Source organism: Silene latifolia, chromosome Y (assembly GCF_048544455.1).
Source record: "Silene latifolia isolate original U9 population chromosome Y, ASM4854445v1, whole genome shotgun sequence".
Lineage (NCBI taxonomy): Eukaryota > Viridiplantae > Streptophyta > Magnoliopsida > Caryophyllales > Caryophyllaceae > Silene > Silene latifolia.
In genome coordinates, this window is record NC_133538.1 from 198,718,488 (window position 1) to 198,790,576 (window position 72,089).

The 72,089-nt window shown below is 38.3% G+C and overlaps 3 protein-coding genes across 3 annotated transcripts; 2 read left to right on the forward strand and 1 right to left on the reverse strand.

The window, feature by feature from the left end:
* Window positions 1–19,429: 19,429 nt before the first annotated feature.
* On the reverse strand, window positions 19,430–22,144 carry LOC141629795 (uncharacterized). Its single transcript, XM_074442739.1, has 4 exons — window positions 21,306–22,144; window positions 20,834–21,185; window positions 20,639–20,728; window positions 19,430–19,954 (listed from the first exon to the last, which is right to left on the reverse strand). The coding sequence occupies exons 1-4, from the start codon at window positions 22,142–22,144 to the stop codon at window positions 19,430–19,432; spliced, it is 1,806 nt and encodes a 601-aa protein (XP_074298840.1).
* An 11,786-nt stretch (window positions 22,145–33,930) lies between these two features.
* Window positions 33,931–37,864, forward strand: LOC141629796 (uncharacterized). Its single transcript, XM_074442740.1, has 3 exons — window positions 33,931–34,478; window positions 34,523–37,549; window positions 37,666–37,864. Exons 1-3 carry the CDS (start codon window positions 33,931–33,933, stop codon window positions 37,862–37,864), a joined length of 3,774 nt encoding a protein of 1,257 aa, XP_074298841.1.
* A 3,708-nt stretch (window positions 37,865–41,572) lies between these two features.
* Window positions 41,573–54,886, forward strand: LOC141629797 (phosphoglycolate phosphatase 2-like). Its single transcript, XM_074442741.1, has 8 exons — window positions 41,573–41,773; window positions 42,375–42,509; window positions 53,699–53,771; window positions 53,855–53,924; window positions 54,015–54,075; window positions 54,170–54,222; window positions 54,643–54,740; window positions 54,843–54,886. Exons 1-8 carry the CDS (start codon window positions 41,573–41,575, stop codon window positions 54,884–54,886), a joined length of 735 nt encoding a protein of 244 aa, XP_074298842.1.
* Window positions 54,887–72,089: the final 17,203 nt, after the last annotated feature.

A 72,089-nucleotide genomic window follows, 5' to 3' on the forward strand; every position in this document is an offset into this window, starting at 1 on the left:
GACCATGCTTTCTATACAAAACAGAATTGATTGAGGCAACAATAAACTTAGCTCTCAAACCATTAAGGAATAGTCATCATAGAGAATCAATAACTGTATTTGAAATGGAAAGGCACACACACTCATTCATTGGTAGACCATGTGGTGGCTTGTTTACTTAAACATAGTGGCCACTTAACATTTAACTGTAGCAATAACCTAAAAGCTCTCAAACCATTAAGGATTTTCATCATTGAGCGAGACGATTTGATTCATGTTATTCATTTCGTGCAAACAGATTCGAGACAAACCGGACAAACACTTCATTAACACTCCACAAACCAGACAGCAGGTTTACATTTAAGATTTTCAATTTTTATTCAAGTTTTACAGTTTCAGTTGAAGTTTCGGTTCATGTTATTCATTTCAGGCAAACAGTTCAGACAAACCAGACCAAACACTTCATTAACACTGCACAAACCAGACAAAGGAGTTTACATTTGATTTTCAATTTTTATTCAAGTTTTGATTTGATTGAAGTTTGATTCATGTTATTCATTTCAGGCAAACAGTTCAGACAAACCAGACCAAACACTTCATTAACACTGCAGACAGACGACATTACATCAGACAGACAGACGACATTAAACCAGACCAGAGCATTGAATCATTTCAGTTCAATTTTAATTATCGACAGAGACAAACAATTTGAATTCTTTGAAAAACTTTAAGTTCAGTTTCATTATCAGAGAGACCAAACAGATCAAACCAGACAGAACAAACCAGACAGATCAAACCAGACAGATCAAACATTAACAGTTCAGTTCCAAAGCAGTTAACCATGCATACAAAAATCATTATCAGAAGTTAAAAACATACAAAAATCATTATCAGAAGTTAAAAACATACAAAAAAGCATACAAAAAAGCATAAAAATATTCATACAAATATTCTCCTAACAAATAGATTAACCCAGATAATATACGAATAAATTAAATAAAAATACGAAAAAAAAGTTTAGGAGACAGAAAATATACCAACACCTTGAAGTAATTATCGCTTAGACAACTGTCTAGCAACAAACGCATTGAATTTCACAGTCATTGGTGACGGAGGATCAACCACCGCTTTTTCAACATACTCGGTTGTTTTCTCAGGCGTTTTAGGACGCTTGTCCGCCATCCGCTTCAAATACCGGTTTACGTACTTTGTGCAAGGACTTTCAGACTCTCCAGATCCACCACCCACTTCGAGTAAAGAGGTTTTCTCAGGCGTTTCAGGCAACTTTGAAGGACCGGCGTTCTCAGGGGACTTTGGCATGCAAACACTACCATCATCGAAGTCCGTCTCTTCAACTACAGTCCCCAAATCATCAGGATCTAGCGAATCAGGAACGATATGGGTTGGAGGAGGCGATTCAGGAGCAGATTCATCAAAATCATCATCGCGTTCATCGTCTACTAACCCAACACGATAACGATAAAAGACACAGTGTATACAATCATTACCACAGTTTGGATGAGGAGGTTTCATGATGTTAATAAGGGAGATAGTTGAAGAAAATTACGGAAATAAGGGAGATTAAAGAAGAGAAATGAAGACGGAATGAGGGAGATCTAGGGTTTCTGAGAGAGTGAAGGAGGCGGAATAAGGGAGACAGAAAGAGAGGATTCTAGAGAGTTATGGAGGAGTAGTTGGGAGATCTAGGGTTTCTGGGGATTGAATGAGGGAGTAATGAGAGGATTCTAGAGAGTTAAAGAGGGTAGTTGGGCTGATGGAGTGGGTTGGTTTGGGGATTTCATTTTTGAACGATTTAAGGGAGGTATAGGTGGGTTGGGTTAGGAAAATATGGAGGGAAGGATTAGTGAGTGTGGATTGGGTTAGGGTTGTTAATTGGGCCAGATTAGAAAAAGGGGAAGATTTGAGTGTAATTAAGTGTGGTCCAACCAATGCATTTTTTGTAAATAAGATAAAGCAATTAGGATAGAAAGGTCATTTGTTTTGCTTTTTTAGGAAAGTGGTAGTTTGGAGTTGAATGGATTGAAATAGAAATATGGTAGTTTGGAGTTGAATGGAGGAAGTACTAACCAGCTCGAATCTTTTGTAAATCTTTTAAATATTCAAAAAAGTTTCTAAATAAAATTATCTTTATTACTACATGAATTTCACCAAATAGTTAAAATCGAATAACTTAGATTTTTGACAATATTTATATTTGTAAGAAATTAGGATCTCTTTTTTCTCTCATAAAGATTAATTATATGTTTATAAAATATACAATTTTAATACTTTTATACGTTTATTATATGACTTTTTTTTACTTTATAAATATTTCTAAAATAAATATTCCTTATAACATTATTTTTCTATTATTATGTTAGTAAAGAATAATCGATAAATTATTAGATCCACTTCCATTAGTATTTTTTTCTTATAAAATATTAGATTTACTTCTATTAGGATTACTTTCTCATAAATTATTAGATCTACTTTGATTAGGATAATTTTAACATAAATTATTAAGAAGAAAAAGCCCGTGCGATGCACGGGGCTCCCATTAGGGTCATCTTTATAAATATATTCTATAGTTGATAAAAGAAGTTCAATTATGTTTAAATCATTGATAAACAAAAGTTCGTGGTTGGGATAGTTGATCAATGAACTATCGGTGCTTTTAGCATAGGAGTTTTTTCATTTAGTAGCTATCATTTCAATTGTAAAACATCAAATAACATAGTAAGAGTATGTAATTACTTTTTCCATTATTGTTATAGAAATCATTGGTTTTAATTAAATACTCCCTCCTATTCCGGATAACTGTCCCATTTTGAAATGGCACAGGAATTAAGAAAGTGAGTGAATATACAAAAATGGACAATGAAAAGTACTAATAGGATGGGTTAAGGGTTGGCTGGGTTGTAAATAATGAAAAGTAACAAGGGTAGTATAGTCATTATGTAAGAAAAAAACATTACAAAAAAGGAACAATGGGACAGTTATGTGAATAGACGAAAATAGACAATAGGACAATTATCGGGAATAGGAGGGAGTACAAAACATTATCTCCATAAATATAGTGCAGCCCACCAAATGAACCGCCCTTAATAATTGAGACAGACCTTTATGAGTTCTGCAAATTATTTTAACCTATAACAACTATGTAAAACTAAATGGTGTTACGTAAAGCAACAAGTATTATAAATATCTATATTTAGTGTGTTTAGAAAAATGTTAGATCTCCTATAGCAAAAGTTTACCTTGACTATCTACAATTAAGAGAGTGGTTTGCTTTTTATATACCTTCTCGTAAAATCAAATCCATACTAAATTCTAATAAAATCGGTAGTCTCTAAATAACAGTACAAAAATATTTGTGATTCTGTTACATAGAATACATGAGACTCTCATTAGGATCATCTTTAACAATATGCATGTTAAACGTTCTAAGAATTTGTTGAACAACAGATTGCAAACGTTGGTTTACATTGTCATGGTTTGATAGTAGAAGTCAATTAAGTTGATAAAAAATAAAGTTCAACTATCTTGAAAATCGAAACATAGAAAACTTTTGGGTTGATTATTGATGGATCATCAGTCCCTTTAACTTAAAAGCTACTCCTTTTGGTACTAACTATATCAGTTGTATAGCATCCGAAGACACAGTTATGTTATGTAATTACCTATTTTTATTGTTGTACGCGCCACCGATTTTAGTTAATTTAAAACGTCATTCCCAAAAATGTGGTTTAATTCCATAAAATGAACACGTGATAACTGAGGCCGATTTTATAAGATTCACAAATTAGATTAACTTACAACATTTACGAATATTCCATTTTGTAAGCATGCGACCATGTAAATGTTGAATGGTGGTACGTAAAACAACAGGTATCTCAATTATATATGTAGCCTGTTTGGAAGATTTTGTTAGATCTCTAAACAATAAAAAATTATTTTTGACTATTAACCATTAAGATTGGTTGTTGCCTATGAACTTTATGTAAAATATATAATACGAAATTTAATTTTGGGTTATTTCATAACAATAATCCATCCTATTGGTGGTCTGTAATAATCACTCCATCCTGTCAATAATCCCAATTAAATCCAACCTAAACAGCATACCTTCTAATAACGAACCAACTGATATTTTGTGATGTTTATGTGTATCAAATAAAACAAGTTCTTGATTCATCAGTTGAAAATATTACACATAAACTTCACATATACCAGCTAGGTTGTTCAAAAACTATCAAATATTCCAACATAAACTTCAAAAAATATCAGTTGGTTCGTTATTAGAAGGTATGGTGCTTAGGTTGGATTTAATTGGGATTATTGATAGGATGGAGTGATTATTGCAGACCACCAATAAAATGGATTATTGTTATGAAATAACCCTTTAATTTTTTAGATGTGAGATATATTTTTAAGTGAATTAACGGTCAAATTTTGCAAAGTTTGACCTCCAAAAAACAAATCAGGGGTTTTGTGTGGATTCGAGGGAGTAGGATATTATGATACTACTCTTAAAATAGATTAGTTTTAGATTAATTCTATTAAAATTATAATATAATAACTCATTTTTGTTTATTTGAAATGTTATCTATTCACAAAATCAAGTCTCGTTATCTTATACTGTTATTCTACTCTTTATTTATAATAACAAAATGAACAAATTTTCAAAAATAGTTTCAATTTTAAGAAAGTTGCTTCAAATTGAAACTATTTTTGAAAATTTGTTCATTTTGTTATTATAAATAAAGAGTAGAATAACAGTATAAGATAACGAGACTTGATTTTGTGAATAGATAACATTTCAAATAAACAAAAATGAGTTATTATATTATAATTTTAATAGAATTAATCTAAAACTAATCTATTACACTAAGAAGTACTTTATATTCAACTAAACCCTTATGGGATACCCCATAGTTAACCATAAACAAAAAAAAAAATGATTATTTCCACTTTGGTGCCCTAAGGTTTAGCCTAATTTTACTTTATTGCCATGAGGTTTGCATAATTACACTTTGATGCCTTGAGGTCTACTTCCCACTTAAGTGACCTATACATAACATTCTTAATATTTTATACTCCCTCCATCATCTTTTATCTCCCCGGCCACATCTCTAATATATGTGAGAGAATTTTATTGAAATGAGAAGATAAAAGATAATGGAGGGAGTACTAAAAAAATATTTTGAACATAACAAATCAGGCATTTTTCGCAATATTACTATTTTGTATGCAGTTTAATATCCAATTATGCACTTCATTTTACTGAAAATATAAGTACTTAAGATAAAAGTTGACTATTAAATGTTTTAGGCCACCAAAATGAAATTTTATTCAAAACTCAAGTTAACAAAGTGGAAATAGTCAAAACCTTAGGACACTAAAGTGAAATTATGCAAACCCCATGGCACTAAAGTGGAATTAACCCAAATCTCAGGGACCAAAATGGAAATTTCCCAAAAAAAAACACCTTTGAAAAGCTATCATAAAAACTATTGCACTTTTTAATATACAATCAATACATGACAAAGTAATAACCAGTCATTCGCAAACCGCGGTAAATAATTAAGTGAATAAAAATACATAGAAGAATTGGAATTTAAAAAGTAAAAATTGATCTAACTGCATAATTTTGTATATTTCGCAGTTCAATACATTTTTAACATCTATTATGGATTTGATATGAATTTGAAACCAGTTTGAAAAAAAAAATTCGGTGATATAATAGTAGATTATATATAGTTCTCACAATTTGTATATATATTTACACTGATTTATTCATAGTTAGCTGGTTCTTGAATTATTAGTTTGCATAAAATCGAAATTCTTGACTTTGTTCATGTGTACTTAATTTGTTGGCTCATTTGACAAAATCGATATGAGACTTATTTAATATTTTTAAATGGTAGCTCAATTTTTTTAATCTTATGTGAATATTATTGGTAATCTAATCGTACAAATTTGATACGTTATAGAAAGTCAGAGTTAAAACTATTTCATGCCATCGTTGAAGTTCTTTAATTTCTATTTTTGTCATTGTAGAAATTTTTCTCTGTCAAATGCCAAGTAAATATCATTCTTGACCTCTTTTTCCTATTATGACATATTACTTTTTCATGAAATATTTTTTTTTTTAAAATAAAGTTTAGCTTTTTCCTAAGGTTTTTGTGTAAGACAATTACAGGTTTGGTTATAATTACCAACTCGAATCTTTTGTAAATCTTTTAAATATTCAAAAAAGTCTCTAAAAAAATTATCTTTCTTACTACATGAATTTCACCAAATAGTTAAAATCGAATAACTTAGATTTTTGACAATATTTATATTTGTAAGAAATTAGGATCTTTTTTTTTCTCACAAAGATTAATTATATGTTTATAAAATATACAATTTTAACACTTTTATATGTTTATTATATGACTTTTTTTTACTTTATAAATATTTTTAAAATAATTTTTTTTATAATCTATTACGGAGTATTATGTTAGTAAAGAATAATCGATAAATTATTAGATTCACTTCCATTTGTATTATTTTCTTATAAAATATTAGATTATTATTATGTTAGTAAAGAATAATCGATAAATTATTAGATTCTCTTCCATTAGTATTTTTTTTTCTTATAAAATATTAGATTTACTTCTATTTGGATTACTTTCTCATAAATTATTAGATCTACTTTGATTAGGATAATTTTATCATAAATTATTAAGAAGAAAAAGCTAAATCTACACTTATTAGGAATTTCAAAAAAGTTGGACTCTCTAATATCGCTCGAAAAGTTTCTACTTTATATATATGTATTGATTGTTGTTATTGTTTTTTTTAATTTAGTTGATTTTTAGTACAATTTGAGAGGAAACTTTTTACAGAGAGAAAGTAGTGTGTGAGTGTAAGGGTAATTATCATCTTTTTTTTTTTTAAATGTCGTGATGAAAATCAGCCCTCTAAAAAAATTGGAAGGGAAAGACGGGTGGTGGAGAAAAACTTGGGAGGGATTTAATTTCTCCTATACCTCCCTTTCCTTTTACTCCATGGGCTCCATCTAAAATTAGTAAGAAATGTTCATGTTGTTGGATAGATACATAATAAAGAAAAATTGACTTTTTTATTTGGTACATTTTTTTCATAATAAGCGTATTTTTTTTATTATAAACCGTGACCATTTTTATCGATAAATTATTTCACATTACGAACGTAACTATTTTACTATACTTTTTTTTTTTTGGGCAAATGTAAAAAGAGGTATCCTAACTAACCATTGCCTTACATGCAAGGCCATGGACAACATTATTTTACTATACTTGAGATACCCTTTTATTTCAAATTATTATAAAATGATAATTGAACTTAGTGAGAAATCGTCTCCTTACGGCCGTAGCCGCGAGATCTGTAGATCCAATCAAAGTTTATTAGAGCATCTTCAATAGTTAGAGCAAGTCCAATGGTTTAACATAGGGACTTGCTTGCAATTTCATAAAATTGCAAGCTAGTGGCTAAACCATTGGAGATAGCCATGTAGAGTGGTTTGGTTTAAGCAACTAGCCTCATGAAGTTAGTAGCTTAAAGTGGTCCACAACTTAAAATCAAACAATAGGAAAATTGTTACATATTTTAATTAATTAAATAAAATTTATGAAAGCTAGCTAAACAATTGAAATAATATGGTAGCTTAAAATTGTTATTGACTTAAAATGTGATGTGGATTTATCAAGCTAGTAGCAAATAGCCTACCATTAGACTTGCTCTTATAAAAAATGACATGCTTGCAATTTTGTAAAACCTTCGAGCAGGTTGCTCACCATTGGAGACGAAAAATTATGACCCGCTTGAAAGTTACATCTGCTCTACAAAGCTACATGCTTGATTTTTGTTTTTATTGGTAGATTAATGTAGAGTGGGCCTATTCAAACTACTAAGGCCATTGCAATTCTTATACCATAAACCCAGGTGTATGGTACTTCCTACTCCCAATTTTTTTTTTTTAAAAAAAAACAAATAACAAAAGTCCCTACTTCTTAACAGTTATCACTTTCCATAAACTCTTTCTTCTATTGTTTCAAACTACGTCTTCCGTTTCTATAAAAAAAAATTGTCCATGAAATTTAATTTTCCATCCAACACAGTGGTTTTGTAATCTTGATTCGAGTTTTGATTAATTAAATTCTAACTTATCAGGTATGTGTTAAAATTACTTCGTGTTTTGATTAATTAAATTCTAATTTATCGGGTTTGTGTTGAAATTACATTAAACCCTAAAAGTTGTATAATACCGTAAATTAAATTGATGAGTTTTTATGTTTTATCTCTAAAATTTGTGGTTTCGAGTGTGATATTCATCATATGGCACTATCATATTCACTCAGAATTTAGTGAATATGATAATTTATTTTGATGAATATGTCTTATCAAGTGTGACATTCATCATAAGTTATTATTATATTCATTTTGATTTTAGTGAATATGATAATATAATTTGATGAATATGTAGTATTTAGTGTGATATTCACCTTATGATACTATTATATTCACGTTGAGTTAAATGAATATGATAGTGTAATTTGATGAACGTGTGTTATGTAATGTGATATTCATTTTATGACACTGTTATATTCACTTTGAGTTTAGCGAATATCGGTCTTATTTGATGATTATGAACTGTAAATTTGATAAAACTCAAATACAAATAGATGAAAGAAAACTACGAATCTAATAAAGTCAATAGGATTTTAAATTTGATAAATTGAGTAATTTAGAAAAGAAAAAAAAGGTACTGTGAGAGATGAAGTGGGTAGTTTATTTTTATTTTTTATTTTTTTGCCCATAACTACCATGGGTGTATGTCTACTATATGGCATATCAAGCTACAATATAATATCACAAATTGTTCTATAAGACCATTTTTAGTAAAAGACTAGCCTAATGACATAAAGCCCAACTAAGTAAGTTAATAAATGTGTAAAAAAATTGTTTATTTTAGTAACATAATACTTTATCTTGATAACTTGCATATTTAAATATGTCGGTATTTATTATAAGATATCGGGTAATCAAAATAAAATTGAAATATGAATGTAATTATATGTTAACTTTGGACTTTTCTCCTTTTAGGCCAGTCCTATGCTATAGGACAGTCTATAAGAGAGTTGCTGATATAATATAGCTTACCATTAAACATGCTCTTATAAATCCTGAGTCCAATTGCCGCCAAATTCCGAGTTTACCCACCTAAATTAATACTCGGTTGCGGTTGCGGTTGCGGTTCCGGTAGCAGTTATAGATGTTCTCATGTTCTTCATCTTCTACCTATTTCACCCACAGAAACAAAAAAAAATCTTCCCCCTAAAGAAGTTCCTTCTCAAACCCTAAACCTCTAAGATTTAATAGTAATAATTACAAAATCAATTGCCAAACAAGAAGATGCATCCCATAACTCCAATCCTATTAAAAAAAGAGAGATATTCAATGAACCTGTAGGTTCATGAAGATTGAAAACAATGCGTTTGGGAAGTATACTCTCTTCGTCATTGATTGTGCTCAATGTTGTGCGCTTAATTCCATTGATTTAAATTCACCTACAGACAAGCTATGATTTAAGGTAAATTTCATCTTACCACTAATAATTCTTCTTGATTTCATTGTTGGTTTGGTTTGCTAAAAAACAGCAATAAGATTTAGATTATTGTTTTCTGGCATTACAGGAAATTATGGCAGAGGATCAAACTTGCATCGTCCAATTGTTGCTGTCTAATTGCCCCACCTATGGAACTCGCAATTCGATTTCTCACATCAGCAGTTAGTTTAAACGCTAGCTGACTAGCTGCTTCTCGTCAATTAATTTACCTTGAGATTGGTTGTGAATCCATTTTATCCGATATAGTATTTCTTGCGTTCCAATCATTTGTTTACCTTTAATTAAAATAACCTCACAATTCACATAGACTAGAAATGGTAAAGAAATGACGGAGACAAAGGGACTAGTATGTTGCGTTTAATGAGTGTGCAGGAAGTAGAAGACATAAGCAAGGATTTGAGCAATGTTCTGAGTTGATTTTGTTGTATTGAATTGAATGAATGAGTAAATGAATACAAGTCAAGGACATATACAGCTGAAATTTAGACAATAACTACTGGACAAAGCAATGTACTGCTTTTGTACGAGAAAAGTAACCACACAGCTGACTCTATTCTTAACTGTGTGCCTATTTTGCACAGTGCTCAATGCTTCATGTAGGGTCTTTATCAATGCTATTAGCTTGCACATGATTTGTACTTGATGGATTATTGTCTTCTCTACACTCCCCCTCAAGATGTGAGTGGAGGCCTGACGAAACTCCCATCTTGGAAAGGAGATGTTGATGTTGTGAGACAGTGCAGGACTTGGTGAACACATCTCCAACTTGTTCTTTGGTATTGACGTAAGAGGTAGTGAGGAGCCCTTGTTGGATTTTTTCTCGAACAAAATGGCAATCGACCTCAATGTGTTTGGTGCGTTCACGATAGACTGTATTAGCTGCTATTGTTAGAGCAGCTTGATTGTCACACTTGAGAGAGGCTGACCCTAGTTGGGTTAGTCCTAAGTCCTAAGTCCTGGAGAAGTTGGAATAGCCAGGTTACTTCACAGGTGGTCATGGCCATGGCCCTGTACCCAGCCTCTGCAGAGGATTTGGACACCACTGTTTGTTTCTTGGACTTCCAAGAAATGGGTGAATTGCCAAGAAGAATGCAAAAGCCTGTGGTGGACCTCCTGCTAGAGGCACAGGAGGCCCAGAGTCACAATAGGCGGTCAATTTGACAGTTGAGTCACTGGCAAAAAGAATGCCCTGGCCAGGTGGAGACTTGAGGTATCTGAGGACCCTCCTAGCAGCTTGCATATGATCAGAGGTAGGGTGTTGAAGGAACTGACTGAGCAATTGCACTGAGAAAGCAATGTTAAGCCTTGTGATGGTTAAGTAGATCAGTTTTCCCACCAACTTTCTGTAGGTGTCTGGTTGGGGTAAGGGTGTTCCCTTTTCTGGCTCCAGTTGATGAGAGTTTGATGAGAGGATTGACTGGTAATTGGATGGCCCTGGACTTGTCCATTCCAAAGGTCTTGAGCAAGTCCAGTGTGTATTTCTTTTGAGACACAAAGAGACCAGCACTGCTCCTGGTCATTTCCAGGCCAAGAAAATATCTGAGTTCACCTAAGTCTTTCATATGAAAAGATGCATTGAGTTGGGATTTTAGGGACCGAATGTCAGTGGGGTTGTCCCATGCAATAACCATGTCATCCACATAAATAAGTACAACTGTTGTGCTGCCATTGTGTTGATTGTTTCACAAACAATGAGGGATCAACATGAGACTTTTTGAAACCACAGTTGAGTAACACATGAGACAGTTTGGAAAACCACTCTCTAGGAGCCTATTCCAGGCCATAAAGAGACTTCAATAACTTGCAGACTTTGCCTTCATTCCTTAGTGAGGGAGACCCCCCCTGACCTGGTACATGGAGAGTTCCATCAGTATAACTTTGTGGTAGTTTCATGTAGACATCTTCTACCAGATCTCCATGGAGAAAAGCATTGGACACATCCATTTGGCAGGTGTCCCAGTTTTTTATGGCTACAATGGCAAGGAGTGCTCTGACTGTAGACATTTTGGCCACTGGGGCAAAAGTTTCATCATAGTCAATACCAGGGAGTTGTCTAAAACCCTGGACCACCAATCTGGCCTTGTGTCTTTCCATGGAACCATCAGAATTGTATTTAGTTTTAAAAATCCATTTGCAGCCTATAGCCTTCCTTCCTTTTGGCAGTTCAGTGAGCTCCCAAGTGTTGTTGTCATGAAGAGCTTGCAGCTCAAGGTTCATGGCTTGGATCCAATGTGGGTGCTGAACAACTTCTTGGAAAGTGCTAGGATCTGGTGCAGTCACATCTGTGCTGACATGGCCTGCAAATGATTGAGGCAGATGGAGCTGAACCAGGTTAGCAATAGTAGAGGGTGCCATGACAGGATTTTGAACAACATAGTCTTTAGTCCACTCAGGTGCTCTTCTGAGCCTCGTGGATCTAATGTGTGGTTCAGGGGCTCTCAGGAGAGGGTGGAGTATCTGCAGTATCTGGGAAGATCTCCACCTGATCAGTGTGAGTTAGTGGATCAGGTGGGGTTGCCGCTGTTGGTGCTGGGACTTCAGGTTCAATGAGAGGAGATAGAGGAGATGTGTCATTTTCAGATGGTGAAAAGGATAGTGAAGATGGAACTGCTGCTTGAAGTGAGGGAATAAATTGAGAGAAATTGCTGATTTTACAAGGGAATACATCTTCAAAGAACTTCACATCCCTGGCTTGGAACTTATCCTTCTCTCTGCTCGGATTGTGTACCATGGCCAAGCATCCAAACACACGCATCTGATCATACTAAGGAGGTTTCTGAAACAGGATGTCTTAAGGTGTTTTATTTTTTAACACCTCAGTGGGTAATCTGTTAATGATGAAGGCTGCAGTGAGCACACAATCACCCTAGAATGTCAGTGGTAAGCCAGAGCTAAACCTGAGTGCCTTACTGATTTCAAGAAGGTGCCTGTGCTTCCTTTCAACCACTCCATTTTGCTGTGGAGTGTCAACACAACTAGTTTGTTGCCATATGCCTTTGGACAGTATGTATCTCTTGTTGTCTCCTTCTGTAATTTCAAGTGCATTGTCTGATTTGAGAGTTTTAATAGTTCTTCCAAATTGCTTTTTGATAAATTTATAAAATTGGACAAGTAGAGGAGCAACTTCAGATTTATGTTTCATGAGATAGACCCAAGTGGCCCTGGAATGATCATCAACAAGGGTTAGGAAATATCTGTGTTTGGTCCTGGTTTCCTTCCTATAAGGTCCCCATACATCTATGTGTACTAGGTCAAACAATTCAGCAGCTTTGTGTGTCCTAATAGGAAATGGTAATCCGGTTTGCTTTGCCATGGAGCAGGTGATACACACACTTTTGGTATGTGACCTTTGCGACTTGGGTATGCAGGCTATGTGTCTTAATTTGTTATTTGTAGCATCTCCCAACCTCAAGTGCCAAACATCATACATTTTATCATTAGTAGTTGGCAAAATAGTACATGTGTTGTCAGGTGCATTACAAGAGTTGAAAACTATGCCACCTGAACACTGTCCTCTACTAGGGTATAAAACAGTAGCACTAGCATTACATAAGACAGGTTCATTCAACGTGATAGAGACCTTAACTAACTTAGGGTTAGCACTAACAACATTATTTAGTAGATAGTAGACCCCTTTGTTTTCTTTTCCAAGCCTCCTAATCTTCCTTGTTTGTGAGTCCTGTATCATACACAAATTTTCATGAAAAACTACATAGCATTTCTCTTCTTTTGTCAATTTGTGGACAGACTGTAAATTGTGTCTAAAAGCAGGAACAAATAGTACAGTGTTAAGGGTCAGGCCATTAGTAAATCTATATGATCCTATATGAGAAACAGTGGTAGTTTCACCATTAGGTAGATTTATCTTTGGTTTGTTCCTTAATTCTCTTTTATTTTCAAGCATGTTCAAGTTGGAGATCATATGATCTGATGCTCCAGAGTCTATGATCCAATCATGAGAGAAACTAGAAGCATTCATATAGGCCATACCTCCCATACCTGCAAAGTTCACTTCTATTTCATCCTCAGTCTCAGGAGAGGATAACTGCTTGCTCCTTTTCCCTTGTTGTTGCTCATTAACTGTTCAAATTATTGGGCAGTTAAGGTGATAATGCCTCCCATATCACTAGAACCATCTCCCATATCTGGGATAATTGTTGTGCTTCCCTTTGTGGGGTCCTGACTTGAATCCTCTTGAGCTTGAACCCAGATTCAGAGAAGTGGAGTGGCTTGAACCCAGATGTCCATGCTTCAGCTTGTACTCTTGAGATTTTTCAGGGTATTTCTTGGACACAGGATGGTTAGCAGGGTATCCAATGATTTTCCAACATTGGGCCCTAGCATGTCCCTTTCTGTTGCAAGCTAGACACTTGGGATCTCCATCTGCCTCCTGTTAGGGATGTCAACGGATCGGTTTTGGATCGGGTGGAGGCTCACCCGAAATCATATCCTCCACCCGATCCACCCATCACCCGTGAACACCATCACCCGAATCCGATCCACCCATCATCCACGGGTGAATCGGGTGGTTCGGGTGTTTAATGGATGAATACTTTAAATGTTTCAGGGGCACTAGTTACTTATCAGAATTTCACCTTTTTGTTTGTTTTGTTCACCACAATTGAAATCAGTTAAAGACAATTGTTTGTTTTGTTCATTGCAATATAAAATCAACAATACGATTCACCATTTAAATCTACAATCAATTTAAATCTTGAAATTAACACACTAGAGAGTAATTGATTCTCCATTATTAGTTCATTTCGTGAACTTGAAGATGTTTGAAGAAGCTACTACAATCGACACCTCACAAAACACATGCGATATTATCTCACCATCTTGACCATAAGACAGCCGCTGACCTGGAGAATATTGACGGTGGTAGGCAGACCGAGAGAAGGTGATAGGAGCTCTATGATTGGAAGAGGTCTAAGGAATAAGGACGTTTGAAATTGGTGGTAGTCAGAGGAGGTCGGAGTAGAACGGTGATGTTTAAGGTGGTGGTCGGAATTTTTTAGGGTTGTTAATTTTAGAGATAGAGAGAGGAGGGGTGAAGATAAGGCAGGGAGACAAAATCTGGTTAGGGTTTTTTTGTGGCTTGGCTATATATATATAGAGGAGATTCTTGCAGTTTTTTTTTTTGTTTTTTTTTTTTTTTTAGGAAACCGGGTGGATGGGTCGGGTGACGGGTGAAACTTTCCCACCCGAATCCGACCCGATCCGTCACCCGACTCACCCGTCACCCGCTTTTCATCCGTTTAGTTCGGGTTTTCATCCGTTTAAATAGGTCGGGTGGATCGGGTTTAGACGGATTCGGGTGAAATTGACATCCCTACCTCCTGTTGACCAGCAATTATACCATGTATCTGCTGCTGTTAAATCAGGAGCTCTGCAGTTCTTCCTTTGAGCTTCCTCATGTTGAAGATTGCAGCAGCTTCTTCCACAGTTGGAAGTGGTGACATCATGAGAACATTGCTCCTCATGGTGGAGTAGGATGGGTTCAAGCCATTCAATAATTGCAACAACTTTCTTTCATTTTGTTCCTTAATTTGAGCATCTAGACAAGCATTGACCTCAAGGGTCACTTGGGTGACTGGTGGCCAATCTGACAGATGGACTTGTCTCCTTGTGAAAGCTCATCAAGCTCCCTGTTAAGCATGAACTTTCTGGCTCCATTACTCACAGAAAATTATTTCTATTTCTGCAGGTAATCCCAGATTTCTTTTGCAGTTCTGGTATACATAACAGATCTCTTGATGGGCTGCTTCACATTGTGCATGATCCACCCGATGAGGAGACAGTTACATGTATCCCAGGCTTATTCTCTAACAGGATCATTTAATGGTCTCTTCACCATTCCAGTCAGAAATCCAAGCTTTCTTTTGGAACAAATAGCAATCTCCATTTGTGTCTTCCATTCAAGGTAATTTTCAATGCCAGACAGCTTTGTGTCCACCACAACTGGGTGAGTGCTCTCAGCTGGATGCAAGTAAAGTGGATCTGTGGGATCCATGGTGAATGGTGCGTTTGAGGAGATTGGAGTATTTTGTGTCATTGTATTGTCAGTTGTTCACTGAGTTCTGGAATGGATTTTCTGAGACCATTAAGATGAGATAGGTTTGTTTGAGATAAGAAGTGAGTATTCAGTGATGATCTTCACTGCTTCTTAAATAGATAAACCTAGTACAAAGTTGGTTGGGATGGAGTCAATGCTCTCCTTGTATGGTTATCAGTCTCCTCATTCCTCAGGTACCATGTTGCGTTTAATGAGTGTGCAGGAAGTAGAAGACATAAGCAAGGATTTGAGCAATTTTTCTGAGTTGATTTTGTTGTATTGAATTGAATGAATGAGTAAATGAATACAAGTCAAGTACATATATAGCTGAAATTTAGACAATAACTACTGGACAAAGCAATGTACTGCTTTTGTACGAGAAAAGTAACCACACAGCTGACTCTATTCTTATGTCAACTGTGTGCCTATTTTGCATAGTGCTCAATGCTTCACGTAGGGTCTTTATCAATGCTATTAGCTTGCACATGATTTGTACTTGATGGATTATTGTCTTCTCTACATAGTAACTTCTGAATAGAATTGTGCACTCAAAATGGTACTGGGAAATGCCTGCATTGCTACTTACATGATTTCTTCATGCACACTGTGCTTTGAATGAATTGACCATTACAATCAAGTTATAGGAATAACTTCAACCACTAGCTTTTATAGACACATGATTCATGCCCAAAGAACTTCACAAATTCTCATTTGTAACGGAGAAATGCTAGTTGCGACCATTTTATGGTAAAATGTCACCATCACCTGATAAATAATAATTTATGGATGGTTACTTTTAATCATAAAATGGTCACATTTCCTTCATCAAAATTTGTGACACGTCACAAGAAAAACCTACTGAAAGAACGTTTAGTACATTATTTGATTTTGCTAGTTCACTCTTTGTGGTTTCCTCTTTCCCTAGATATTCTGAATTGCTATGACAAATTATGGAACTATTTTGGATGAGATGGAGTCTAGGAGAAGAATCCAATCCTCTTCGTTCACATCACGTGCCATTTGAGTCCATTTTATATCTGTAGAGTAGTCTGACTTTTCGAGTTCGTTGTTCCTTGCAAATCGGCCTCTAACTCTTGGCCTGCTATCAGCTAATGTCTTCCTACAAGTATACTGATCCCCAATCACAGTACAGTATTGTGTTAATTTTTTATTCAGTAAATTCTTTGTATGATATAACAGATATAATCTTTTTATCAAGTTGCAAAATTACCTCGTAAGTATAGACAGTGGTGAATCTAGGATTTATGAAATGGGGGTGTTTAATAAAATTTAGAGCGTAACAAAATACCAAAATATAATTACTCAAATCGGGTTGTCTCTAATATTTCAGAGACCCGGTACGATATTCAAAATATAGACCCTATTAATAAAAACTTTAATTAATATATATATTTTAATTAATGATTGATAAATACTAAAAACTTTTTCCTTTAATGCCCAAGAATTACTTATATGGCTCAAATAAAAGATAAAAATTGCCCTTCTTTTCAAACTCCATCCTTATCCCACCGTACTCCCTTGTTTCTCTTACATCTTTCTTCTTTTCCTCTTGCATCATGAACAATATTTTATTTCTATAACATTATCTAACTGATCAATGTAAATTAATTAGCTCTTTAATTTTCAATTTAATAAGTTTAACGAGTGTCCTGGTTACTAATTTTGCATTCAATATCTGTTATACGGCATAAAAATTGTCATAAAATAAGGATTTTGTAATTCACAACACTAGATGAGTGAACAAATTCTGGAAAATTGGCATAAAAAGTAGTGAATTAATGCTTTTAAATCTCTAGAAAAATACCATATGGAAAATTGCTTCGTCCATGGGGGATGGTGTGAAAGTTCGGAATTGAGAAGAACTGAATTCTCATTGATGATGAAGAACGTACATAGGTTTTGCATATATACACATAACTTACCCTAATCATATCTTTTGGTATCCTAAATATTAGGTAACAAATAACAACTTAACTAAACCTACAAGATATGTATAACAAGAATATACAATCATATCTCATAAGATATTTACATTCTAACACTCCCCCTCAAGTTGGAAGACGAGGTAAACCGAGTCCCAACTTGAACTGCAAATGATCAAAAGACTCCCCTCCAAGTGCTTTCGTGAATAAATCCGCAATCTGTTCTTTGCTCCTGACATGAGAAGTATTGATCGTGTTGGTGACTAAATGTTGGCGAACAAAATGACAATCAATTTCTATATGCTTCGTCCGATCATGAAAAACCGGGTTTTTGGCAATGTGAAGAGCAGCTTGATTGTCGCAATATAAAGACATAGGTGTTGTATGAAAAATACCGAATGAAGCTAAGAAGGACTTGAGCCAAATCAACTCACTCGTGGCCGCTCCCATGGCCCTATACTCGGCCTCTGCAGTGGATTTTGCCACCGTCACCTGCTTCTTTGTCCTCCACGAGATAGGTGATTTTCCCAACGAAACAAAATAGCCACTTAAGGACCTCCTCGTGATGGGACAACTTGCATAATCCGAGTCACAATAGCCTCTCAACCGAAAGTCACCATCTTTCCGAATAAAAATACCTTTGCTCGGATTCCTCTTGATGTAACGAACCACACGAAGAGCCGCTTCCCAATGCTCCTGTTTCGGTTCATTGACAAACTGAGATAAAATGTGTACCGCATAAACTAGGTCCGGTCTCGTGATGGTGAGGTACACAAGCCTGCCCACGAGCCTACGATACTTCATTATGTCCTTCAAAACATTCCCTTTTGCAAGTGCTAGGTTATGGCGAGGTTGAATGGGTGTGTACACGGTTCTAGCTCCGGCCTGTCCACTTTCTTCTATAATATTTACTGCGTACTTTCGTTGGTTCAGAAACAAACCATTTGCCCCATGAGCAACCTCGATTCCCAAGAAAAACTTCAAGCGTCCCAAGTCTTTAACACCAAATTTCGTATCAAGGAATGTTTTAAATTGCATACAAGCTCGATTATTGTTGCTAACCACAATCATATCGTCTACATAGACGAGTACCCCAATAAAGACTCCATCTTGATTAAAGGTAAACAGTGAATAGTCCGCTAAGGATTGAATGAAACCATACCTCTTCATCGACTCAGTCAGTTTTGCAAACCAATTCCGGGAAGCTTGCTTCAAACCATAAATAGATTTCATTAATTTGCAAACCTTATTCTTCTTTTCTCTTTCAAATCCTTGCGGTATTTTCATGTATACATCTTCATCAAGCTCACCATGTAAGAAAGCATTATTGACGTCGAAATTCGATTGTCCAAACCTTCATTACGGCTATAGCTAGCATGCAACGCACACTTGTCATTTTAGCTACAGGCGCGTATGTCTCGTGAAAATCGACTCCTTCCACTTGAGTGAAACCTTGGGCTACAAGTCTCGCTTTGTATCTTTCAACCTCACCATTAGCTAAGTACTTGATCTTATACACCCATCGGCACCCAATCGCTTTCTTTCCTTCTGGTAAATCAACAATTCTCCAAGTATTATTGTTTTCCAAGGCTTCTATTTCTTTTCGCATTGCCTCCCGCCATTGTTCACTTCGCGCAGCATTGTGGTAATTTTGTGGCTCCTTTTCTGCATCAATCTTGGCTAGGAAAGCTTTATGGGAAGTGGAAAAGCAATTAGTACTAACGTAATTGGATAAAGGATAGCGCGTACCTGACGACGAAGAAGCTGATTTTTCGCGATGAGCATTGGACATTGGTGTGTCTATTCTTGTCGACTTACGATAATAATCTTTTTCCAAGACGGTTCGAACTTTTGTCTTGCTCCTTGACCCATTCTTTCGTCCTCTGTCTCACCACGGTCACTGCGTAATGCTCCGGCGTCATTACGAGCTTCCTCTTCATTTACTCCTCCACTCATATCACTAGTACCCACATCTTCCTCTACTCCATCAGCTTCTAAACTCCCCCTGTCAGCCTGCTCAGTCTCGTCGCTTTGTTCATATTCAATGAACAAGTGATCTTGGTCTACTCGTTGTGAATGCTCCCCCTGTTTCTCATCGCCCTTCTCGAGCATCAAGTAAGGGCTCACATTCTCATAAAAAACCACATCACGCGACACAAAAACCCGCCTTTCCTTTAAATCGTACACCTTCCACCCCTTCTTGCTATGTGGGTAACCTATGAATATGCACCTCTTTCCTCGCTCACCAAACTTGTCTCGAGGTTTTTCTTTATTATGTGCATAGCACAAGCACCCAAATACTTTAACATTGTCAAAACAAGGTTTCTTTCGATACAAAATCTCATAAGGTGTTTTCCCATCCAATAACGGGGTAGGTGTCCTATTTATAAGGTAGGCTGCGGTCAATATACATTCTCCTCAAAAAACTAATGGTAACCCTCCTTCGAACCGCAGGGCTCGTGCCTTCTCTAATATGTGACGGTGTTTCCTTTCCGCTCTACCATTTTGTTGGGGTGTATCCACATTACTAGTTTGAAACTTAATCCCATTTTCATTGTAATATCGTTGCATTGGTCCGGATAATAATTCCGTGCCATTGTCGCTTTGAATTTTCTTAACACAAGTATCAAATTGAGTTTTAACCATTTGACAAAATATTTTCATAAAATCGCCTGCTTCACTTTTGTCTTTCATTAGATAAACCCATACGCCCCGACTATGGTCATCCACTATGGTTAAAAAATAATGTGCTTGTGTCAAGCTTGCTACTCGATATTTGCCCCATATATCACAGTGAATTAATCCAAATAAAACATCACACTTCTTATTATTTGTTTTGAAAGGAGTTCGAGAAAGCGTTTCTCGACAACATGAATCGCAAACAAAATCCGAGTTCCAATGTAAATTGCATCCAACTAAATTTGAAAAACGGGAAAAAATACTCTTTGACGGATGTCCTAATCGTTTATGCCACAACCGTCCTTCCTTCGTCAGCGTCACTTTACGCACCTTCTCATCCTCCCTTGGCTCCTTCGACTGATAGTAGTACACACCATGTCTATGCTCACCCCGTCCAATCGTCATCTTCGTAGTCGGGTCCTGCATATCACAATAATCCGAATAAAACGTTATTACACAATTCTTTTCACTTATCAGTTGTTGAACAGAAATAAGATGACATGTGAGATTTGGCACAAATAGCACATCCTGTAGAACAAGTTTATCATTTAATCTCACTTCCCCATGTATGCTAGCTGCAACAACTCGTCCATCAGGTAAACTCACTTTCGAGACATCGTCTGTCCAAACATTCGTTAACAAATCTCGTCTTCCCGTCATATGATGGGAAGCTCCACTATCAATCATCCACTCAACATTAATGGTTAACTTCATACCTTTTAGTTTATCATTACCGTCTGGACTCGCACTCAACAGGATCTTTAGTCTGTCAATTTCTTCGCTAGTGAAAGGCAAATTTTGTTGCACGCCTTCTGACGCCTTCGACCCTGCTCCAGTTCCCACGGCATTGGCTCGCTGATTTCCTTGGTTCCTGCCTCTGCCTCGTCCACGTCCACCACGGTTGCTAGTGCCTCATCTCCTACCACCGCCATTCTCTCTTGCTTTGACTACTTCGTATCCGTGTTTGTCATAGCAGTTCTCCTTGGTGTGGTAGTACTTTTTGCAGTGAGTACACTGTGGTGGCATATATGGTTCATCATCGACGCTTCTTCCTCTTGTTGTATTGACTCGAGTTGCCATTGCCGCATCTACTCGCTCTTCCTTGACTTTGGTCATGGAAGCATGACGTTCTTCCCTTAACACTATGCCATACGCACGGGTGAGAGTAGCTATTGGTTCCTCCATTAATAGGTTTGTTCGAATATTTCCGTATAATGTCGAATCCAAACCCATTAAAAACTGGTGAACCTTTTCTTCTTCTTTCTCCTTAATGATCGAAGCCGCTGCTCCACATGTGCATTCCTTGGCCTTGCTATAATTTCCTAGCTCATCCCAAATGGTTTTGAGCCGTGTGTAGTATTCGACAACTGAGTCGGATCCTTGTTTGCACTCATTAAGTTCATGCTTCAGTTGGTGCACTCTAGGCGCATTACCCGCTGAATACCTATCACGGAGTTCTTCCCAAATCTCTTGAACCGATACTGTAAACGTAATGCTTGGGTGTAATTTCGGATCGATTACATTCCGAAACCATGCCCTAATCATAGCATTACATTGTCTCCATGCGACGGATTCAATAGTTTCTTCTTCATCATTACAAATCGGCTTCTTTACTTTCCCTTCAATGAACGCCAATTTGTTTTTTGCATCGAGACCGTTTTTGACAGCCTCTGCCCAAAGATCATAATTGTTTCCATTGAAAATAATTTGCATAACCATTAAATTCGGATTATCCGAAGGGTGTAAGAACAGTGGTGAAGTTGTGGGAATTGTCTTTGGACTTCCCATGCCACCTTTCAATTTATCGTTGCCTTGTGATTTATCGCCTCCAGTCATACTTTGGTCGACTTAGAAGACAATGTCAGGATCGTTTTTGTTTTGTTTTTTTTTTTGACTGCTCACGATACCATGTGAAAGTTCGGAATTGAGAAGAACTGAATTCTCATTGATGATGAAGAACGTACATAGGTTTTGCATATATACACATAACTTACCCTAATCATATCTTTTAGTATCCTAAATATTAGGTAACAAATAACAACTTAACTAAACCTACAAGATATGTATAACAAGAATATACAATCATATCTCATAAGATATTTACATTCTAACAGATGGCTAGAACAAATAAAAAGTAAAAAATGCACTTATAGGGTTTCGAACTCGGATTGCTTATAGAATAAAAGACTAATCCTACCACTGAACCACTAAGGCTAGATAAATGTGAAGAGTACAAATAAATATATATCTTCTTTCTTTAAATAATTGTTTTTTTTTTGGAAAATTAATGGGGGTGAGGGTTCACCCCCATCACCCCCTATAAATCCGCCCATGAGTATAGACTGACCTGAATTTTTTTGCTGAAGTTCCTTTGGCTTCTCTTGCTGCGATACCTTTCAATCCTTTGCTTTTTCTCGGTAGGACTATATCGACATGGCTTCGTCATACCTTCAATAATAATGCTCGTGGTTTCGTTTGCCAGGGGACTTGCGTCATGGCGTCATGGTTGTAATGCTGATGTCGCATCTTAACTCCCTGTCAAGATAAGATCAACAATGTCGTCAGTATGAAGGTACATCATTTAATAGAGTTCACGTTTGAGTTTTTTTTATACATTGTTCCGCCTTGAGTCAGAATTTAAAGGAAAGACGTCATATAACAGTTACATTCCCTCCCCCTTAGGTGTATCTTCAGAATGGAGTTTGTTACGGAGGTAGTTTAGAGTGAGAAATTGAATTCTTGATTTTACTAGGTATAGAAATTTCCAATTATCTTGGAAATGACCCGAAAACTGGTGACAATATTAATGGGATGGAGGGACTATTCGACCGTTGGAAGAGTTACCTGATCTAGATCAAATGTACTAGACACTCGTCTCATGGATCCCAAATTCAGGTTTGAAATGCTTATATGAGGATATGAAACAGGTGTGTAGATCTCTTTTTTGTGGAGGGAGTAACTACTTAGGCTTCTCTTAAACAACGTCCTAGTGGAATTAAGTGGATGACTACTGGTACAGCTTAAAGGCGAACTTGGTGAACCTATATAACTACCACCAGTACTAGTACTACCGTTAGCATTCTCAGCCATTCCAGTCTCAACAGAGTCAAATTCACATGTAAGAGACTCCCTGAATAGTTGTGATAAATTGGAAGGTTCAAACTGGCCAAACGAACCAGATGAATGCTCGTATAAATTGTACATGGCCCTTTAAGGCGTTGTGGTTATGGAAAGTAAATGAAATCAATTGGGAATGAAGTGAGAATGGACTTTGATGCTCTCTTTGCTAACTTATATAAATGAGAAGGTAATTAGGAGTTTTGTTGAACAGAGGGCTGAATAGTTGACTCATTTCCTACGATGTCTCTGTCCATATAGGGCTCTACCATTGCTCTCCTATTTTTTTCCCACCCCACAAAGAAAAGGTTAGTAGCCTTTCTTTTTCTTTGCATCAGATGCAGCATTGTCTCAATCCATGTGATTGAACATTGAAGTGACTTTAATATTCTCTAATCGCACTATGGTACACGGTCTGTATGGAGGGGATACGGTATGTGAGGTTAGGGTTTTATACAAAAAAAGTAAATGAAATGTTGATTAATTATTAATACTTTAGTAGTAGTAGTGGTGGTGGTGGTAGTAGTAGTGATTGTTATTGATACTAGTGTCACCTGTAATATAGGAAAATAAAATCCCATGTATGGATGATTGATATCTGAATGTATCACTATAAATTTTCTCTGTTTTTGAACTTCCAATTACCTCGTGAAAACTACCCTCAGTACAAGTTGAGCCCTTAGAAGATAAAGATTGCTCAAAAGAAGGGAAGAGTAAATTTTATGAGAGTAAAAGACGAAGTCCACTTATTCAGAGATCTTAAGTCTGGAACTTTGAGAATGGAGTTGTGATGTTACTTATGAGGGGATAGCTTTACTGCTTTTGTGATACTAGCAACTTTAGTTTAGGCAAATAGGATACTGAAAAGAATTGCTATATCAACGATTTCATGGGCAGAAGTCAGAACAGTGAGTTATTCGGTAAAACAATAAACTTGCTACGGGAAGTAACTAGGACCTCGTTGTATTACTGCAGTAGTAATCCTCCCGTCTCCCATGCCACTTTTTGAGGGATAGAATGGCACCTTGTGGGATATGTATATGAGATTACATGAGGTAATGGTATTGTCATTTTTATTGGAGCTAAAACACTTGATTCAGTATCTAGGCAAAAAAAAAAAAAAATAACACTTGATTTAATATCATTGTTGTTGTAGAGGTTTTTGCACAAGGGAAGGTATTTTATCGAGCTGATCACTAGGAGTTCCGAAATTAATCATTAAACAGATTGTTTGTGTGTTATAGGCATTATTCATGATGCTTTGCGGATGAGTAAAGTATACAGTAAGGACCTAAAGTATTGAGAAATGTAGCTTTAAAGACCTGAACTATAAAAGTTAATCATTAAGGACCTGGGTTGTACTTTTCGTTAAGTGTCCGTTAACCTTTTTTATTGTTTGTGGAAAAGCATTGAGAAATGTACTAAAAGACTTAAAAATTATTTTGGCTGACATGAGTAGTGGTAGTTATTGTTAGTATAATGGAACGTGATACACGCCAAATCCCTAATGCTAATTATTCTGGAGAACTCAATCATGCTAAGGCAGGGGAACTAAACTATCTGATGTGCGCGCCAAAAAGTATTCAAATGGAGGGAAATACTAGAATTGTCAACACTGGAACTATTATCATAAAATGCAAAGGGACTGATGTAATAAAGTCAGCACTGAACAACAGAATGAAGGAAAGGAATAACCAGTACATGCCAGTGGGATTGTGCCAGCTAATTGAGTGATGGTAGAAGCACCTGAAGGACAACACAACTTGGGACCACTAAAGGAATAGCCTCTGAATAATCTAGCCGTTATTAGCATAATTCCAAAACATAGTGAGCTGTCCTAGTAGCTGTCAATTATTGGTATCATTGCACTGAAATCCAAGGATTGTGCTCCAAGGCAAACTCTCCTATTTAAGCAGGCATTAGGCCAAGAATAAGGCATTGAGAAAATTGTCTAAGTTGATGTATTTAGGAGATAATTCCCAAGTGAAGCCATTCACTGCAGAATTTTCTTTGTAATAGCCTATCAATTTATATGATTGAACAGCTATTCTTATCCCATTTCGACCTTGTTATTTCCTTAATCCTGTTTTAAACCCTTTATTTATTTAAGCCCTACCATTTGGTATCAGAGCCCTACTCCTCTGACCTGTGCACATATTGCAATCATTAGAGAAAAACACATAAAAACCACCAAAACCAAAAGATCTCACAAAAAAACAGACCTTTTTTCCCACTTATTTAACCCAGAAAATATTAAAAAGTTTACTAAAAGAAGAAGCATCAGAGTTACAATGGTGAATGAAGAGCCAAAAGAAGGGTTGGCAGCAGATGTGGAGTTGCTCAAAGGGCAAGTATCTCAACTCATTGAAACTTTGTCAAAGTTTTCCTTGGAGCCTGGAGGTATGTACAACCATAATAATATGGTCAGATCCCCTACTATTAAATTTCCTGTCTTTGATGGAGAAGATGTTGAAAGTTGGTCATTTAAGTGCCATCAATTTTTTTCTGTTGCTCAAATTGCTGATAATATGAAGGTGACCTATGTATCAATGCATTTAGAGTCCAAAGCCTTGGCATGGCACCAAGCATACATAAAAAATAGACCTAAAGACACAATCTTGGGGTGGGAGGAATATTTGACAGCCATCAAAGCCAGATTTGGCAACATCCATGAGGATCCCATGTCTGAAATGCTGGTATTAAAACAGAAGGGAACAGTTCAGCAATACCATGATCAGTTTGACATACTCCTTAGCAAGCTTGACCTTCAACCATCTTATGCTCTAAGTTGTTTTCTGACTGGGTTAGATGAGAACATATCTGTAATGGTTAGGATGCTTAAACCAAAAACCATCACAGAAGCCTATGGCCTTGCTAAATTGCAAGAAACAGCATTAGGGATAAGCAATAAAAACAGCTACAAAATCAGTACACCGTCAACCAGCTACAAAAATAATTCCTCTTCCCAGCTTTCCACAAAAGCAACCCCTGTGATTCAGGCTACAAAAACCATCACTCAAAAACCTAGCCATACACTACCACCAACTACACAAAACAAACCATTTTCAACACCTGCTTACCCCCAAAGAATGAAACTTGCTAATGAGGAGTATGAAGAAAGAAAGGCCAAGGGCCTGTGTTTTTCCTGTAATGAGAAATACTCGCCATTGCATGTGTGTAAAAACAAGAGACAACTTTATGTCATGGAAGGAGAATTCCCTGAGGAAATAGAGGAAACTGAGGAAGTCTTGGTGAATGAGGAGGAAGGCGAGATAGCCCAAATCTCAGTGTATGCTTTAGCCGGGCAAGCTCACTGCCAAACAATGAGAATTCCTGCACAAATAGGCAAGAAAACATTGAGTGTTTTGATTGACAGTGGGAGCTCTCATAACTTTATTGACATGGGAATTGCACAGAAGTTGGAGTTACACTTAACACCCATCCCTACTTTCAATATATCAGTGGCAAATGGTGGTAAACTGTCATGTTCTCACAAACTACAACACCTTGAATGGAAGTTCAGGGATACCAAATTCACAGCTGAATTTTTTGCAATACCATTGGGAGGTTGTGATGTTGTACTTGGGGTACAATGGTTATCAACACTAGGTCCAATCACTTGGGATTTTAAAAATCTCACCATGGAATTTCACCATGGAGGAAGAAAGGTAATGCTAAAGGGAGCTCATCAGGCCAGGGTTAAACTTCCTTCCACCAAATACATGGGTAAGGCCCTCACTGACGGTGCACAAGTGGCAATGCTACAATTGCAACCCTCTGATAATGTGGAGTTTTTTGCAATCCAGTTACCAACTGCGGACATCCACCCTCAAATGCAGCAACTCATTGATCAGTATGCAATAGTATTTGACGAGCCAAGGGGGATGCCACCCTTAAGAGATGGCCAAAACCATAGAATTTCCCTCAAGCCTAATGCTGAACCAATCAACACCAGACCTTACAAATGTCCCTTATTTCAGAAAGATATTATTGAGTCCATGGTGCAGGAATTACTGGAGAATGGAGTGATTAGACACAGCACTAGTCCCTATGCCTCACCAGTAGTTCTAGTTAAGAAGAAGGATGGTACTTGGAGAATGTGTGTGGACTACAGGGGGCTTAATAAAAATACAATCAAAGATAAGTTCCCTATCCCACTGATTGAGGAACTCCTTGATGAGCTACATGGGTCCAATTTTTTTACTAAAATTGACCTCAGATCAGGATTTCACCAAATAAGAATGGAGCCTGAAGATGTTTATAAAACTGCATTTCGAACTCACCATGGGCATTTTGAATACTTGGTGATGCCATTTGGTTTAACAAATGCACCCTCCACATTTCAAGGACTCATGAATAGGGTGTTCAGCAATTGTTTAAGGAAATTTGTGTTAGTTTTCTTTGATGACATCTTGATCTATAGTCCAAATTGGGAGGATCACTTATACCATGTGGGTATTGTTCTACAAATTATGAGGGAAAATCAATTATATGCCAAGCCTTCTAAGTGCTGTTTTGGTACTGATAGGCTGGAATATTTGGGGCATATAATCTCAAGGGAGGGAGTTTCTACTGAACCCTCAAAAATAGCAGCAGTGCGGGATTGGCCAGTTCCCAAAAACATCAAACAACTCAGGGGATTCCTAGGATTGACAGGATATTACAGAAGGTTTATACATAACTATGGTGTGATTAGTAAACCTCTCACTACCCTCCTGAAGAAGGATAACTTTAAATGGAATGACAATGCTCAAGAGGCTTTTGAGAGGCTCAAGGCACTAATGACAACAACACCAGTCCTTGCCCTGCCAAATTTCTCTAAACCATTTGTGGTTGAGACAGATGCCTCTGGAGACGGCATAGGAGCTGTCCTAATGCAGGACCATCATCCCATAGCATATATTAGCAAGGCCCTAGCACCAAAACACCAGGCCATGTCCATCTATGAGAAGGAGCTTTTGGCTATCATCCATGCCATTACTAAGTGGAGTCAGTACCTGGCAGAAAGACCTTTTGTGATCAAAACAGATCACCAAAGCCTTAAGTACCTCTTGGAACAACGGATCACAAACCCACTGCAGCAAAAGTGGCTGGCAAAACTCCTAGGATATGATTATGAGATCATTTATAAGAAGGGGAAAGATAATATTGCAGCAGATGCACTATCCAGAGTTCATAGTGCCGAACTTGCACAATTATACTTGAGCACTTTGAGTACTGATTTGTACTCATCAATCCAAAAATCTTGGGAGAGGGATGATAAACTAAAGGGTCTCATTGAGGATCTTACTAAGGATCCTTCTTCCCATCCTAAATATACTTGGAGAGCAGACCATCTGAAAAGGAATGGGAAGCTGGTGGTCGGAAATTATGAGAATCTACAACACAGGCTCATCGAAATGATGCATGACACACTTCATGGCGGACACTCAAGAGTAGAGGCCACCTATCAAAGGCTACAACAAATGTTCTATTGGAAGGGCATGAAAGGAGACATAAGGGCCTACATACAAAAATGCTCAATCTGCCAGCAATGTAAGTATGAAACGACTGCTAGCCCAGGAAAGATGCAACCCATACCTGTTCCCCATACAGTATGGACAGGGGTCAGCATGGACTTCATAGATGGCCTCCCCAAATCTATGGGAATGGACTCCATTATGGTGGTAGTTGATCGACTCAGTAAATCAGCACATTTTATACCCCTGCAACACCCATACACAGCCACTGAAGTGGCTCAGGCTTACTTTGATAATGTCTATAAACTCCATGGGATGCCTGAGACGATAATATCTGACAGGGACTCAATATTCTTGAGTACATTCTGGCAGGAATTGTTTTCCATTCATGGGGTCAGTTTACACATGACATCTGCTTACCATCCCCAATCTGATGGTCAGACAGAAGTACTCAATAGGTGCCTTGAAACCTACCTAAGATGTTTTTGCAGTGAAGCCCCCACAGATTGGTGTAAATGGCTCCCATCAGCAGAGTTTTGGTATAATACTTCATATCACACTGCTCTTAAAACTACCCCATATGAAGTGCTATATGGTCACCCACCTCCTCTACATTTACCCTATATGCCGGGGGATAGTAAAGTAGATGCAGTGGATAGGACTATGATTGCTAGGGAGGAAGCATTAGTGAGCATCAGAATGAATTTAGCAAGGGCTCAGAATAGGATGAGGCAGCAAGCAGATAAGAAACGAAGTGACAGAGAGTTTTGTGTGGGAGATTATGTGTACCTCAAGCTCCAACCATACAGGCAAACCACAGTAGCCAACAGAAGTAATCAGAAATTGGCTAAAAAGTATTATGGACCATACCCCGTTGTTCAAAGAATTGGGCAGGTTGCTTACAAGCTCGCACTGCCACCTGGGTCAAAAATTCACCCAACCTTCCATGTTTCTCTACTAAAAAAATATCATGGGGATGCTCCACTTCCCACCACAGATCCTGTCAATACAGTTGAGGAACCTGAGCTGATTCTAGCCAGGAAGACAGCCAAGAGGGGTAGGGTCACTGCCACCAAGGTGCTTGTGAAGTGGACTAATTCTTCCTTGGAAGACTCCACATGGGAGTATTTGTATGATCTTCAAAGGAAATTCCCTAATTTTGATCCTTGGGGACAAGGATCATTTGAAGATGGGGGTATTGATACACGCCAAATCCCTAATGCTAATTATTCTGGAGAACTCAATCATGCTAAGGCAGGGGAACTAAACTATCAGATGTGCGCGCCAAAAAGTATTCAAATGGAGGGAAATACTAGAATTGTCAACACTGGAACTATTATCATAAAATGCAAAGGGACTGATGTAATAAAGTCAGCACTGAACAACAGAATGAAGGAAAGGAATAACCAGTACATGCCAGTGGGATTGTGCCAGCTAATTGAGTGATGGTAGAAGCACCTGAAGGACAACACAACTTGGGACCATTAAAGGAATAGCCTCTGAATAATCTAGCCGTTATTAGCATAATTCCAAAACATAGTGAGCTGTCCTAGTAGCTGTCAATTATTGGTATCATTGCACTGAAATCCAAGGATTGTGCTCCAAGGCAAACTCTCCTATTTAAGCAGGCATTAGGCCAAGAATAAGGCATTGAGAAAATTGTCTAAGTTGATGTATTTAGGAGATAATTCCCAAGTGAAGCCATTCACTGCAGAATTTTCTTTGTAATAGCCTATCAATTTATATGATTGAACAGCTATTCTTATCCCATTTCGACCTTGTTATTTCCTTAATCCTGTTTTAAACCCTTTATTTATTTAAGCCCTACCAGAACGTTGCTCTCGGGTTCTGGTGTATTCTTGATCATGCGATAAATAAAGCTTGTCTTTCCTCAATACTCATAAGTCATGAGTATTCGTTGAAGTGCGGGTGTTACCAAGTCCATTTAAACTCGAGCTCGAGTGAGTTCAGAATAAGCTCACAAACTTGAGCTTGCGCTTGGAATCGGCTCGGAATTTCCCGAACTTAAAAAAATAAAACATGGAATCGGCTCGGATTAAGCTCGAGCTCGGTTAAATCGTTATTTTCTCCAAGTTTTATATCAAATTAGTAAATAAATATGTTTTAAGAAAAATAGAAATATAAATTTTTACAAAATATAATAAATATACACAAATTCTTATTTGTGACGGAGGGTATCCGTCACAAACAAGAGACGGGTACCATATTGTCTCACAAAAAACCCATAGGGGGTGAGAGAAGGAGCACATGGGGTGGGTGCCCACCTTGTCCCCTCTACCCATTTCCACTCACAAAATACCCGTCGCAAGATCCGACCCGTCACAAGCAAGACTTATTGATAAATATATTATCATAAAAGCTAAAATAACATGTTATTGAGAACACAAACAATTGTAAAAAGCCAAGGTTACTTATGAAATTATAAAAAAATAAAACGAGTGTAAACGAGCTTTCGATTTGAGCTCTACTAAGCTTGGAAACGGCTCAGATTTGGTCCAACATATATAGGGTCGGAAAAAAACTAATCCAACCCGATTTGGCTAATTCGACTCATATTAAACGGTAATGTTAACAAGTGAAAAGAAAGTATAGTTATCAGGAATTGCTAGTTAAAAGAAAAAAAAACACAAATTGATTAATACTTTCTGATTTTTAATTACATAAGTTATTAAAAAGTCACATATTAGGAAAACTGAAGTTCTTAGCTAAAATATAGACATGAGTTTAAAGATTAAAATTATATCTATCAACATCAATGAAACAACAGAAAATGAGAATAATTAGATCATGCTTTCATACGTAACAATTTTGTAGTACAGCATGCAAATTTGGAGAAGTAAACGTGAAATTTTGATGAAAAGAAAGGGAGAATAATTTAGGCAATGAAAGTTTTAGAAATAAACAAGTTTCTCCTTTATGTTCCTAGGAGTAATAAATAAGTTTGTGATAAACTTAAGGATCTATAGTACTCTGTAGTATAGTATCATAGGGGAAATAATAAATCAAGGGCAAATTAGTCTATTTTCACTACCGTTTAAAAACTAACAGCCAACCTTTTTACAGGTCCTTATTTGCTTCTTTAAATACTTTAGATCCTTAAAGCTACATTTCTCAATACTTTAGGTCCTTAGTATATACTTTACTCCTTTGCGGATGGCTTGGGATATATCGAGTTTGGTGGAGACATAAAACTCCCTTTTTATCCTTTTGAGCTGTCCTTCTCTTGTTATTCTTATACCACGTGTCTCTCCCCATTCCTCTTTCTCTGCCGCGTGCGATTTTCCGGCCAAACTTCTTCTTTTCAAACCAACTATAAATTTACCGGCTGATTTTTTTAATCTCCCACAAAGCATCACTTTCATATCTTTATAACACCATAAAATGGCATCATCTTCCTCCTTAGCCCTGTGTCGGGCAGGAGTTAGCATCAAACTTCCACCTCACTTATGTGTTGATTTCACTGGTCTTGACTTCAACAAAGTTCTTACTGCCCGGTTTATAGACCAGCGATATCTGGATGTCGGCCGTATCAAACATTTAATTGGAATACACTGGAGGCTTAATGGGACGGTTTTAATTCGTCCCATGAAGCCTTATTATCTGTTTTGCTTTTCTTCTATGGAGGATTACAATTATTTCAAGCTCCGTCAGACGGTCAATATTGATGGCAGCTTGTTGGTTCTTCGTCCTTGCTCTGCCACTTCTTTTCATATTGTTCCTATTTGGGTGCGTGTTTTGCATCTGCCATTCCATCTGATGCACTCCTCTGTGGCGGCTTTTCTCTTGGCTCATGTTGGGGACATTTGTGAGGAGGAAGTTGTTCCTTCCTTAACTCCCTCACGTTGTAAAGGTTTGGGTTGACTTGTCCAAACCTTTAATTCCCGGTTGTTACCTTGCAATCAATGAAAGAGAACATCAGTGGGTTGGATTCTCCTATGAAGGAGTTTTTAGGTTCTGCAAAACTTGCGGGGAGGTTGGCCATCTTATATCTTTCTGTCCGTCTGGCAAGGTTCAAGGTGCACGTCATATTCGTGCAAGAATGGACGAGGTTAGTGCTCGTGGTCTCTTAGTTCTTCATGGACCACCGGGCTCACGTTTTTACACGCCTGAGATTATGGGCCTTCCTTCAAGGTTAAAGTATTTGAATTCTAAAATTAATATTGCAGCTCCTTCTGACTCTGCTCATGTTGATTCTGGTGGTGCGTCACCGGTTTTCTCGTTCTCTTCATCTCCTTCGGATGATGGTGACAATGACGAGGCGCCTTTCTCTGCCCCGCCCTCACAGTTTCCTGTTCATGAAGATGAATCTAGAGAGGTTCTGCTTGAGACACATCCGCTTATTCGTTCTCTTCTAGACACCACCGGTGCATCTACCTCTGTTGTTCCTGCTTCCCCGGCATTTAGGATGGCTGCACCAGAGGTAGACTTGGACACTAACTTGTCCTTGGGCCTGGCTGAGCCCACTACTCCTCCTCGACGTATGGATGTGGGTATCCTTTTTCGTGACTCAATGGGTGCTGGGCCTAGTGTTGGCTCTGTTAGTAGTCTCGACCCTATGGATTCGTCTGGTAGGAAACTAAAATTTGTTTTTAAAAGAAAGGTAATTTCCGGGCTTCATGTTTTAAGTCGTCCGAAATTTTAAAAAACGGGTCGGTTTAAGTTGTTGGATTTGAGTTGTGATTACTCATCTGTTTATGTTACTGGCCCACTAACACTCCCCCTGAGTGTCTTTGTGAGTTTCTTGGTTTATCTGGGTTCAACTATATTTGGCCCAAATCTCCAAACATAAGGAAGTTGGATTTATTTTTTTGGGTCAAAAAGAAAAAAGAGGCCTCGCCCTTTTGAGGATCCTGCTCTGGATTATCCAGGTTCTAAGCGAGCTAAGTTTTCTTTTGCGTTTGTCTGGGAGTGTTACTTGTCTTCACTAACGCAAACTTCGTCTGCTTTCCTGTCTTTTTCCAGCGCTGAAGAGGGGACGCTTTTATCAGGTCAGGTGGTGGACCTTAATTCACCACCAAGGAATCAATGACTATCTTTTGCTGGAATTGTAGGGGCTTTGGTGAAACGGATGATCCTACAATTCCTTACCTTCATAGATGCGTCCTTAAATATCATCCGTTGATTTTGTTTTTGCAAGAAACTCATACTAATGTAGAAGTTGCGACTACGAAGACTGCTCACCTTGGGTTTCCAAATTTCTTTGGTGTTGATTCTATTGGACGTAGTGGTGGTCTTCTTTTGTATTGGGATAGTGCGGTTGATATTAACATCCTTTGTAGTAACCCACGTTTTATCTTTTGTAAATTGGGTTTTAGGCTACCGCAGGGTGTGTATAATGATATGTACATTATGTTTATATATGGGGAATCCAAGTTTGAATTGCACTCGGATAAATTTGGTGGTTCATGCTCTATTCGGGGCCAGGTTGATTTCACGTCTTGGAAACTACAAAAGAGTCTGGTTGATGTTCCGTTTTTTGGTCCTAGGTTCACATGGATGAATGGACAATATGGAAACGACTATATTATGGAACGACTTGATCGAGCTTATGCATCACAAGATTGGTTTGATATGTTTCCTAATACATCTCTGTTAAATTTACCTATTCTTATTTCAGATCATTCCCCGATTATCTTACATTTTTTCCCACTCAAAATGCTACTAAACGACCGTACCGTATAGATAACTGGTGTTTACATTTGCCTGAAGTTGTCAATCTTGTGCGTTTAGCGTTTCAAACATCTGTGCTTGGATCATTACCCTATGTGCTCTCACGAAAGTTGGCTTCTGTGCGCTTTGCTATTCTAAATTGGGTCATTCAGCACCGAGTTTGTTATGGTATTAATTGGTCGTCCATTGAACATGATCTTGAAAACTCAGCTACAGATATTTCTGATTTGGCTACGGCTTCTAATTACCAAGTGCTTCGTTCCAACCAACTTCAAACTATTTCCAAGCAACATAGATATTGGCTTCAACGTGTTAAGCTACGTGAGGAAGTTTTGGATGGTTTACCAACTCGTTTTCTGTTTAATAGAGTTCGACAACGCATGGCTAAACAGCACCTTGTTGCCATTCGAACACCAGCTGGAGTCTGGCTCCATGAACCCGCTGAAGTTGAAAGTGAAATTCTTACTTTTTTCCGTACTCTGTGGGGTGCATCAACATCCTCTCCTGCTGCCTCATCTTTTGAATCTACGGAATCGTTCTTGTCAAATTTGGATTTGCCTTCTCTTTCATCTGCTGACTGCTCCGTTTTATCAGCGCCTTTCAGTGATAATGATGTCCTATGTGCCCTGCGGACCATGGATGGCTCAAAATCACCTGGCCCAGATGGAATTACACCCCGTTTTGACCAATATTTTTGGCCTCAGATTGGTAGTCTTGTGTCTGCCGCAGTGGTACAATTTCTTAATTCCGGAGTTATGCTGAAGGAGTGGAATTGCACGCACATTGTACTTATTCCAAAAATTGACCATCCTGAGTTGGTTACTCATTACCGTCCTATTAGCCTATGCAACGTTATTTACCGTATTGCTTCTAAGTGCCTTGCAAATAGACTAAAATTGGTTATTCCTTCGATTATCTCGGATTCTCAACAAGCTTTTGTTCCGGGTCGATTAATGTCTGACGGTTGTCTTGTGGCACATGAAGTTTTGCATTACATCAACAAGACAAAGGGAGGAACTAACTGCTACGCTGTGCTGAAATTGGATATGAGTAAGGCTTTTGATCGTGTTTCTTGGCATTTACTTATGGCACTGATGCGACATATGGGTTTTCCAATTCACTGGCGTAATATCGTCTGGGAATGCATTTCAACGGTTTCCTATAGGATTCTAGTGAATGGAGCGCCTTCTGCTGTTATAAAACCATCATATGGCCTTCGTCAGGGGGATCCTATCTCCCCTTACTTGTTTATTATTTGCATGGAAGTTCTTTCTCGTCAGCTTGCAAGGGCTGAAAGGATGAAAACCCTTACTGGGATCAAAATTTCAAGATATGAGCCTACACTATCGCATTTGTTTTATGCTGACGATGCACTGTTATGTTGTAAAGCCACACACAATTCTTTTGAGGCTCTGAGGGATTTACTCAAGGATTTCGAACTTGTGTCGGGTCAAATGATTAATTTGGATAAGTCCTACATTAAATTCAGTCCGAACACACCGGAGGACTTCCGGACACATGTGACATCTATCCTGAAGATGCCCATGGTTTCTTCCTTTGGTGACTATTTGGGTGTTCCTATTGATGTTCCTCGGAAAAGGTCTGAAGTGTTTTTTCCGTTAATTGATAAGATTACTACTCGTATTGCGTCATGGTCTGCCCTTCATCTAAGCCAACCAAGTAAGCTTATTATTATTTCTGCTATCCTGCTAGCTTCGCTAAATCATATTTTATCCTATGTCCCTATCCCACTTGGTGTATGCCGCAAAATTGATGCTCTAATTGCGGCGTTCTGGTGGCGGAGTGATTGGAGGAAAAATACAATCCACTGGCTTAATCGTGATATTCTACATGCTCCCAAGGATTATGGTGGACTCGGCATTAAAAATACTTTCCTGTTAGGTCAATCTTTGCTCCTCAAAAACTTTTGGCGCATTACTTCGCAACCAACTACTTTACTTGCAAAGCTTTGGTCTTCAAAATATCAGAAGGATTTGCCTATTCCAAATTCTAGGTCCGTGGTTTCAAATGCATCTTACTCTTGGTCAGGGCTATGTCGTGCTGTGAATGTATCTCGAGATGCTATCTGTTGGAAGCTTGGAAGTGGTAAATTAATTAATATTTGGTCAAGTCGTTGGGTAAATGGAGATATACCCATACCTGTTTCACCTGCTCCAGACCCACCGCCACAGTTATCATCCTTCACTTATGATTCTGGTGAATGGAATCCGATTATGCTCTTCCGATATTTTTCTCCCGAAACTGCAAAATCAATTATCGCTATGGAATCTCCAGCACCTGATATTGATGACTTCATTTATTGGAAATTTACTGAAGACGGAGTTTACACAGCTAAGTCCGGATACTCTTTCCTTTGGTCACAATCTTCAGCTGCTTATTCTGCTCGACCTATGGCGGAACATTTTCCTTGGCATATAGTGTGGAGGAAGACGCTGTCTTGCAAAATGTCACTTCTGCTTTGGCGAATGCTGCATAATATTTTACCAACAAATGTTAATTTGATATCACGCGGCATGAATATTGAACCCGCCTGTCCTTTTTGTCATGCTTCATCGGAGTCTATGGATCATTTATTCAGATCATGTTTGATCACACAACACTTATGGAAATCCTCTACGCTTGGTATTAATTCAATGTCGAACCCCTATATTCCCTTTACCTCTCGGCTTATGGATTTGTTATCATATTTTTCACGACAGTCTTATGGTTCGACTAAAGATGTTACATTGATTTACTTCTGCTGCTTACTCTGTGCAATTTGGATATCCCGTAACTTGATTGTCTTCCAAAGTTTTCCTATGGATCCTGGACTTGTTTATCGTCTCACTGATGACCTGGTATGCTCTAATACTCAGCTTCAAATGGCCAGGACTGCTTTTATGTCTACTGCTGTTTGCTCTTTTCCTCTTCCTATTACAGGCCCTCCTCCAGTTCCTCAGGCTGGAATCTCTATGTATGTGTCTACTCATCGGGTACGAGCTTCGCGATTTACACTGTCTTTGCTTGGACTCGTGATTGGTGTCCTACCTATTTCGCTATTCCCGCGTTCATCATTTATCGCTTCGCTAGAGCGCTTCTTAAGGCTATGAAGTACGCCCATCAGGCGAACTATAGTCAGGTTACTTTCCATGTTACATGTCGAAAATTATCTTCTGTTCTGGCAACCACATTGCCAGTACCAATAGATGTACGGAACTCTCTTCTTCAGATTCGTACTTTGTTTGTACTCCATCCTTTATGGTCTGTAAGCCTTGTTGAAACAGGCTAACTTTTGATGTACCTTGCTTTATGTTTAATATAAGGCGTTTATTGTTGTCAAAAAAAAAAAAAAAAAAAAAACTAGACGTCTGATATTTCAAGGTAGTAGTAGTTGAGTCATGAGTGAGCACTGTCTCTGTTAGGCTAATAAAATCTCTGACAAATTTTGGATATTCCTATTACATTTACATTTGCATTTACAACTATATATTTACTGGTTGTCTCTCTATTGTTTGAAGGCCGTGAAAGGACCTCAAAAGGCCCCAACCTCTGTAATACTAAATTGCGCATTGGATTAAAAAAAAAGTCATATTCGTTAAAGCCTCTAATCAGAGTTGTAGAACCATTAATTCTATTTTAGATAAATTCTGCACGATATCAGGACAATTTATCAATTTTGACAAATCCACCTTTCAATGCACTGGAAATATTGACCGGCCTCTTCGAGAATCCTTTAGAAGTATTCTCCGTATGAACGAGGAAGCTCACCTAGGTAAGTACTTAGGATGTCCTATAATTGATAGTAGAGTTACTAAAAATACTTTCGACAGTATTATTCATTCTTCTTAGAATTAATTATCAAAATGGAAAGCGAATTCTTTATCACACGCAGGTAGACTTGTCCTGATCAATGCAAATTTAGCCTCAAAAGGAACTTTTCAAATACAAAGCTTCCTTCTTCCCTTGTCAATCCATAAAAGATTGGATAAGATTAATAAAGATTTTCTCTAGAACAAGAATCCTTCTCAACGATCCCCTAATTTGATTGGTTGGCAAAAAGTTTGTTTACCGAAATCTTTGGGTGGACTAGGAATAAAAACGTCTGAAGCAGCTAACAAAGCTCTCCAAATGAAACTCTTATGGAAAATTCTTATGGATAAGGAAAATATATGAGTTAAAGTGATAACTAAAAAATACTTGAGAAATTGTTCACTTTTTGACCATAAGCCAAACTCAGTATCTTCTTGGCAATGGCGTAAGCTTATGAGTCTTCGAAATCTCTTTAGAAAAGGACTAAGATGACAGGTAGGTAATGGTAGCAACATTAAGTTTTGGTCTGATAATTGGGTTTTTTCACACCCACTTACAAGTAGTATGGTTGATGATGATAGTAACCGTGATCCTAATCTTTTGGTTAAAGATTTCATAACCTCAGACAAACAATGAGATGTTTGTAAATTATCCAGTTTAGTGAATAAGGACATTGTTAATCAGATTACTAACATTCCACTGCCACTTAATGATATTTCGGATACCCTCATTTGGGGGTTGTCCGTAGATGGAAATTTCTCTACCAAAATAGCAACTTGGTTAGCGCAAGATTTGTTCGATCAAACTCTTGGCAAATGTGAATTTCAGTGGATTTGGAAATTGAATATTCCTCCAAAATTGAAATTTTTTCTTTGGAAAGCCTGTGTTGACGGCCTTCCGATGAAAAGTAGACTTCTCAAGAGTCATATTGATGTCCCACCTCATTGTGTTCTGTGCAACAATCCTATTGAAAACAAAGATCATTTCTTTTACGAATGTCCCTTGATTGGGTCTGTCATCCAAGACCTGAACATTATTAGTTTCAACGAGTTTTTGTCAAATTATGATAATATTACAAGTCAAAGTTTTCTAACGAAACTTAATTATCTCAAAGAATTAATTCCAAAAGATTATTTCATTAAGATTATTTTTATTTGGTGGAATGCATAGTTTCATAGAAATGATATTATTTTTAATAATGTTAATTTAAGTATCAGCAAACTTATTACTTTATGTAATAATAGCACTAAGACTTGGAATGTGACTAGATTTAAGATCTCAACAATCCCGAGATAGAAGAGTCAGCTAGAAACAACTCTAGTAAGGAAGAAATTTGGTGGGAAAAACCTGGAAACGGTTTCCTAAAGCTAAATTTTGATGGATCGAGAATAGAAGGTAATAAAGCTGCTTTAGGTTATTCTATAAGAGATCATAATGGTAAAGTCGTTTTGTTGGGAGCAAAAAAGTGCGAATCCAATAGTATCCTTGTTGCGGAAGCTCTCGCTTTAAAAAAAGGCATTTTAGCAGCTAAATATTTAGGAATCTCAAAGTTAATTGTGGAGGGTGATAATTTATGTGTTGTTAACTCGATTCGAGATACTTGGCAGATTCTTTGGGAAATTTCTAGTATTATCAAGGATGTGAAATTAAACCTTCATTTTTTCGATGAAATGATAATTAAACATTCCTTTCGTGAGGCCAACAAGGTTGCTGACTTCATGGCTTTTATTGGACATTCATGTCCAACTCTTTCGAGGTGGTTTGATAGCCGGTGGCTTCAACTTACCTTCCTCATTCGAAAGGATGAGATAGGTTGGTCTTATCCTAGAGGATCAACCTAGTTTTCTTACCTAATCAAAAAAAAAAAAAAAAAAAGTAATTGTAGCCTTGTAGTTAGGATGAAGTGATGAACGATGAGACCCTGTATCTTAAACACCCACTCCCTCAATTTAGAGGTTTCAAAGAATTGTAATGTAAAATCTTTAATTAATGAAATGTTCCGCCTCCTTATATTCAGGATTGGCAATTTGAATTTTGTATGGGTTTAAACCAATTGAGGATACGCACGAATGAATTTCTTCAGTTTGGAGAACTTTGAGCAGAACTTGGCCTAGTTGTTAATGGGTTGAATGATGCTATAAACGTGCGATGCCTCGAGGAAAATATGAATTTTTTTTTATAAATTTGTCTAATTAGCTTTTTTTTTTCTTTTTCTTTTATTTTTTTTTGGTACAAGAGAGGGATTGGCATCCTGAAAAGCGAAGCTAACTAGAAATTGAAACTCCAGTAGCATCCTCGCGGAGGATGGCACATAGCTCAGGTCGAGGAGAGTCGAGATGGATAGAAATATGTTCCGAAAATCAGCTTGCTTAGTGAAATGAAGACTAACATGCATGAGAATAATGAGAGTATGTATGCCCTATATGGCATCTTAGAAAGTGGGTCACTGGGTCCATCAATTTGATCACTATCACTGTAAGATTGAAAACGGGCACCTAAACCTTAAAGTATATAGTGCTGACTGCTGAGCAGTGGAAAATGGAAATGATTTGCTGCTTGGACTTTGTAGCACAATAGAGTATACGTACATGAGAGTAGTCACTAGTCAGTACTCAGTAGAGCGTACTAACCTGAGATGACTCTTAACTTAAGACGGACTTGACACAAGATTAGCGTTTTAGCTAAAAATTCGCGACCTATTATTGCAAATGGTTGATATAGGTGACACAAACATATTTGGGTTAGATTCAAGTTGAAAAATGAAGATGCAAGAGTATATAGTTTTCTCTGTGTGTGTGATGACAGAAACTACAGAATTTACTTGGACAACGTTTCATCAGATGGTTGGGCAATTGCTGGTTGAGCACCAATTGAAAACCAACATACCCTTGCATAGTTGCATGCATCTTCGGCCAATAAGCATGTTCATATACAAAATTTACTTTGCCACCAAATGAATTGTATTGCCTCCCCTTGTGTTGTCACTTTCACTAAAATTTCCCCCTAATTGTCATTCAAACAATTTGATTTGCTTTGTCTACTTAGTCATGACATTCTATAGTTGGACCAATTCGTCCTACACCCAATTTCTTTTTTACCAATTTGTCCCAACTGAGACTTTTTTTTACCAATCCGTCCAACAACCCAAACTTTTTTTACCAATTTGGTAGTTTAGCCAAGTTTGAAGATGAGAGATGGAGAGAGTGAGCGTCTTGGAGCAGAAAGCACGGCTTCTTTACCAAGATCAGAACGAGCTTGCCGGCGGACCACTGCCGTCCCATTCTTGAGTGAGCTGCCTGAGTGCGGGTTCGGTGATTCATGCCATGTCGGATGTATGGAATCGGTTGACGCATTTGTATTCGACTGCGAAGGAGTTATTTGGAAGGGTGTGAAGGGATTTGTCGGTCCTTAAAACGATTTTAATAGATAAATCTCCAGAACCATATGCATGTTAGAAATCAGAATTAAACTAAATAAAGAGGGCAATCGAATTACCTCGCAGCGGAATTAATACGGGAGCAAATAATATCCACAAATAAAAAAAATAAGAACCGGATCAGAATAACCCAACTGCTACAAATAATCACGAGCACCCCAATTGTAGTGCCTCCACTAGTATCCACACGTATGAATAGGAGATGCGATTTGTATGCTAGTACACAAGGTAGGGTTTGTTATTTCTCATAGAGAGAATAGGATGGATGAAACTGACTCTCATATATTTCTATATATAGGGGAGTAATAACTCAGTTTCCTAATCAAACCCTTATCTTAATCGGAGCTGGGCCTAATCTAATTAGAACCCTATTTCCATATAAATAAGAAACACCGTATTCATCTTGTGTGAGACCCAATGGGCCCGTATAATTCTATACGAATCCTTAAACTCATTTAAGACTCGGTCCGTAAGCGGCTTTTAGCAAAACGTTACGGTTACGTAGAATATAAACCGGGTTACCTTAATTGGACTCTGGACATAAATCCAACAGGGTGACCAACTAATCGATGGCGTATCCGAGACGCTACACTTCCTCCGTTCTAAATCCTTTGTCACGAACAATTCCACCAAATCACGATCTCAATATGCCGCTAAGTTCCTTTGTCTCGGCATTTCCGTTTCCCAGGTTTCCTCTTTCTTTTAATTAATTAATTGAAAATGTAGCAGTATGTTTGGGTAATTTTCTACCACAAATTTACTCGATAACGTGGCGACAAACGAGTGGACAAAAATGCTAGCAAAGGATTGATGACATGGTTTCATAAATATCTCAACAAAAAAGCACAACCAAGTCAAGCCCACTACTCAGTCAACACAACAAACTCCACAAAAAAGGGGGTGGTTGAGTAGAAAAAGGAGGGAAGTTGAGCAGAAATAGGGCGTAGGCGATGAGGAGGAGCGGGTCAAAGAAAGTGGCTATAAATACAAAGCAAAGGCAAAACAGCAGGATTCATTCAATCATTCACTCAAACTCCAAGTCTTCACTCCAGAAAAACACCACTCGTCATCATACAAGAGCATTAGTCATTATTTCCATCATAATTTTATCATTACGTTGTTCCTCCTCAGTACCCCAGAAGTTATAGTGCATACATTTTGCGGGATTCCGACTCCCCCCGCGGTTTTTCCCACATTCGGGTTTTCCGCGTCACTAGTTTCTCGTGTCCTTTACTTTTTTGCATTCTTTATTTTGTTCCGTCAGCTTGCAAGTACAATCTCATTACCTTAAAATTGACCAACAATAGACTGCTTTAACCCACCTAAAACGAAGTAACTATTAGGTAATTTTTTACCAAAACAGTTTGGTGGCCACCGTGGGGCATAGTGGTCATATTATAAAGTCAACCTTCCCAACAATACGTTCAGCATGTCAGGATCCAATTAGAGTACCTCCCACGCTCCGAATTCTACCTCCAGCGTGTCAGGTTCTACCACCCAGCCTATGGCCCAGACCATTCAGCCGTAACAGGAACGGTAGAGCCAGCGGCTCTCATCAGCAGGGCGATTACTACCAGCTAGCCGACAAAGGTAACCCCAATACCAGCCAAACCCCCGCAGTCACCCAGAACCACAGATGTGGGGGCAGAGCGCGCAAGTAAGGTGTCAGGAGTACCTGCCCAGATGAAGTCCAGCAGGGAAAGTAGCCCAGTTAGATCAGCACCGCCGGAGGCCTTACAACAGCTACTCCAAGGCATGAACACTTTGCACCGTGCTGTGGAGAGCCTACAGAAGGACAATGAGATCCTGCAAAAGGACAACTGGGCCTTGAAAGACAGGATGGATGCAGTATCCCAGAAGAGAGTACCCCCACAGACGTCAGAGCATACACCGGATTGGGAAACGCTCAAGAGGAGCCAGGGAAAAATCTTTCCACAAAACTTGGTAACCAGGCTAGATTTGGGAGTGGTATCACCACCGGGGGTACCGCAGAAGCCAATGATGATGCCTCCTCCGGGGGTATAATCACCACCAGGGGGTAACGCCACCACCAAGGACGATGTCACCAACAGAAACGACAGTAGGGGCAATCACCCCAGTAGGGGTCGGAGCCTTAACACCCAGTTTCCCTCACCATTCAGCAGTACACCGCCCGTATTAGGGAACACCCAAGGCGAACTATTTGCAAACAGTTCTCCCACAGGAACAAGCATGTATGCGCAGCAGGCTTTGGGTGCACAGTTTAGGCCTATTATGAACGCAACTTCGCTGCCTAGCGGCTACGTCGTTCCGCCATACGCCACAGGAGGTACACCAGTAACCGGCAGTCCCTTTGGCTTCTATTCGCCAGTCTACAACATACCTGTGGGAGTAAGTACCTCAGTAGAGCAGCAGCTGCAAGAGCTTAGGGCTATGATCAGTAAAGTACCAGGAATGCCTAGTCCCATGGAGATAGCAACACCAGAAAGCTATGCAGACTCACCCTTTGTGGACAGCATAGTACTCGTCAGTGTACCGAAAGGATTCATTCCGCCAACTATGACCCTATATGATGGGACAACTGATCCATTGGACCACTTCAACCAGTACAAGTAGAAAATGATGGTAGTAACAACAACTAGTCCCCTCAAGGAAGCATACATGTGCAAGGGCTTTGGGTCAACCTTGTATGGGGCAGCGCTACAGTGGTTCGTGAGCCTGCTCAACAAGTCTATATCCACATTCACAGATCTGGTTAATGCCTTTAACCAACAATTCGCCAGCAGTCGCAAGCTAGAAAAACAAACAATTGACCTATACAGGGTAGTCTAGAGGTTTCAGGAATCCACTCTGGATTCCTGAATAAGTTCAACATAGAAAAAGTCTCCATCCCAAAATGCGACGTACCCACAACGGTAGAAACATTTAGGCGTGGACTTCACCACGATTAAGATCTATACAGGGAACTCACCAAGTACCCGTGTACCACCTTCGAGGAGGTACAACAGAAGGCAGTGGCTGTCATGCGCCTTGAGGAGGACGAATCCATGAGGGATGTCTACGACACAGAACGTACTAACAGAAAAATCACCACAGAAAAGAAAAGTGAAAGATCTAAACCGTACAGCAAGAACATCGTGAACAAAGTTTCAGGAGACACCGATTGGACGGAAAGTGCTAACTTGCCCCCCAAATTAAGTGAGTACGAGTTCACCATAGGAATCGCCAGAGTATTGAAGGCATTGACGAAGCTCGGACAGAGAGTGAGGTGGCAAAAAAAAGCCGGTACCCAGGGAGAACGACAGAAGGGATACAAGCAAGAAATGTGAATACCACCACGACATCGGACACAACATAGAGAATTGCGTAGTCCTACGCAAGGAGATAAAGCACCTTCACGGAGCAGGCTGCCTTGATCATTTACTACCAAAAGGAGCCAAGTCCGGGAAGGTAAACACAGCAGAGCAGGTACTCCCCTCAGCACCTCCGTTGTACTCCAAGGTTGTGAATGTTATCACAGGTGGATCAGAGATATGTGGGCTGACTTATTCAGCAGAAAAGCGCCATGCAACAGAGACTAAGGGAGACAAACCAGAATCCTCCTGCCGCGTCAGCAGGAACGACTTGCCAGCAGTCACATTCGACGAGACAGACATCCAAGATGAGGGGGAACAACATCACGACGCATTGATTATCACCCTCTCAATTGGAAATTGCATGGTAAGGAAGGTCCTAGTCGACACCGGGAGTTCCGTCAACCTCATAATGCTGGGAACGCTGAAAAACATGGGGTTCAGCGAGAAAGACCTGCTCGGGAAGGCGGTACCCATGGTTGGATTCAGTGGAGAAACGAAACATTCTCTGGGAGAGATTATAATTCCTACATTCGCTGGAAGAATTAACAAACAGGTGAGATACCTGGTCATCGACGGCCCGTCCACTTACAATATTATCATTGGCAGGCCATGGATTCATGAAATGAAAGCGGTACTATCTACGTACCACCAGAGCTTGAAATTCCCAACATCTTGGGGAGTACAGGAAATACGTGGAGACCAAGAAGAGGCTAGAGACTATTACAAGGATGCCCTCAAACCTACAGCGAGCCCACCAGCATAACAATTACAGAGACTGTGTGTCCAGAGGGAGTACATCGAGCCCCCATAGGCAGAACTCGACGAAGTACATCTGGACGCACAACACCCTGAGCGAACTATGCTGATTGGAGCAGATTTTACAGGTAGTATCCGACAATAGCTACTTCCGTTTTTACGTAGTAACATGGATTGCTTTGCCTGATCGCACGATGATATGGTAGGTATTGACCCCCAGTGTTATAACACACCGGTTGAACGTCGACGCCAGTTATCAGCTAGTACAACAGAAAAGAAGGAAGTTTGCTCCAGAAAGAAACGAGGTAATCAATCAAGAGGTAGACAATCTGCTAGCAGCAGGAAAGATCAGGGAGGTCAAGTACCCAGAATGGTTTTCTAACGTCATGGTAGTACCCAAGAAGAACAACAAATGGAGGGTATGAAAAGACTTCACGGACTTGAACAAAGCATGCCCAAAAGATCCCTTCCCATTGCCACACATAGACGCAATGGTGGATGCAATAGCAGGCCACGAATTGCTCACCTTCCTTGACGCATGGAGTGGGTACAGTCAGATCAAAATGCACCCGGATGATCAGGAGAAAACAGCCTTCAGATTTGAGAGGGGCCTGTACTGCTACAACGTAATGCCGTTCGGCCTCAAGAATGCCGGTTCGACCTACCAACGTCTGATAAACCAAATATTCAAAGATGAGATTGGGAGAACAATAAAAGTTTACATAGACGATATGGTGGTCAAGCCAAATCAGGCAGAACAACACATGACCCACTTGGAGAATACCTTTGGGATACTTAGAAAGTACCACATGAAGCTGAACCTCTTGAAGTGTACCTTTGGGGTATCTTCCGGAAAGTTCTTAGGGTATCTAGTCACTCAGAGGGGAATCGAGGCAAGTACAGAACAAATCCGAGCAGTGCTACAACTGGAATCCCCCCAGAAACCAAAAGACGTGCAAAGGCTCACATGGAGAGTGACAACCCTGAACCGGTTCATTTCCAGATCCTCGGACAGATGTCGGCTGTTCTATGACATCCTCAGGAAGAGCAAGCGGTTTGAGTGGACGGAGGAACATGAAAAGGCACTTGATGAACTCAAAAGCTACTCGAGCACACCTCCATTACTCTCTAAACCGGAACCAGGAGAACCCCTGTACCTGTACTTATCGGTTACGGAGGTGGCAATCAGCGCTGTACTGGTACGAGAGCATGAGGGAGCACAGAAACCTGTATACTACATCAGTAAGTCTCTGCTACCTGTAGAGACCAGGTACACCTCACTAGAAAAACTCGTCTTAGCACTTGTTATTTCTTAATATAAGTTGCGACCTTACTTTGAATCTCACACCATCTCCGTGATCACGAACTACCCCCTGAAAGCTATAATGAGAAAACCTAAACTGTTGGGTAGAATGGCTAAGTGGTCAGTCCACTTGAGTGGGTACGACCTGAAATTTGAACCCCGAACAACTATCAAATCCCAGGCCCTAGCTGACTTCGTGTCAGATTTTAGCCCAACCCTCCAACCTCAGGCTCACAAAGACGTGTTAACCCTGAGTGAGGACAAGGGTGACCAAAGGTGGGTACTGTACGTTGACGGGGCATCAAATATGAGGGGAACGGGGGTAGGCTTGGTCTTACACTCACCTCAAGGGGAACATATTATTCAGGCAGTATGGTGTGAATTCAAGGCAACCAACAACGAAGCCGAATACGAAGCCCTCATCTTGGGACTACAGTTAGCCTTGGACCTACGAGTCAGTCACATAGAAGTATACATCGATTCCCAACTTATTGTAAACCATGTGAATGACTTGTATGTAGCCAGAGATTCCAAAAATGGTAGCCTACTTGAAAGTGGCGAAGGATCTCAAACTTCGTTTCGCTACCTTCTTCATCAAGCAGGTCACCAGAGATCAGAATGCTGAGGCACACGCCTTGGCAACATTAGGGGCAACATTCAAGCCTGGGGTAATCTCTACAGTCCCCATTATACATGTGTTAGAACTAACTGTCTGCCAGCAGGAACACGATGTAACAGACAAACACACGTACTCCCAGTGGACACACAAAGCGGGGGTAATGTGTACCTCATCAGCCCAGGATGAAACTCCAGATTGGCGGCAGCCTTACCACGACTGGTTACAAAACGACGTACTCCCTGCTGATAATAAGGAAGTCAGGAGTTTTAAAATGAAAGCCTCCAGGTTTGTACTGATTGACAACGTACTGTTTAGAAGATCACTAGCAGGACCCTACATGCGCTGTCTGAGCAATCAGGAGGCACAGGCTGTTATGCATGACATCCATAGCGGGGAATGTGGAAATCATGCAGGGGGTAGGAGCCTGTCCAATAAAGCACTTCGACAAGGGTACTTTTGGCCAACCATGCGCAAGGATACAATGGAATACGTAAAGAAATGTGACGCATGCCAAAGACACGCACCAGTTAGCCATCAGCCGGTAGAGCCTATGCATCCAATAATATCACCGCGACCCTTCATGAAATGGGGAATAGATATTGTGGGACCACTGCCCCGTGCCTCAAGAAACAGGGTCTACATGCTTGCCATGACAGACTATTTCTCCAAGTGGATAGAGGCAGAGGCGTTCCCTCAGGTCCTTGAGTGGCACGTAATCTCTTTCATCAAGCGGAACATCATATGCAGATTTGGCATTCCATCATAAATAATATGTGACAATGGTGCATAGTTTGTGTCTGACAGAACAGAGGCCTTTTGTGCCAGGTGGAACATCGCACTATTCAAATATACCCCCAGAAATCCTCAGTCAAACGGACAGGCGGAATCCAGTAATAAAATTGTCATGGAGAACCTGAAAAAGAGACTGGAGGAAATATGGGGTAAATGGGCAGATGAGCTTCCCCTTGTACTTTGGTCTGACAGAACCACCCCCAAAGTGGCCACAGGACAAACATCGTTCAGTCTAGTGTACAGAGCTGAAGCCGTGATCCCTTCTGAAGTGTGAGTACTAACACACAGGTACGATTGCATAACAGAAGATAGGAATCAGGTGGAAATGGCCAGCAACCTGGACACTGTGGACGAACTAAGAACCAGCGCTCAGATCAGAATGGCAGCCTAGAAATAAGCGGCTTCCAGGAGCTACAACCGAAACATAAGGATCAGAACTTTACAAGTGGGAGACCTAGTGCTCAGAAAGGTGTTCCAGAACACCAAGGACCAGCAGGCAAAAAAGTTTGCCTACAACTGGGAAGGACCGTACCAGGTAGAAAGCGTGGTGAGTAATGGAGCATAGAAACTCATGATTATGGAATGAAAACTCATACATAAGCCCTGGAACATTACTCACCTAAAGGAGTACTACATTTAGGTTTCAGCTGCTGAACCACAAAAGTCCTACCCTCAGAAGGTACATAACCATGCATACGATAAAACTTTGAACTTGTGCCGTTCACTACTACAGATACAGGCTATAACAAAGGTAAAAAATCGTTGTTATATAAAAAAGCGGACGTTGTTAAAGCGTCCGTTGTAAAAGGTTTTAACAACGGTTGGTTTTCTTAAGGAAACCGTTGTTAAAAATATTAACAACGGTTTTAAGTATAAAACCCGTTGTGGAAAGTGTGACTCAATTTTGAGGGGAAAGTTATAACAACGGGTTGTAATATACAAAACCGTTGTTATAACTAAAGACAACGGGTTGTTTGTAAATAACCGTTGTTGTTTGTTCTTAAAAAATAAAAAAAAATTAAATTAAATATTACTAGATGCATGTATAATTACGGCCCGTTATAATTCCGATGCATGCATTATTACTACCATCACTGTGCATATGAACGAACAATATGGAATGAGAAGGGTTAGTAATAAGATTTGAAGCAGCATTGAGAGAAATGATGATGATTATGGCACAACTTCCTAACATATATATTAATTAAAAAACAACTCAACCCACACATTACTTAGTATAAATACATTGCATTATCCCAACTAACATTTCAATTATCTCAATATATACATCTCCAAACCCTAACTGCTAAAACAAACTCCAAATAAATTAACCCTACTTAATCTTTCAAAACAAACTCCAAACTCCAACAAAATGAATGATATCATCCTTAAGACTCTTACTATGATCGAGAACAACAACAGTTTCATCCGCCGGTTGCTCCATATTGAGGAAAGTTTCGGGAGCTACCTTGCGGATGCTCGATTCGTACTGAAGGACGCCAAAGAAGATGGCTTGACGGAGCAGCAGCAGTTGCAGCTATATGACGATATAACAAATGCTGAATGAAACCTCCAAATAGCCAAGGAGGAGAGGACGGATATGATAGAGGAGAATAAGATCCTCTATGAAAATATAAGAATTGCATTTTTATTAATGTAATTTTTTTTTAATTTATGTATTTATAAATATATATATATATATATATATATATATATATATATATATATATATATATTAATTATGTTTATCTTGCTTCTTCATCTTGCTTCTTTGTTTTACTAACTAATTATGCGAACAATATTTAAACAAATAACATAATGGTCGATAAAAACACATACATGCAAAAGAAATAATTAGAAAAAGAAAATAATGACGATGAAACTAACAGTGACGGCGAGATTTACCTGATAATTACAGAACGTAAGAGACGATGAAATCAACAGTGATGGCGAGAAGATAAAGCGACGATGAGAAAGAGAGAAAGAGACGATGAGAAAGTGTGTGTTTTGTGTTTGTGTTTGTCTGTTGTGTTTGTGTTTGTGTATTAAGGTTTGTGTTTTGTGGCTGCAGCAGACTTGTGTTTGTGTGGTTTATAGTATGGAAGGTATTGACAACGGTTATTAAACAACAACCGTTGTCAAATATGTTTTAACAACGGTTGTAAATCAACAACCGTTGTCAAATATGTTTTAACAACGGTTGTAAAAAACACCCGTTGTCAAATATGTTTTAACAACGGGTTACAAAAGTAACCGTTGTGATTACTTTTCACTAACTTTGCGCCAAATTATTAACAACGGTTCCGCATGTGTTACCCGTTGTTAAAACTAATAACAACGGTTTTTATAACCATACCCGTTGTAATTAATTTTAGTAAAATTCGAGCCATACATTCTACAACGTCTATTGTGATTTTCGTGAATAATCGTTGTTAAATGGGCGTTGTAGTTGCCTGGATTTGTAGTAGTGGTTAGCGCCTGAACTAAATCTCTTACAATGAAACAATGTTCATCTGAAGGGGTACAACGCCCAGAATCCACCCGCTGGAACCCCAATCCTATTTCTCAGTGGTACGACAGGAGAAGTGAAAACCCAAAACTTTTAAGTTATGGCACCAACTTCTTATTTATTCGCCTGAACATGTATCACATTGTTGCTCTTTGCAGCTCCACAGAAGGAACATTATCTGCCCGATAAGGCATCTCGTTCAGAACATACGTGTTAGCCACCTTGGATCTGTCAGGCACTGCTAAAGGGGTAACAACTTAAAACACACTCTCAAATTCTTCTCAAATATTTTAAAATTCTTATTTTTTCCACCCTCGAGTGTTATCTGTCAACAGGTTGCGCTAAGGGAATAAAACATGGGAGTTACATCTTTAAGATTTCTTGCAAAAAGGGCCCAGAATAAGTGTTGTTTTCTTTTAAATTTTTGGTTTTACTATTTGAAGGAGTACAGTTTCCTACTCCTGAAACAATTTCCTTTTTTATCCACTCTCATTCGCGATATTTATTTCTTTTTTGGATTTTTGAGAACCCTTTAAGTTGGAAATTAATCCCCAGCAGTCTGAAACAAAAAAGGAGCAGCAAAATATTCCTCTTGCAGGACATACATTGTGCGCGTGGTTGGCCCGAACATCTCGTAAGGACAGAAGACCCCAGGACCACCAAAGTCACTCCAACAGAACAGTGAGCCGGCCAACATACAATGCATGCATGACAAACAAACCGCAGTACGCACAGTAAGTACATAACAAAGAAAAAACGTAAACATTACTGGCCCCCAGAAGGGAGCAAGAGCAAAAGTCAAGCGATTGTTCAAACTAAGCCAAACGCCACACAGGGCTAAGGCCAAAAAACAACAAATTACAATTAACTAGAGGGCATTCCCTCGTCTAATCAGCCTGATCTGGAACAGGCACCTCACCAGGAACAACAACAGCAACAGAATCAGGGACGTCTTTCTCCACATGCACCACTTCTTCAGCAGAAACACCCGCCTCCCTAGCAGCATGGTTATCAGCTAAGGAGGAGTTGGAACTCTGTGCCTTTACCAGCTGAGCTTAAGTTTGTGCCAGTTGTGAATGGGCAGTGCTCTTCTCCTCGGCGGCAGTAGTGAGCTTAGCCTCCAGATCAGCAATCCGCTGGTTGAGGTTGGTTACCTGGCCCATCAGACGAGGAGCCTCCTTGCGGATGAACAAGTTCAGCTGAAGACTCTACAAGAAGAGAAACAACATCTATGAGCAACCACCCTCAGCAAGAACAAAAATAAGAACAGAGACAATTGTACTTACAGCGAAGGCAGTCTCAACTAAGACATCTAAGCATCTCAGACATAGGCTTGGTGCTCAGACTCTGGGCCGTGGCAGGAAGCAGGAACTGTTCTAGCTGAGGCCAAAGAGGACATTCCCTCATCTAATCCGCTTGATCTAGAACAGGCACTATAGAAGCGAGGGTAGCAGAAGAGTTAGGAACATCCTCCTCAACACGCATTACCCCCACAGCATGAACATCCTCATCTGCAACAAGCGCCTCTTCCTCCTCAGCCATCAGCTCGTGGACAATGTTGAAGTCTGGCTTGGTGAGGAAAGCCACAACAAACAGCCTCTCCTCCCCCGCCAAATTCCAAACGGTGTGCGCCCCAGCCTCGAACTCCCGCATACGCTGGATCTTGGACTCCCAAGTGACAAAAACCAAGGCATCCAGAAGCAGCTTCTTCCAAGTACGCTCCTGATCCTCAGCACCAACGAGACTCTCAGTCAAGGAGGAATTGTTCCAGCTGAGGCCACATGGGAACATCAGCACTATCATCCAAAACAACGAGGGAAGCCGAGAAGGGTCGTAGAGTTAAAGTAATTCCCGACATTACACGGGTAAGTGACGACTATTACTTTGGGGGTAATTGTTTGGGTAATTTTCTACCACAAATTTACTCGATGACGTGGCGACAAACGAGTGGACAAAAATGCTAGCAAAGGATTGATGACATGGCTTCATAAATATCTCAACAAAAAAGCACAACCAAGTCAAGCCCACTACTCAGTCAACACAACAAACTCCACAAAAAGGGGGTGGTTGAGTAGAAAAAGGAGGGAAGTAGAGCAGAAATAGGGCGTAGGCGTTAAGGAGGAGCGGGTCAAAGAAAGTGGCTATAAATACAAAGCAAAGGCAAAGCAGCAGGATTCATTCAATCATTCACTCATACTCCAAGTCTTCACTCCAGAAAAACACCTCCCGTCATCATACAAGAGCATTAGTCATTATTTCCGTCATAATTGTATCATTACGTTATTCCTCCTCAGTACCCCAGAAGTTATAGTGCATACATTTGGCGGAATTGCGACTCCCCCCGCGGTTTTTCCCACATTCGGGTATTCCGCGTCACCAATTTCTCGTGTCCTTTACTTTTTTGCATTCTTTATTTTGTTCTGTCAACTTGCAAGTACAATCTCATTACCTTAAAATTGACCAACAGTAGACCGCTTTAACCCACCTAAAATGAAGCAACTATTAGGTAATTTTTTACCAAAACAAGTACTCATTGTCAAATGGCGTTGTTATTGTTGCTCAGGACGAGATATTCTCCTCCTCTTTCGCTGCGGCTATATATTTGAAGTCCATTCAATTTCCCTCTCAGAATAAGGTTTCTTTCATTCATCCACGTATCATAGCTTGCTTTCTCCCTATACTCATACTCAAGCGTATTCATCCATTATTAGGTTTATCATTTATGTAATTGGCTGTGAAGGAATATTGGAGGAGCTCCACTTAGCTGGTTTTACACCCCTCGGCGGCCCTGTATCTTTCTTATTTCCTATTACTGACTACTTCATTTCCCACCTACTTGTACTCGTTGTTTCCTACTCACTCCTTTATAAATTTCTATTGGAAGATGCCAATAAGACAGTCGAACTTAAAGAAAACCGCTTCTTTCTTCAAGACAAGACTGTAATTACTCTCCCATCCAACCTATATTTACTGTCTCCTCACCCCCCCCTTTTAATTTAATTTAACTTTTGACATCTAATTAATTGCATTACAGGTTGGAGCTGTTGTGGCCGGACTAGACCAGTACATTAGTCTCTATAAACTTCAGTAAGATTATCAAGGATGGTTATTGTCTTTTTTTTTTTTAGAATTTAAATTTGTTCAATACTTCGTCTTCTTTCTTTGTCAAGCTTCCATCCTATGTCCAACGTCCAAATTCTGCTTCTTTTTACTCCCTCCGTTCCGGTCAATTATTGTCCTTTTGTTTTGGCACAAAGACCAAGGAAAGAGGAATGGACCAATTATAAATGACAAGTGGAACAAAATGAGTGTAAATGATCAAATTTTTCATCAAGTTCATTCTTAAAATAGAGTATTACTTTTGTTGTCCATGTTAAATCATCTTCTTCTTTCTTAAGTTTCTCTCCCAGTCCCACTACAATTTTTGTCTAATCTCATCTGTCAGTGCCTTAAGTTTTATGTGTGCGACTATCTTCTCTTATTTCAATGACTCTGTTTAACCAATAGGTATGCAACCCTCTGCATTCGTGAAAATCCAGGATGCCTTTTTATTGCTACCAACCGTGATGCCGTCGGCAATATGACTTCCTTACAAGAGTGGCCTGGTTTTGTTTTACTCAGCCATGCCTTGAATTTTTGTTTTGCTGTATCATGCAAGCCAATTATTTGATACTCCCTATCGGCTATTTTTTGGCTTTGGATTGTAGGTGCTGGATGTATGATTGTGTTGGGTTATTATCTCTTTAATTGAGGGAATTAACACATGAAATGAATATGAGATGTTTCAATCCTTGTGAAACTTATTCATTGAATGAATTAGCTTGATGCGTTCATTCTATCAATGCTCAAAACGCCTTCACTGAATGAATGTGTAAGAAACATTCATTTTAGCCTTTAAGGAGGTAGTAAGTTAGTCTCTATCATCACCTATAAATACGAGAGATTGGAGAGCTCATTTCATCAATTACAAATACAAAAACATATATTATTAGTCCACAATAATTAGTATTATTATTATGAAAGTTATCCTCATTTGAGAGAGAAGAAAGCCACTATTAATAGTGAGAGATATCCACCTTATTAAGGTGACGACTTGTAATCCTACTACAAATATTATAGTGGAAGAATTGGACTACTCGTCCCGCGGTTGTTTACCTATTTGGGTTTTTCCGCGTAACCAAAAATTCTATTGTGTCTTTGTCTCAATTTAATTTACTCACTTTATTTATTTTCCCGTAATTACACAAAGAAGGAAATAAGAGATTTTCCCAACAGTGATATCAGAGCCACGTTAGTGGGCTCATTATATTTTCTTGTGTATTATTATGGAGACTACCGTCACTCATTATGATGGTGATATGTTTAAACTCACGGCTGATAACTATTCCTATTGGAAACCAATGATGGAGGATCACTTATATTGTAAAGATTTGTATGAGCCTATCATTAGTGAAGACAAGCCGGAAGGAAAATCAGACAAAGATTGGGATCTCCTTAATCGGAAAGCGGTCGCTATGATACGTAAATATATCGACCGAAGTATATTTGAGCATGTGGCTACTTTCACTAATGCCCATGAATTATGGACAAAACTTGAATTTATGATTCAAAAGAAAACTCCTAGAAATAAAGCTCTTCTTGTAAGACGATTGGTGAAGTTAGATTATAAAGATGGTCAAGGCATGATTGAAAACTTGAACAATTTCAAGGGTCTTGTAAACCAGTTAACCAAGGTGGATATGAAGATTGATGATGAGCTACAAGCACTATTGATTTTAAGCTCTCTTCCTGGGAGTTGGGACACTTTAGTTGTTACACTCAGTAACTCATCCCTTGAAGGAAATCTCACCATGGATGTCGTTGCTGACAGTCTTCTAAATGAAGAAGCAAGGAGAAAGGAGCGTGGTATTTCAACACATTCAGATGTTAATGTTGTTGAAAACAGAGGCAGAAGTGAAACACGTGATTGGTCTAAAAACAAGGAGCGTGACAAGTCAAGAGGACGATCCAAACCTCGTTCAAGAGTCAATATCACTTATTATTGTGGTAAATCGGGCCATAGAAAGCCCAAATGTCGAAATCTGAAGAGAGACTAGAAAAATGGTACGGTCAAGCCAGATCAAATTAACCCAAAGAAGAAAGAAGAGCCAAGCACCAGTGTCGTCGCTATTGAGGAAGAAACCGATATATTTATAATCGGTGAAGACAATTATCTCAATTTAGCTTCTGATGAAAGCTTATGGATTGTCGATTCAGGTGCTTCATTTCACATCACCCCACATGAATGGTTATTTTCATCCAACAAGAAAGGAGATTTTGGTACGGTGAAAATGGGAAATTAAGTCACAAGCAAAATTGTTGGCTTAGGAGATATTCAATTGGTGACTAGTACCGGTTGTAAGCTCATGTTGAAGGATGTGAGACATGTACCTGATATGCGGCTTAATTTAATGTCCGCTGGTAGACTTGATGACGACGGGTATATGAATTACTTTGGTGCTGCAATGTGGAAGCTTAACAATGGTAACATGATTATCGCTCGTGGCAAGAAAGAAGGTACCTTATATTTCACCCATGGGAGCCTACTCAAGGGGGAGGCAAATATTGCTCATGATAATTCTTCCTTGGAGCTATGACATAAAAGGTTAGGGCATATGAGTGAGAAAGGATTACAAATTCTCTCACAAAAAGACCTATTACCAAAGGTGAAAGGTAAATCTCTTGATCCCTGCCTACACTGTTTAGCTGGAAAGCAGTATAGAGTCTCATTTAAAAGATCCAGTTCGCCATCTAGAAGAAACTATATCCTAGATTTGGTTCATAGTGACGTTTGCACTATGACGGAAAAATCTCAAGGAGGTGCATCATATTTTGTCACCTTTATTGATGATCATTCGAGAAAAGTTTGGTTATATTTATTGAAAACTAAAGACCAGGTACTCCAATCCTTTAAGGAATTTCATGACATGGTGGAACGTCAGACGGGTAAGAAGTTAAAGTGCGTCCGTGCTGATAATGGTGGTGAATACCGTGGTCCATTTGAAGATTATTGCAAGTCTTTTGGCATTCGACTAGAAAAGACTCCTCCGAAGACACCTCAGCTAAATGGCATAGCTGAAAGAATGAACCGGACTATTTGTGAAAGAGTTCGATGTATGTTATCTCACGCAAAACTCCCAAACTCATATTTGGGAGAAGCTGTGAAGACTGCTATTGATATTATTAATCTCTCGCCATATAACTCTTTAAATAGAGGTATTCCAGATGAAGTATGGTCGAGAAAGAAGATATGTTATGATCACATGATGTTATTTGGTTGTCGCGCATTCGTCCACATTCCGAAGGACGAGCGGGCCAAACTTGATTAAAAAACCAGGCAATGTATTTACCTTGGCTGACCCAAAGATGAATTTGGCTATAGATTATGGGATCCAGTCAAAAGAAAGGTCATAAGAAGCCGAGATGTTGTATTTTTTGAGGATCAAACAATAGAAGACCTCAAGGAGTCTGAGAAGTCTTAGCCTCGAAGTCTCAGCCTCATATAATTGTTCGTGATGATTCTTCACCATCCCTTTTGGTACCAGATGATGTAGGGAGAGAAGAAAGATAACAAAATCATGATCAGAATGCTGAACAATTTTAAGCAGATGATATAAATACTGAGGTTCAACCTGAACCACGTCGTGGCAGTAGAGAACGACGTTCATCCACTAGATATAGTGAAGAAGAGTATGAACTTATTGTTGATGTGGGGGAGCCTCAGAATTATCGAGAGGTACTAACCAGCGATCATAAAGAAGAATGGGAGAAAGTTATGCAAGAAGAAATGCAATCCTTGCATGAGAATTACACTTATGATCTAGTGGAGTTGCTTAAAGGAAAACGAGCGTTGAGATGTAAATGGGTGTTCAAGCTCAAGAATGAAGAGAACAATCCTAAACCTCGATACAAAGCTCGAATTGTTGTTAAGGGAGGCAATCAGAAAAAGGGGATTGATTTTGATGAGATATTTTCCCCTGTTGTGAAGATGTCATCCATCCGAGTTGTAATGGGTCTAGCTGCTAGTTTAGATTTGGAGATTGAGCAACTCGATGTGAAAACTGCATTCTTACATGGAGATCTTGATGAGGAGATTTATATGGAGCAACCTGAAGGATTCGAAAAACCAGGTAAAGAAAATCTCGTATGTCATCTAAACAAAAGTATCTATGGTTTAAAGCAAGCACCACGTCAGTGGTATAAGAAATTTGACTCTTTCATGACCTAGAACGATTTTAACAAAACACTGACTGATCATTGTGTTTCCATGAAGAGGTATGCAAGTGGTGATTTTATCATACTATTATTATATGTTGATGATATGTTGATTGTTGGGCAAGATAAGCTGAAAATTGCATCACTTAAGAAAGCTCTAAGCAAATCATTTGCTATGAAATATTTCGGACCGGCGAGACAGATCCTTGGGATAAAAGTTATTCGTGATCGAGAGAAGAAACTCTTATGGCTATCCCAAGAGAGATATATTGAGAAAGTCCTTGAGAAATTCAAGATGAACAATACCAAGCCTGTTAGTATGCCACTTCCTGGACATATCAAACTCAGTAAGAAGCAAAGTCCTGTTAGTGAGAATGAAAGGCTCGAGATGCGAAATGTCCCTTATTCTTCCGCTGTTGGCATACTAATGTATCCCATGATATGTACAAGACCCGACATTGCTTATGCAGTCGGAGTAGTTAGTCGCCATTTATCTAATCCCGGAAAGGAACATTGGTCCGCTGTGAAATTGATATTTAGATATCTCCGGGGAACGAGCAATAGATGCTTATGTTTTGGAAAAAGCGAACCTTTGCTTATTGTGATGCAGACATGGTAGGCTATGTCAACTCCAAAAAATCGACATCAGGTTATTTGACTACTTTTGCAAGGGGAGCTGTATCTTGGCAGTCTAAACTGCAAAAATGTGTTGCGTTGTCAACTATCGAGGCCGAGTATATTGCAGCCGCCGAAGCTTGTAAGGAAATGTTATGGCTGAAGAATTTCTTGCTAGAACTTGGTCAAAAGGAAGAAGAATATGTTCTACTTTGTGATAATCAAAGTGCTATTCATTTAGCTAAAAATCCAGCCTACGATTCAAGATCAAAACACATCGATGTTCGAAATCATTGGATTCGAGATGTGTTAGAAGAAAAGAAGCTTCAACTTGATAAAGTTCACACTGATAATAATTGGTCCGACATGATGACCAAGGCCATTGCAACTAAAAAATTCGATGATTGTTGCGATGGTTCCGGTGTATTGATGCCCTCCAATTAAGTCGAGAAGGGGAGATTTGTTGGGTTATTCTCTCTTTAATTAAGGGAATTGACACATGAAATGAATACGAGATGTTTCAATCCTTGTGAAACTTATACATTGAATAAATTAGCTTGACGCGTTCATTCTATCAATGCTCAAAATGCCTTCACTGAATGAATGTGCAAGAAACATTCATTTTCGCCTTTAAGGAGGTAGTAAGCTAGTCTCCATCATCGCCTATAAATACGAGAGATTGGAGAGCTCATTTCATCAATCACAAATAAAAAAAACATATATTATTAATCCACAATAATTAGTATTATTATTGTGAGAGTTATCCTCATTTGAGAGAGAAGAAAGCCACTATATTAATAGTGAGAGATATCCACCTTATTAAGATGACGACTTGTAATCCTACTGGTTCGGGTTTTATACTCGTCGTCAAAAGCTACCAACCAAAACAATATTTATAACTTCACAAACTACTTTTAGTAAAGAGGTAAGTAAAGGTCGGATCCCAAGGGACGGGTATTGATGTAGGATTTTCAATTACAAGTAGCTATGTCTTAGGGTGTCACAAATTGGGTTGAGATGAGATGTAATCTAAACTAATCAACAAAATTAATAAAAACAAAGTAAAGCAAATAAAGGGGTTGTAAACAATCGATTAAAGGCACTAGGGTGTCATGGGTTCATAGGGGATTCGTGGAAATAGATCATACAAACATGTTCTCAATTAGAAGCAAGCACTTATTGTTGTGATGGGATCGAGTTAGTGTATATCTTACAATCCCTAGGAAGATTTAGGTCCCGGAGCCAAGTCGTCTAGACTATACAACACCTAAAAGTCGACTTAGTCTCCTCCTAGTCAACTCTATGCATGGTCTAATGAGGCTCGAGTTGGTTTATGCCTTACAAGCCTCATTGAAAAGATAAGAGATGGGTAAAAAAAATGCAAGGATTCATAGGCTCGCATTTCATCAAACATAACATGTGCATAGGTTGAAATCACAACAAGCAAGCAAATTAATTATGAAAACATATTAGATTAAGTATAGATCAATCCCCATGTTTGTTTCCCCTAATTCCCCATTAACCCTATCTAAAGGACTACTCACTCATGATCAAGTTTAACATGCTAATAAGGTTGTCAATCATACTAACAAAGCAAAACATGATGAATAAATGATGTGATTAACAATAATTAAACAAGGGTAAAAAGAGATTATATCTATTGAGATGATCCAAATAATAAAGCAAAGACGAATAGAAGTACTTGATGATTGATGGAAGGTTGTCAATCATCCAATAAACCCAAATAATCTTCTAATTACCCAAATAAAAGTAAGAACAATTGAGAGATTAATGAAAGATTAAGATGTGATTAATATTGAAATGTGTATTACAACTAAATAAGACTAAATTTAAGAGAGGATTAAGATGATATTAAGAGTTGATTAAGAGTTGATATTAAGGGTTCTTTTTTTTGATAATCTAGGTAGTACAATGGGGTATTTATACTATAATTAAGTACAAGGATTAGGGTTATTAAGGGCTTAAATGACTATTAAGACCCTAAGAGAAACTTGGTAATTTTGCTCCTCATGAGTGACATGCGCGGATCGTTCCTGCAACTCCCACCAGGATCCGCTCGTCCTCACCTGATGCACGGATGGTCCTGTAAGAAGATCCGCTCGGGTTGGCAGTCGGGACGCTCGGATCGTACTCTGGTACGCTCGTCCTGAGCTCAAGTCGCTCGGATCGTGGCACAGGGTTCTTCTCTTGTTTGGCTCCTTAACAATCCGCGGGGATCGTGTTGGGGATGCAAGGATCTTTTCATCATTGCCCATTTCACTTTATTTATTTGCTTAGGCCTCTAGTATCGGTCTCCTCTTCGATGCTTGGTCATTAGATGCGATCCATTTAGATCCATATCACTCCATAAATGCAAGTTTAGCGATCCTCTCCTACCAAGGATACAAAACCTCAAAGAATATGCAAAATGGGAAACTAAAGATAAGAAATGACCCTAATATATGGTAGAAAGCATGGGAACGAGGTTAATTTGGAGACTAAATGTGCTCAAATATGAGTCACATCAAACATCCCCAAACCGAACCTTTGATCGTCCCGACTCCCGAGTAAAGAGGTGACTAAAACTATGACCTTTATTTAAACTAGCCTACTAATATAGCCGATATGAGACAATTAGCGGGTCTCACTCCGCCCCTTCAACTCACAACAACACATTCATGAGGCAGGGTGCCTTCTTGCAAGGCAAAGTGGGGCTTGCCAAAATGGCTATACATCCAATCATTAAGCACACAAAAGAAGGTAATGGATGAATCTACAAAAGAATAGCCACTTTCCTCATCTAAGTGGCGGAAATTATCTAAGGGGAAATTAGCGGTAATGGATGCTTTTGGTTTTGTTATTCCCCCCAATTTCTTGTGGCATTTGACATTTTTGAGAACAATTTCTTTTGCCATTTCTTTGATGTTTGGCAATTTGATGCTTGACAATTTTCAACTTTTGCTTTTTTTGAACATTTTCAAAGTCACCCCAATTTGTAACAAGGATGCTTTTATTTGAAGCATAGGAGTTCTTATTTTTGTACTCCTCTTTTCTTTGATGCAAATTTGTGCAAACTTCTTGTTTTTCATTTTGGTACTTGAACTCAAATTGATATTTTTGTGCCCATTCCCTTTTTGTTGACAAAAATGATGACAGAAGTGGAAGATGGTTGCATGGTTTCAAGGGTCACCTTGGAATAAACGGTAGCCAAGGAGTCATCACATCACAAGGTATTCTTAACTAGGCCTTAGTCCATGGGTTAAATGATACTATCATGACATATCCTAGGGTGTTTTAGAGGTATTCTAATGAGCAAAGTCTCAAGAAGAAAAAGTATCTACAAGGGTCTAATATACACTTGTCAAGTTTCCCAAATAGATGTTTTCACAAAATTTTCCTAAAATGCAACTACATGCCATGATGCAACTAACATTTATATAACCTAATGCATATGCTTCTATAAACTAGTATGCCATATAAGCTACATGCAACTCCTAAGATCACATTGGTCTGTACCACATCAACCAAAATAAAGCCACATAGTCATTAACATAGAGAGGAAAAATGAAATTTGGAAAGATCATACCATGCGGTCTTCATATTCCTCATGCCTCGGATGTGGCGTAGTCGATCCAATGTGATAAGAGAACAAACAAACACAAGTATATACACAATATACAATTCTATATTACAAAGGAATGAACATGTTTTTGGATTTTTAAATTTTTCAAATTTTTATGGTTTTTGTTTTTATGAAATAAGAGAACATATTTTTGTGTTTTTCGAAAATTTTCAATTTTTATCATTTTTGATTTTAAAAGTTAAGTTAGAATTTCCCATTTCCACACTAGTATGGCATTGTCCTCAATGACTAAAACGATAGGAAATTATGCAATGAAAACTAAATGAAAATGCATGATTTCTACACTAATATGCAAACTATATGACATATATGTTAGGTTCATATACCTATTATTAGACATTTCTAATGATGAACTAATTAACATTTTAATATGAGTTCTAAGGATCTAGTTCATGCATAACTTAATAAGAACTAAAATGAGAAAACAATGGTTCTTACATTGTCGTTGGTTCGAAATTTTGGGCACAAATAAGGACTCCTTCCTTATTTGTTCTTGAGCTCAAGTATTATGGACGATCCTCCTAAATCCCAAGTATTGAGATCCTCCTCTTGTTGCACCCAAAACAATACTCTTAAATCTAATATACTAATTAACTAGATTAGTATACTAATATCCTTAAAATAATTCTAATAATATTCTTATTAGTACACTAGCAATCTTATATATTGATATTAGAATATTAGATGAACAATTTTAGAGTTTCTAAAACTATTTTAGAGAGAAAAGATGAGGAGATGAAAAAATGAATGTTGCATAAGTTGCATGAATATCAATATAGAGAACAAATTCTCTATATGAAAAGGGGGGAGCCGGTTTGAAGGGTGAAGGAAGGCCAATGCATGGCCATATATATATATATATATATATATATATATATATATATATATATATATATATAGATTGAATCATGTGAGGCACCCTTCTTAGGGTGAGGCAGCTGTACCTATCCTAAACCGTCGGATCTAATAACTATAGACTCATCAGATGATGCCACGTGTCCCCCTATATTATCCAACACATTCACAATCACAGCTAATATCTCATTTACGCAACACGTCTTACTGCGTTTCCTTCTCTCTCTTGAACTTAGCTCCAGTGATTCAAAGCGTTTCCTTCTCTCTCTTCAACTCAGCTCAGTGATTCGAAGTTTGAAGCAAAGGAGAAATCAGGAGGCTTGCCGTTCAGGTTTTGGTGGCGCACCATCGTGATCGACGACTCAAGCTCAATTCTTATCCAAATTTCGACTCTCAAGGATATGCTCGACAAGGTTTACTCTAATTTTCATCTCATTCGATTCCTATGTTGTTGAATGTCGTAATTTTTTGTAAATAATCGAAGATTTAATTCGATTTAGGTTAACGATGAAATCGAAACGAATAATCGAAGTTTCTATTTCATTATTGCTAGATGATGAAATCGAAACAATTATTCAAAATTTTAACCTTATTTGATTGCTACGGACCTACGGTGTTAATGGCGAACTTTATCATTTCGAAAACATGATCCAAATTTCTCTTTTTTTTAGGTTAATGATGAAATTGAAGCGAATATTCAGATTACAAGGCAAATTGAGTCCGAAATTGTTAAGTGTGAAAAAATTGAGGCCGCGCTTGATGCTTGAGAGTCGGAGCTAATGAAGCTGGTGTATTTCTCAAAGTTTGAACTGCGCGGTTTGATCGTCACCGGCAACTTCTTTTGAATTTATGATATTGAATTAGTGAGTTTTCAGAGTTTTACATGAAAAAGATATTCCACCTTGTTACTTTGTCTACTTTAAACCTTGTCACAAAGAGTTATTTTGATACCAAGACTTCTATGGGTCTTTATATTTTATCTATTTTGTGCAGCCGTGCATTGACCCTAAAGAGTGCTAGCAAAGAAGTCCGTTTTTCTGCCAAGGCCGTAAGTTGTTGTGCTTGCAGATGTTATTTTCTTACCATGATTCATGATGTGCTGTTCCCTAGCAATTATTCCTTCTATCTAATTTATTTATATGTCCAATTTATATTATCACTCTCTAACTTGAATAGTCAACCTTGATCGCTATTTTCTCACAATACACATAGTAAGTACGAGTACTCTTAAACAGATTATATGAAAATATTTATTTTGATAAATCAAGTACTCCGTATGACGAATTTGACGAACTGTACATATATTTGAAGAGGTTAAAGTTGATCATCAAAACCAGAAGATGCCTATGTCAATGAGGTGGAGTTGGTATCTAGATGTAAATTCCGCTTGTGACTTTTACCTCTCAATATCACAAGAAAGGTAGTCTTTTTACGATCCTTGTTGCGGTGTCACCTACTCACCTAGTCACCTGTAATGTTGTTAGTTAAATTTTGTAGATGCGTCTTGTAATTTATCGTGTTAGTGTTGTCTTTTCTCGTTTGGGATATTTATTTTCAAGTGGTTCAAGCATTTTACTAATCTTACGACTTCTACTTAGCGATGGTTTCTAATTTCTTTCTCCAGGAATTCAAGGATGTCAAGACAAAAGTAGACAGTGTTAAGAGATTGATGGATCGCGGATATCGTGTAAAGGTACTTTTAACTGTTCCCGTATTTTTAATCGTAAATCGTCGGTATGAATTGATTGTTTAAATTGGAGTGTCTGTAAGCGATCAATACATTTGCCTCCTTAATTTTACTCTTTTCAAGTAAGATGTTTGCTCAGTTTTACGGTAGACTTTTCCGAATGATTGCATCCGCTCAAGCGAATTCCATACTTTTGTTCTATGTGACAGTGGGATGTGTATTTTATCAAACATATCAAATTCAGCTTGGTGTATGTGAGTTTTTTAGAGAAAAATCGGCGAGGAGGAAGATTTACCTTCAATGGATTCATTGCAAATTACAGAAAGTAGACCAATGCCGTCAATTTCGTCATATTTTGAGGTGACGATGATGGTGATATTCGGACCTTGCGACTACGAAGGAGAGGACAATCTTGTTGAAACGGGCTCTGTAAGTTCTTTATTTCAATTGCCTCGTGTTTGCTGTTTTAGATTACTTTAGAAGTCTACGTGGTTGATTCTCTGAGGTTAAATGTGCGTCTGGTTTGGCTGGTCAATAGGGACATAATTTAGTGTGTGAACGAAGAGTACTATCATATCGTGTCTTGAGGCAAACACTCGAGGGTGTACTGTTTCCCGGTGTTTCTCTTTCGTGCCTATCTCCATTCTTCAAAAACTCCTCCCTCCCTCGAACAACTCCTTTCTTTTTCCTTATTTGGTAGAAGTCTTTTTTCCCCTCATGATCTAATATTTCCATCCGGAGATTTTTTTCTATGACTAGAGACTGAATAAATATATTCAAAGTGGTATTGTGAAGCTCACTAGCAATGCTACACTATATTTTCTTATGTACTCGTATATCTTAATGGCTATTAGCTCAAATGGGAGAGCAATGTGCAAATCTTGCACAAAGGTATGAGTTCGAATCTCATATAGCCTAGTTAATTTAAGAATCTAGTGTATTAAACTTAAATACAATAACATTGAGGATGAGTTAGCCAAATCCGTACTCATATGTGCAAAATTGAGGATGAGTAGAAGAAGCTCAAACTTAGATGTGCACAAACGGCGTGCATAACCCAAAACGTCATGCAGAGCGACTAAAGGAGCAAAGGATTACAATTTTGAGTCCTTTGTAAAGTCAATGTTAGAAATTATCTAAATTGGGTGCAATTGGACATGACAGAAAAGGCCAAAACCCAAAAGTCCACTAGAGAAATACCAATTAGGCTTTGAAGTAATGAGAAAGAGTCAATAACCAACATGGGAGTCGAACCCACACCTTGTGCATTGCACAACGCTCTGCCATTTGAGCTAATTGGTTTTAAAATAATTAAATCATTCCACTAGTTTTCATCATGTGAGTTGTTCCCTTATCTCTGCTCCCCTTGCCATTAGAGGAACGACTAAAGAAATTGATTCTCGAGGTGTGCTCTAGTCCTTACCTTGAAACTTTCCATTTTTTGGTTAACTGCTAAGTTTGAAAAGAAATAATTGTCACTTTGGTATTTTGCTCTGTACTAGTATAGTTGTGTATATAGCTTCCGATCTTTTTCCACCATCATGTTGAGGAACAAAATTAATTGCGGTTTTTTTGAATATGTGCTGCTTTAGTTCATTCCATCTTGAAAGAATGTGAAAGAAAATCATACCCCCATTTATTTTAACCACTTATGATGACCAAGTTTCACAAAATAAGGTTTGAGATTCACCAAAGAAGGAAAAGAGCAAAAAACGTGATTTTAACCACTTATGATTACCATGTTTCACAAAACAAGCTCTAAGATTCACTGAACAAGGTCTGAGATTCACAAAACAAAGTCTGAGATTCACCTAATAAAGAAAAGAGCAAAATAGGTGATTTTAACCACTTATGATGATCAAGTTTCACAAAACAAGCCTTAAGATTCACTGAATAAGGTATGAGATTCACAAAATAAGGTTTGAGATTCACCAAATAAGAAAAAGAGCAAAAAATGTGATTTTAGCCACTTATGATATCCAAGTTTCACAAAACAAGTTCTAAAATTCACTGAACAAGGTTTGAGATTCACAAAACAAAGTCTGAGATTCACCTAATAAAGAAAAGAGCAAAATAGGTGATTTTAACCACTTATGATGATCAAGTTTCACAAAACAAGCCTTAAGATTCACTGAATAAGGTATGAGATTCACAAAATAAGGTTTTAGATTCACCAAATAAGGAAAAGAGCAAAAAACGTGATTTTAACCACTTATGATTACCAAGTTTCACAAAACAAGCTCTAAGATTCATTGAATAAGGTCTGAGATTCACAAAATAATGTCTGAAATTCACCTAATAAAGAAAAGAGCAAAATAAGTGATTTTAACCACTTATGATGATCAAGTTTCACAAAATAAGCCTTAAGATTCACTGAATAAGGTATGATTCACAAAATAAGGTTTGAGATTCACCAAATAAGGAAAAGAGCAAAAAACGTGATTTTAACCACTTATAATGACCAAGTTTCACAAAACAAGCTCTAAGATTCACTGAACAAGGTCAGAGATTCACAAAATAAAGTCTGAGATTCACCTAATAAAGAAAAGAGCAAAATAGGTAATTTTAACCACTTATGATGATCAAGTTTCACAAAACAAGTCTTAAGATTCACTGAATAAGGTATGAGATTCACAAAATAAGGTTTGAGATTCACCAAATAAGGAAAAAAGCAAAAAAGGTGATTTTAACCACTTATGATGACCAAGTTTCACAAAACAAGCTCTAAGATTCACTGAACAAGGTTTGAGATTCACAAAACAAAGTCTGAGATTCACCTAATAAAAAAAAGAGCAAAATAGGTGATTTTAACAACTTATGATGATCAAGTTTCACAAAACAAGCCTTAAGATTCACTGATTAAGGTATGAGATTCACAAAATAAGGTCTGAAATTCACCAAATAAGGAAAAAAGCAAAAAAGGTGATTTTAACCACTTATGATGACCAAGTTTCACAAAACAAGCTCTCGATTCTTTGAACAAGGCCCGAGATTCACAAAATCGGACAAAAAGCAAAGTATATGATTTTAACCACTTATGTTGACAAATCAAGCTTTAAGATTCACAAAATAAAGCCTAAAATTCACAGGATAAGAGAAATAGCTAAATAGGCCATTTCAATAACTTATGACCAAGTCTCACAAAATACACATATAAGTTCACAAAATAAGCTATATGATTCACAAAAACGCCTTCAAAATTCACAATACTGAAACAAATAATACGCAAAATTTCATAAATTAAAACTGAAATAGTATGTACGCTTGATTCTTATCTATAGACTATAACACAGGCATCCTATGATTTTCTGCAAAATAATAAATGAATGATTTTTTCTTACGGTGTGAAACGTCTTATTGTAGAAATCAATTAATTTCATAAAGTTAACAGACCCTAGAAATCTAGAACTCGTCTAAAATGCTAAAACTTAACTCGGGTTTGATGGAATGCTTAATCATTGGAATAGCCAACGTTTTCTTTCATCCAATTAATTCTTCTATAGATGGACCTTTACAACTAACTTTTCTTGGGAACAAATTTCTACCTGTTCGTTTAACACTTATCATCACATCACATAAACAAATGACAATAATACACAAAAAATTGCAAAATTCAAAACCAATAATCCTAAGATGAGCAATTAACTGAAATCCTTAATAAGAGCAACAGTGACAACAACAAACACGATGAAATTGATCAAATGTCGATATTATTGATGTAGCTTGTTGATCGGCAAATCGCTGCAATTGTATTCTACGAAGAATGGTTGCAATTGATTAGTTTATGGAGCAGATTTGGTATGATGGCTGCAATTTCATGAATCGATGTAGCTTGTCTATGAAGAATAGCTTATCGATGAAGAATAGAATAATTGATGCGAAATTTTCAGATTTATAAAATATTTGGGCCAAAATTTCAGCCCAATTTGAAGAACTCCGCGCTAACAGTCCGCTCTAAGTCTAATGAAGGAATTTGGTGAGGCCGGCCGCCTCGCCATAATGAGGTGCCTCACCGGATCCGGCCTCTATATATATATATATATATATATATATATATATAGTGGGAGTGTAATACATGTATAATGTATTATTATTATTATTATTATTATTATTATTATTATTATTATTATTATTATAATCATTATTATTCCGTCTCAACATAACTCGTATCAATAAAATATTATTATTATATAATTATTAAATACGGAGTATTACAATCTTCCCCCTTTAAAATAAACTTTGTCCCCGAAGTTTCACCTCACTCTTCTCTTTCCGACTATTTCCTCAAATCTCATGTGTACTCTCTTCCCAATGTTCGGTGTTTCATTCTCACTACTTCCTCACAACTCTCACTATTTTCTCACATTCCGCGCTTTCTTTTTCTTAAACTTCCGAATTGTTACATTCACTCCCCCTAAAAGAGAACTTCGTCCCGAAGTTCAACTATTAACCTCAAAATACGATCTTATACACTCATTACTAAATTCCACAAATGACCATGTTCCAGGTTCGACAGTCTTTCCTACTTATTGCAAATCCATAAATAAATCAGATATGGTCCCAATGCCATTGATATAACCCTACTCTACGAGCCTCCCAAACGTCAAGGTACAAGGTCCCGCCCACGGTTCGCAACCCTAATCCCATAACAACTCCCAACTCAATTGGTTCTAAGTCTACGCATCGATCTCGGGGTATAACTCGATTATTACTACACGCATATATATCACGTCTAATCTCATACATACACATGTATGAAATTCAATCACGAACATGCGGACTCTATAAAACGACCAACTAATTCAAAATTTCACGTCATGTAACTCAACCATGCTCAACATTCCCATTTTTCAGATACCATACCACGCATAAACCGCGTCAAATCCACCACATGATCACACATGTGTTTTCAACATCCATTCCCATCTATTACCAACACTTCCGCTCATACGGAAGACCATAATCACAATCATGCAAACGATCACTATGCAACACACAACTTGCATTCTTCATCTTACTTTTATGCAACGAAATGAACTCACGTCGATTAGCATACATCAAATGATGCGTATACGGAGCGGAAGACTTAATTGTGAAATCAAGTGAGGTGGAAGATCCGAATGCACTAGGTGCAACCCGACCAGTTTGTGTCACTTGGCGTGATATTGGCGAAGCGGAAGTCTTTTTGTTTTGTTTTTGTGTTTATGTTGTGCAAGAATGAGAGGATATTTGCTTCGATTTCTTGTGAAGAGATCGAACCAATGGGATATTTGCTATCAGTAGACCTATAGCGATAACAATGGGGAATTACTCGAAAAACTGCGGAGCACGTCCTTAGTTCAAGGCAAGACTCGAAAGCATCGACTCTTTGAAAAAGATTGAAACACAAGTTTCGCTCTCTAAAAGGTTTTCTTAATTCTTGGATGGTTTACAAATGAGGAGGCTAGGTCCTTTATATAGGACAAAAGCCTTGGCCTCCAAGCAAGCATTAAATGTAGATTTGTGAGTTGTAGGATGAATGAACACATATAACTCACAACCTAGACTTTTTTGTCAAATTTTATTCAAACTAGTTTAAAAATGCAAAAATATAAAATTGGATTCTCCCCCCCTTGATGCCGCCACATTTCGGCTCTTCCTCTTGTCCCCACATGGCATTCCTCTTGTTTTCACACGGCATCAAGGTTCTTGTGGATCTTGAGCCTCAATCGCACATATTCCCTTTCTTTTATTTGAGTCCATCCAATCTTTGTGCATAAAAAATGTATTACTCGGGCTTGGTCTTGCTTGGTCCTCTAAGTTGAGCACAACTTCTTCTATTGGGTCTATATCCGCGTCATCTCCTCCCTCTTGAAAAGGAATTGCCCTCAATTCCTTGATTCCATCGTCATCGACGTAAGGAGATAGATCTCCGATGTTGAAGGTAGCCTGTACTCCAAATTCTCCGGGTAGTTCGATCTTGTACGCGTTGTCGCCTACTTTTGATATTACCCTGTAAGGACCTTCCGCACGTGGCATGAGTTTGTTTTTGCATTTGTTCGGAAACCTATCCTTCCTTAGGTGTAACCACACGAGGTCTCCTTCACTGAAAGATCTTGGTCGGCGGTTCTTGTTTGCCTTGCGCTTGTATACTTTATTAATTTTCTCGATTCTTGCCCGGACTTGGTCATGCAGTTTGATCATTGATTTTAGTTTGGACTCAGCATCCTTGTGAATGAGTTCATCCTTGGGTAGGGGAATGAGGTCTAGTGGTAAGTACGGGTTTATGCCATATACGACCTCAAATGGAGAGTGCTTTGTCGTATACATTGGAGAGCGGTTATATGCGAATTCGGCGTGAGCGAGTTTTAAATCCCAATCTTTCTGAGTTTTGCTCAAAATACTTCGCAGCATCGTTCCAAGAGTGCGATTTGTTACCTCCGTTTGTCCGTCTGTCTGAGGATGATGAGAGGTGCTGAACAAGAGTTTGGTTCCCACTTTTTTCCACAGTGTTTTCCAGAAGTAGCTTAGGAACTTGGAATCTCGATCGGAGACGATCGTCCTTGGGATTCCGTGGAGACGCATGACTTCTCGAAAGTACAAATCTGCCATATTGCTGGCGTCGTCGGTCTTGTGACACGCGATAAAATGGGCCATCTTAGAAAATCGATCGACCACCACCATGATCTCATCTTTGCCTCTCTGGGTTCGAGGTAATGCCACAATGAAATTCATTGATATATCTTCCCAAGGTCGTCATGGGATAGGCAAGGGTATGTATTCCCCGGGTTGGAATTTTCTCTTGGCCATGTGACAGGTGACACATTTTCGTACTATCGCTTGTACGTCTCGTTGCAGTTGCGGCCAATAAAAATGTTCCTTAAGGATATCCACGGTTTTGTTTACCCCAAAATGTCCTCC

Excerpts from the sequence above, each read along its gene's own strand:
- LOC141629795 (XM_074442739.1), bottom strand. The coding sequence starts at position 22,144 with ATGACTGGAGGCGATAAATCACAAGGCAACGATAAATTGAAAGGTGGC. Across the intron at positions 20,729-20,833 it reads ATAAACTTGTTCTACAGGAT|GACCCGACTACGAAGATGAC; the intron begins GTGCTATTTGTG and ends TGTGATATGCAG. Across the intron at positions 19,955-20,638 it reads AGCCAAGGGAGGATGAGAAG|AAACCTTGTTTTGACAATGT; the intron begins GTGCGTAAAGTG and ends TTGTATCGAAAG.
- LOC141629796 (XM_074442740.1), top strand. The coding sequence starts at position 33,931 with ATGACTATCTTTTGCTGGAATTGTAGGGGCTTTGGTGAAACGGATGAT. Across the intron at positions 34,479-34,522 it reads TCACAAGATTGGTTTGATAT|ATCATTCCCCGATTATCTTA; the intron begins GTTTCCTAATAC and ends TTCTTATTTCAG. Across the intron at positions 37,550-37,665 it reads CCTCAGGCTGGAATCTCTAT|AGCGCTTCTTAAGGCTATGA; the intron begins GTATGTGTCTAC and ends TCGCTTCGCTAG.
- LOC141629797 (XM_074442741.1), top strand. The coding sequence starts at position 41,573 with ATGAGAGATGGAGAGAGTGAGCGTCTTGGAGCAGAAAGCACGGCTTCT. Across the intron at positions 41,774-42,374 it reads AAGGAGTTATTTGGAAGGGT|GGTGACCAACTAATCGATGG; the intron begins GTGAAGGGATTT and ends TAAATCCAACAG. Across the intron at positions 54,223-54,642 it reads ATTAGTCTCTATAAACTTCA|GTATGCAACCCTCTGCATTC; the intron begins GTAAGATTATCA and ends TTTAACCAATAG.